The sequence below is a fragment of the Scomber japonicus genome, chromosome 15 (genome assembly GCF_027409825.1).
Source record: "Scomber japonicus isolate fScoJap1 chromosome 15, fScoJap1.pri, whole genome shotgun sequence".
Lineage (NCBI taxonomy): Eukaryota > Metazoa > Chordata > Actinopteri > Scombriformes > Scombridae > Scomber > Scomber japonicus.
The window spans coordinates 19,877,203-19,948,836 of record NC_070592.1 but is presented as its reverse complement, the minus strand read 5'-3'; the positions used below and the strand labels follow the sequence as shown (position 1 = coordinate 19,948,836).

The 71,634-nt window shown below is 40.5% G+C and overlaps 6 protein-coding genes across 6 annotated transcripts; 4 read left to right on the top strand and 2 right to left on the bottom strand.

The window, feature by feature from the left end:
• The first annotated feature begins 32,179 nt into the window (after positions 1 to 32,179).
• Positions 32,180 to 35,361, top strand: npvf (neuropeptide VF precursor). Its single transcript, XM_053334551.1, has 3 exons — positions 32,180 to 32,341; positions 34,650 to 35,026; positions 35,298 to 35,361. The coding sequence occupies exons 1-3, from the start codon at positions 32,180 to 32,182 to the stop codon at positions 35,359 to 35,361; spliced, it is 603 nt and encodes a 200-aa protein (XP_053190526.1).
• A 2,810-nt stretch (positions 35,362 to 38,171) lies between these two features.
• On the top strand, positions 38,172 to 39,285 carry LOC128374066 (cytochrome c-a). Its single transcript, XM_053334301.1, has 2 exons — positions 38,172 to 38,340; positions 38,935 to 39,285. Exons 1-2 carry the CDS (start codon positions 38,172 to 38,174, stop codon positions 39,078 to 39,080), a joined length of 315 nt encoding a protein of 104 aa, XP_053190276.1. The 3' UTR covers positions 39,081 to 39,285.
• Positions 39,286 to 41,407: 2,122 nt separating this feature from the next.
• On the top strand, positions 41,408 to 48,811 carry wu:fc38h03 (acetylcholinesterase collagenic tail peptide). The gene is given in 17 exon segments (XM_053334300.1): positions 41,408 to 41,510; positions 41,620 to 41,740; positions 41,742 to 41,949; positions 42,134 to 42,178; positions 42,325 to 42,351; positions 43,633 to 43,704; positions 43,837 to 43,899; positions 43,998 to 44,024; positions 44,212 to 44,256; positions 44,564 to 44,599; positions 44,683 to 44,763; positions 45,139 to 45,235; positions 46,410 to 46,549; positions 46,663 to 46,782; positions 47,059 to 47,188; positions 47,798 to 47,900; positions 48,742 to 48,811. Coding segments are annotated over 17 exon segments (1,488 nt in total).
• A 950-nt stretch (positions 48,812 to 49,761) lies between these two features.
• On the top strand, positions 49,762 to 53,887 carry LOC128374169 (peptidyl-prolyl cis-trans isomerase FKBP14-like). Its single transcript, XM_053334437.1, has 4 exons — positions 49,762 to 50,078; positions 50,982 to 51,133; positions 51,652 to 51,779; positions 52,739 to 53,887. The coding sequence occupies exons 1-4, from the start codon at positions 49,885 to 49,887 to the stop codon at positions 52,895 to 52,897; spliced, it is 633 nt and encodes a 210-aa protein (XP_053190412.1). The 5' UTR covers positions 49,762 to 49,884; the 3' UTR covers positions 52,898 to 53,887.
• Positions 53,888 to 55,099: 1,212 nt separating this feature from the next.
• Positions 55,100 to 62,467, bottom strand: wipf3 (WAS/WASL interacting protein family member 3). The gene is made up of 8 exons (XM_053334623.1): positions 62,362 to 62,467; positions 60,007 to 60,101; positions 58,567 to 58,699; positions 57,290 to 57,451; positions 56,414 to 57,121; positions 55,611 to 55,748; positions 55,231 to 55,332; positions 55,100 to 55,150 (listed from the first exon to the last, which is right to left on the bottom strand). Exons 2-8 carry the CDS (start codon positions 60,082 to 60,084, stop codon positions 55,110 to 55,112), a joined length of 1,362 nt encoding a protein of 453 aa, XP_053190598.1. The 5' UTR covers positions 60,085 to 60,101; positions 62,362 to 62,467; the 3' UTR covers positions 55,100 to 55,109.
• Positions 62,468 to 64,555: 2,088 nt separating this feature from the next.
• LOC128374406 (proline-rich protein 15) lies at positions 64,556 to 64,948 on the bottom strand. Its single transcript, XM_053334667.1, has one exon. The coding sequence runs from the start codon at positions 64,946 to 64,948 to the stop codon at positions 64,556 to 64,558; it is 393 nt and encodes a 130-aa protein (XP_053190642.1).
• Between the last annotated feature and the right edge of the window lie 6,686 nt (positions 64,949 to 71,634).

Here is a 71,634-nt window from a genome sequence, read left to right as displayed (position 1 = left end):
GCTCTCCTCTCCTCTTTGCTCTCCTTTCCTCTCCTCTCCTTATATCTTCTTTTCTAGCAAGCTGCACTTTTGTGTTGACACACTCCGAAGACTCTTAAACACTTTTAACTCAACATAAAGTTGTTCCACCCAAATTTGTAAAGCTGCTGGCAAAGCTTTCCTCTGAGATTTTATTGGAGCATCAAATTTTGGAAACATTACACGGCTGGGTTACTTTGATGCTTAGTTGGCTTTAGAGAATCCTCCAGTGTGTACCTCCACCCTTACCCTCTGGACTTCCACCCACCACTCCATGCCCCTGTCTCCCATCATTAAGCCCACCCAAGTGCCTTTCAGCCTGGCACTCTGCCTCAAGCCCACACACCCCATGTGACCCTGTAGCCACAGGCCCATTGCCCTGGCCCCCTTTGCACCCGCTGACCCCTCACCTCTTGACCCACTGTCCCACGCTCTCGCTGGCTTTTTTGCCACCTCGGCCAACCACCACCCACACTGGCTCTCCACCCTAAAAATTACAGAAAATGCTTTGCAAACCTGGAAAAGATTGTTCTGTACATGTGCACTGTATATATCTTTGTGTTGTTTTAGGGATGTGTATGTGTCTGTGTCTGTCTGTGTGTGTGTATGTGTGTGTGTATGTTGATGGGGAAGGGTTTCCAGAAGTGTTTAATGAGGCTTGGTAGGATGTCTGGAAGAAAATCTGGTTCCCCTCTCCGTCTCTCTCCATCTCTTTGCCAACTCTTCTCCAACTCTGCCTCCCAACCTCTTTATCTCAATATGTTTCTGTCTCATTTGTCCATCACATCCTTTCAATCCATCTTCATCTGAGTGGCGTCTCACTCTCTCAGTGAGTCAATCTCTATGCCTCGCTAGCGTTGATGTGTCTCCCGGTAAGTCTCTTGCCGTCTGTTTCTGTCTTCTTCTTTGTTGTTTTTCTCTGTGTGCCATTCCTTTTTTGCCTTGTGAGAAACTCTTAAGGGTCTTTGTTATGAGCTCGAGTCACTTCCATGGTGACCAGCATTGACTGACAGCTCTTAAAGAGGTCTCTTCATTGCAGGGGCCAGGGAAGGCATGAAGGAATGTATGTGTGTATGTAAAATAGAGAGAGTCTATGTATTTGCGGGTGCATTTTACATCTGTGCATGTGCACATGTGGATGTGTGAGTGGTTTCTGCTCACCAGTGAGAGCGTTCATCCTCTCATGAGTTGTCGAAGGGTTACTGTGATGTCTATCTCGATGACATAGACAAATAAACCAGGGCAGAGTCAATCTAAGCTGGGCAATCAGTGCTGAGCCCTCTACGGTTCTGCAAGTCTGTTTGTTTATCCTCCATGTTTCCTTTGAAACCCCCACCCCAAACACACACACACACACACATATATGGACTTATATAACCCAAGGGAAAGAAGGAAACACAGAAGAGAGTTAAGTGCATGTGTGACAGAGGAGTGTGAAAGAGGAATATGCCCAGAAAGACTAATTGATGTTAAAAAGAACACCCAAAAAATCATTTAACCACCAATGATGGGGTTCATCCAAAGTTAGGTCACTGTGTAGCTTTTTGTTTGCTTGTGGTTGAGGTTATTTCAGTCCTTCTCAGCTCCCATCCAAAGAGCAAACCCTGCAGGCACTATCTTGGAAATCTGACTAAGTGAAGCAGAAGGAAGCTTTTATGTGAGTATTTTGTAGTAATTATTTCAATCTTCAGAATGCTCAAAACAGCAAAAGACTACGCTCCGCACTTTATGCACTTTATCTTGGCTGGACTTTTTCTGGAACAGGCCTCATTATTCTCTGTCAGCCATTAGAGCCGAATATCTGAGCAGTGATTTTAATCAAAACGATAACATCAATTGCTCTGTGGAATGGAAAACAGAATTGTTGAAAATAAAAGGCTACGCTATAACTACCTTAAGTGGAGTGAATGATAACAAGAATGCGGGACAGGACCTGGTCAGAGGTTGACCTTTTGACTGACAGGATCCCGCCGTTTGATAGACAAACATGATGGACCTGTGGAGCTCAAGAATGTCGGCTTGAATTTAATCTGAAGACCTGCTTCATTTTCCACATTTCTCCATGTCTGCGCAATGTCTAAAAGATGGGAATATGTATCCGAATCCCTTGTATCAACCCAAGTCAAACATCAACTCCCTGGCAGTCCGAAACTCAAGGCCATACAATAATACAGCCCATAGACATTCCACAGCACCCAGTGAGAGGGCTTGAACTATTGCGAAAACATTCATTCACCATATAGGAAAAGCCCAGGTAACACATGAGTTCGGCATTTGATATTTTAAAAAACATCACTGTTGAAATGATCTGGAATTGGGGGGAGGGTGGAAGCAGGCCTTTGCAAACCACATTACCAAAATACCCAACTGTCGAAAGAGTGGATTGTTTTGTGGTAAATGGCTGACAATCAAAGAAGTCATACGTTTTAGAAAAGAAGCAAAGAAAACCATCTTGAACTGGCAGCGGATAAGCACACAGCAGATTGGTGGTCATTCATTTCAGTGTTCCAGTCTTTCGGTTTTCAGTGGGAACTTCCATAATTTGGATGTAATGGAGGAGAGAACACAGATGGGCAAGCAAGCAAAAGAAAAACGTAGTACAATGTTATTTATACTTTTAACTTGCCCTGTTATCGTGAATTGTATCAAATGTCCTTTTGAAGTCAGCAGGCTTCCTTTGAAAGATCCAGCGCTGTCTTGGACAGAGATGGAGTGACTGTCTCTAAAAAAAAAAAAAAAAAAAAAAACAAGCTAAAAAAAAGCGATGAGTGTCACGGTTTCTTGAAAGTGACAGCCTGCTGCCCCATCTCTCTGAGCTATCAATCTCCGGGGCATTCTAATTATCCATAATTGGTCATAATTGGATTTAATTGGCTTTGATTGCCTGTAATTGGGCCGATGGGCTAATCTGATTGGAGATCAGAGGACTGGGGGTCCTGTGTGGTTTGTGAGTGAGTATTCCCTCGCCCCTCTGCTGACCCGCGATGTACACATCAAACGTATTCGTTTGTAACACAGCTGATTGCTACCGGTCATTGACGTGTGATTTGGGAGTAGAACTACAAAACAAGATTTTATGTGTTTATGTTGTTAGCTAAAACTTCCCTGACAATGTGATGTCTTTGTAGGAATTCAAATTCAAAATTACTTCCTTATATAAATAAATTCCTGTTGGGTATGGGTGCATATCATTCGTGAGAGTGCTTTCATGCATCCAAACACAAATGCATACACACATAGGACAGCCTCAAGAGAAACTGAGAGGGTGTGAGATGGCAGGAGAGATTATAAGAAAACAGTAATATAATACAGCACTAATTTGAATCACGTTTTCTTGCCCAGTCCCGCTGAATTCCTAATTGTTCATGAAGCTGTCCAAAAGTCATGCTGAATTATAATATCCCAAACAGAAAGAGAAAAGTGACTCTGCAGCATTTTGATCTTTTGATTTGATCTGACGAGGGAGTTTGAGGGGAGGAGAGGGGAGGGAGGAGATGTGTTTGTATTGGAGAGAAAAATCCCTCCTGCCCTCTTTTTCTCTCTTGCTCATACTGTCTTTTGTTCCTGATCTCAGTCTACCCGGTGGCTTGACAGGCAGATGGAAGCGATTATACCGTAATAATAAACCACGGGAGGAAACCATGGGAGAGACGGAGAGATGACAGAGAAGGAGGAGGAGAAGGAGGAGGAGAAGGAGAGATCTGCGGAGCGCTCACGGGCTAGCACACGTGTCGATCGGGCCCACGGATCAGCGCCTATGCTCATTTCCATCACCTTGATGGCTCAGACCTACATCACACCCCTGGGAAAGGAATTGGGAACATGGCCTCTTCACCCAAGATATGCAATTGCTTTCCCAGCGATGTTTGATCAGAGCTTGATTAGATTTGATTCAGCATGCAGATGTTTCACACTTTTGAAGCCTGATCTTGAAAGATGAATTCCTTCTCTTTAAAACAACAATATCATTTTCTCTCCCTCCATTCTTTCTTCTCCTATGGCAGGTGCTGCTCAGTTTAATTCTGCGGTCGGGCTCTGACAGTAGCTCTGTCTCTTACTCTGTCTCTCCTCAGTCACAGTGTGTTTAACATCTGCCCTGCAGGCCTACACCTCTCACAGTCTTTCAGCACCCATGGCAGCTTTCTAGACGTTGCCCTGACATGGTGCCCTGCAGTTGCACTGAAAACATCTCTTATCTGCTGCAACTCAAATGCCATTCGGCGTGGCATCTCCTTCAAACAAAAAACAGTGTTTATTGCAACCTGTCAGCCACCATAGAGAGAGAGAGAGAGCAGCAGACTGGTTAAATGTCAATTCATGTATGCAGGACAGATCTGGCAAAGACATAAAGCACCTGCATGAAAAAAGGGTGAATAATGCTGGCATGAAACAGTGAAAAGTCTTTGTTCAAAACAAGGAGAAGTGATTGGAGCTTGGGGGGACAGAGGTTGAGTCGGTTAATGTGTAGAGTGTGCTTACGCATGAATGTCAGCATATGTGTGTATCCGTCAGGGGCAGCTGGTGTATGGATGAGGGAGAGAGCCGTCATCCAGAGGCAAGTCCCCCCCTCCTCAGCAGCACCACACCCTCCCCCTTGCCTCTAACCTCTCACCCTTCACCCCAACAGCAGCATTATACGTTTGCTGAGGGATCGAGATAGGCAAGGTTGCTTTCTGCTCGCATCAGCATCCTCTCTGTCCTCCAAATTGCCTTTGAAAGCACCAACCACATATGGGGGTGTGTAGTTGGTATATCTGGTTTTATTCTGTTTTGTGGTTGTTTTATTAGCATGACTGACACATCCACCATGATTGCATGACTTATGGAATTTGTTGTGTAATCGTACACATACGTATCTTCAAGGTGTGTTCAGGGTGAAATTTTAGAGGCAGTGTGAGACGGTTAATGATGTGAACTCATTATATGAATGCATAGAGGCGTGAAGGATCAGAAAGAAATGACATATTTGGGAAGGTTTAGAGTTAGTTAGAGTTGTCACACAAGCCCAAACTCAATCTGCAAACAGTCAACACAGATGTTGTACAAATCATGCCTAGCAAAAACAGTCAACTGGCCAAATTCATGCAAATAAAGTGAGGCAAAAATCTTCATTGTGTTCAATTTGGACACACTTTGGCCAACACAACAATTCAACAATAACGATCACTAAAATCTGCTGTAAACTTGAAAAGAACTACTTTATATGATGTGACGTCCAACCATCTCTGAAGGCAAAAGTGTTTACGACTATGTATGACCACAATCAAAGGCAGTCAGAGAGGGGCGAGACACATTCATTGTTTAAATGGACAAAATAGCAGACACTCTCAGTTTTTCCGATCATTCTTGGTTTTGCGGTTTTGTCAAAAAGTTCAAACTCTACTTTTCACACCTTTGGCTTTGCTGTGTAAAGTAGGCAAGCTTGTTAGATTGTCAGTCAAACTTTGTCAGATACAGCTCACCAGTTCCAACACTGGAAAGGTGCTGGAGGAAGGGGTTTCAGACACTATTTGAAGCATACTGTGACCTCAATGGTAAACAAGAAGCATTTGGTGGTATCAGAGTTGGAAGGGGTCTTTGTGTTGTCAAAATTAAACAGAACTTAAAGTATAACCACTGACAATTATGCAAGCCGACATTCATGCTCTTGCCCCATCCTGATCTGCTTTGTCTCCCAGGTCCAGGGAGTCACTACAGTCATCATGGTAAAACAACCATGATTTCACCCAATATTCCTGTCATGTTTCAACAGCCTGTTTATTAAAAATCTCTCAGCCAACTAGCAACCGCACTGCACACTCTCAGTCACGGCGCCCAGAAACACTCTCTCACATCACAAGCGTCACCTCCAATCTCTGTCTTTTCCCCTCCTTCATACTCCAGCTTATTTTCCCTCCTGCTGTCCCAGGGTGGTTTCCTAAGTATGACATCATCACTCAGTGCCTGTGTGAGGGCTCGGTGACCCGCAGTACACTTCAGATACAACCTGAGTTTGACTTGTTTTTTTGTTGTCCTTTTTTTGTTCTTTTTTTAAAGAACATTCTTAGAAAATTTTATGCAGGGGTGTTGAGTCATGGACTGTAACTGATGTGTATTTCTGTCAGATCCATCAACAAGATGTCAATCACTGAGCTCAAAACAAACACACTGAAGACCACACCTCCTATTCAGGACAGGATTCTACAGTCACTGGATTTAGGAATGATCAAGGATGGGAATGGCGGTTTTCCTTTTCCTCAGATGAATAGATTACCAATTGGCACCGAGACCACAGTGACGCCAGCTGCACAGTATCAGACAGGCACTTCCTGGAACAGGGTTTCCTTCCGGCCATGACAGGGGCCTCAGCTCTGATTAGAGAGCAGGAGGATGAGGGACACCTGAAAGAAACAGCAGCTAATCAGACAGTAGACATGCACACACAACACACACAATTGAGCTCATATAGCGGGAAAGTTAACAGGTCCGTACACGCTGACAACACTGAGAAAGAAACATGTCATCAGCAGAAACATACATCACAGAAGCATACACCCTTTAATCAAGATGGGTACTTCTCTTGCCAAATGTTTGCCAAATAATGGTGTGTGTGTGGGTGGCTGTTCAGCTGAACTTGATTTCCCAATGCCTGCTGCTCCGGATACCACAAAAACACCCCGCTGCCTCCATTGTCTGCCTCCCAAGGAATTCTCAACCTCTTCCATCACTTGATTAGCAGCTCGCCTGATCGCGTGATCCTTGCTTGACTGTTACACTGAGTTTCCCCATGTCGACAAAAACACATGTTGTGTAAAGACACAAGATCTGAATTACAGAACCTCGGAACAACATGTCCTCCCATTTTCCCCCTCATAGATGAAGAAATGTTCTTGAGAATTCTGGAGTTTGAAGAACATGTTGTGGTAGAGATGGACACAGGATGTTTTTGCATTTGCACAATCACAGTGATGCATGAGCATGCATGTGCCAACTTACGCTTATACACATACCCACATGTGGGCATAGACACTACCTCAGTTTATGGAGTTGCTTTGTATTGATTACCTAGCAACTATGTGTCTATTTTAATGTGAGTCGCTGTAAATCGCTGCAGGATACTGCTGGTTTAAGGTGATGGAAACATTCAGCTTTGGATAATGTCTGTGCTGTGCTCTGTTATTTCTCCACATTTTCCCAGTCCGAAGTATTTTCTTTGTCTTCTCTAATTGCGATTTACACCTCTTCCTTTCAACTCTCAATCGCTCCATCCCGGTAACCATCTGGTGCCCCTTCCCCACTGAGCTGACTTCGCTACTAACAACCCACAGCTGGGCTCACACACACACTTACACACACATCCATTTGTACTAAAGTTAGTAGAAATCGCCAGCATTAGATGATCCCCAAGTCTACCTCTAAAATGCTTAGCTTAGGAGACAGCATGGCCTGAGGGTTGGGGTGGCACTGGGTAATGTTGTCCCACCATTACTTAGGGCTTGTCGGGGGTTGATCGCTGGCAGATGCTGTTTGTGTAATGGCAGAAAGGTCACAGCAGGGTAAACCGGGGCGACAGGAGCACCGCAGATCTGCAGAAAATAGAACAGGCGTTGTTGTAACCAAGTCCAAGACGAAAGGAGAACATAGAGCAGGTCTCTTCGGTCGTGAGCTAAGATTCGAACCCTGGTTCCTTCTCCTGTCAGGACCCGGGGCCTGGACATTGTCAGGCACACACACATACTGTACACACAGAGTGTATTTTAGCTGACTGAGTCCTTGTTGAAGACCTTTCACACCTCTCAGCTCCATTTCCCCAGATCCAAATGTAACATGTCATGAGGCCAGAGGATTAATTGTTAATCTTAACAGCCGTCATTATCTGGGATAATTCTAAATTCCTTCATTCTCGCCTTGCCAGCACATGTGGCCCGTCCGTTTGACTGCTGAGGAGATCCAGAACACTTTCTTCCTCCTTAAACTTCACCCTTTTTCTTTCACTCTCATTTTTTCCCTTTCTTTTTGTCCTTCTTTAGGACTCTGTCTCCCTCCTCTCGCTTCCTGGAGCTAATTTTCAGAATGATTTCATGGCCGCAGAATGTCCTAATTGCGGAGAGCTGGTCTCCTTCGCTGCGGGGCTACTTTTTAGGCCTGGTATTTCAGTATGTGTGTGTGTGTATGCTTGCATGTGTGTCTGCAAAAAGGAGGGAAACTAGGTTTTGGGGTGGGTCGGGGAGTTTTAAGGCCGGGGTACCTGTCATTTTGATGGACGTCTGAGGGACCTGACTGCCCTTGTGCCCCTGACCTCCCTCTCGAGTCCTCCACCGCACCAACATCTCACTCTGTCAGACAGTTAAACCCAGGTGGGGGGACAAGATGTGTGTTTCTATGTGTGTGTATGTGCCAAAGGGCGACAAAGAACAGGGGCTCCTTCACAGAGAGACCCCAAAAGGACAAAATAACACACTTAAACTCTGCTCAAAATGTCTCAATGAGTGCCATAAAACAGCAAAGGCTTCTCTCTGCATGTTTTGCACAATATTCTGAATTCCCAGTTGCTAAAATCAAACACAAATTCCCACTATCATTTTCAGTTTGTAATTATGTCATTTGGAAGCAAGTGTATGCATTCAGTTCACTTTTTCCCATTGCTCAGTTTGAAGGTAATGAGTTTTGTCTCATGGCTTATGCAATAGTGTATGTGTGTGTTCATAGACGTCTGTTCATGTGTGTGTTCTCCGTGTTACACGCCATTATTTACACACGCTCTTTCTAATTTCACACTTCACACGCTTTCTGTCATCGGCTGGAAATAGAAAAATGAAAAAACAGGCGGCAGCGGTTGATGAAACTGAAATTGAAAAATGAAAAGAAGTCGGGTGGAGGGGAAGGAGGGAGCGCTGTCGATGGTTTAGCCCTCGAACGCGTGATGGAAACCAATCACCGTGGAAACAGCACGAATCAGCAGACCACATCGTAACCCTCGCAAACTTACACATACAGTACACGCCAACACACACACATACACACATATAGGTACGGTAACCTCAGTATTGCCTGAGATCTGTACTGTTAAATGAACACGATAGGTTTCCCCAGCTGCTCAGAGGTTCCATTAAACACACAGTCAATCTGACACACAAACAAGAAACCAACACACCGCAACAACCACTCCACAGTATATGGGGGCCTTCCATGTATCTCCCTGTGCGCTTTTCTTTCACTGGCTCTTTTCTTTTTCTCAACCTCAAATCTGCTTGAATTATTCTCCCGTTTTTGCCTTCCCTCTTCTCTCTGTCTTGCACCCCCTCCTCCTTCTTCCAACAGTTCCCTGTCAGACGGTTGTGGCAGGGACTAGCGGCCTAGCGGTGGGGGTCTTTTGGTGAGGGGAGAGAGAGGGAGGGGGGTGTTGGCTGTCCATGTCTGTGCCTGACAGGAGCGGAGCTGCCTTTACACTGTCCAAACGGGCCGAGCCGTCACTCCTGATTAGCCCTCGTGCTGCACAGAGCCAGGGAGTCGGGGGTCTCTGGAAGCCATTACTCAGCCAGTGAGTGAGTACCCTGTCCCCTCCTCTCACCCTTCCACCCGCTCCCACCACCCGCCCCTCCGGCTCAACTTAATCACTCACAGCTGAGGAGAACTGGAGGAGGAGGAGGAGGGAGAAGAGGCTGAGGTAGGAGAGCAAGGGGGTTGGAGTTGCAGCTCAATCAGCAACAAGTGCGATTGATTCCTTTTTGTGTGCATGACTTTTCATTCCCATAGAGAACACACACACACACACACACACACACACACACACACACACACACACACACTGACACACACTCACTGCAGGCCCATTTGCCCCCCAACGGCGAGCTGCCATGTTCTGTGAGAGGAAAGTCTGCCTCACAGGAACAGGAAATGAAGGAGTAGACACATATACAGGCTGCCTTGTGTCACTGTGGGTACCAGCCTACACACACACACACTCACACTCACAGTGGCCTATATCTACCCTCAGCTGGAGCTTGTTAAAAATAAGACTGCTGGGCCAGCTTGTCTTTGTCAGAACTCTGATGTCACATGCAAACTGATGGCTGGGACATTTTCATATGTGTGTGTTTGTGTGCGTGTGTGTAGAGTGGCAGAAGGGCCAAAGGACGCTGAGCGATGGTGACAAGTCGACCCCAGGCCCCTGTGTTCTCCCACAATCCCTCTCTTCCGTTAGCAGCTACCCATGATGCCTGCCGGGTGGGCATGAGTCAGCCAGAGAAACCTAAGCCCTCATCAAACATACACTAATCAGCTAAACTAATTCACAGTTAATATGGATCAACACAAAGAGCAAACACCCAGTAGTTGTCAAAAATTGCGTGTATTTAGCTGCCGTTCGGGCTTCAAACTTCTCTTCTGTGATTAACAGTGAAAGTGCTTCCAGAACTGCTGTGGCCTCCGGTCTGCTTTGATTCAGGGACACCCCACAGGAATGGGGGGGGGGGGGGTATGGTGCAGGAGCCGAAAAGGAAAACTCATCTGATGATGGATCACATTTCCCTCTCTCCTCTACCTCTCATCTTCAGTCTTCTCCTGTCCCTTTCCTTTCATCTTTAAAGTGCTGAGCCCAGGTGCAGAGAAAAACTACATATGTGTGTGTGTGTGAGAGAGAAAGAGAGACACCCACAGAGAGGCAAAGAGGTGAATGAAAACATTCCTCACCTGTCGGCAGAGGAGCACGGTTCACCTGACAGCTTATAAAGTGTGACCACAGATCAGTTTGTTGCTCTTTGGGGTAATGCTTCAGCAGTCAAAGAACTGCAAGCCATAAACCTCCGAAAGGGAGGCACCCGGGGAGCGAGGAAGATTGAAGGAGAAGGAGGGGAGCAGATGAGGGAGGGGTAGTTACAGAGATAGAGAAGCAGACAAAGTTAGATTGTTTATCTTCCAATTCCAATTACTGAAAAACCACGGTTGCATCACCCAGTTTTATGTGTTACACTTCATTATCTTTAGTACCTGGCCACGTCCAAATCCATTTACTTTCGAAATCCATCTACAATATCCTTGAGAAATCTCTATGAAAACACACATTATCCATTATTGTCAACATGACAGCCAGGCAAATGTTCAGCCCCTGAGTCACTAAGTGTTTTTTTTAACTGTAATAATGATGTTGTTGACTGGGAGAAGCATGTTTCATGAGAATAGATTAATTAAATCAATGTGTGCTTTTACAGTTGAGCCACAATAATGGGAGGATCTTGTATTTGCCACTTTCATGGCTACATTTCACACGTTGTACACTTTTGAAGAAGCCCAGAAAATCAACTTAAAGGTTATATATTGCTACAAATTGCAAATAATAAAATAGCTCTCGCTTGTCTCTCTCTGGGGGTTTCTGAGCAGACAGGGTCCCTGGCTGCCATGTGACTCGCTGGCCAATTAGTGCAGAATTTGAGGGTTGTAACGAGCCTGGGGGGAATAGAGGGAGCTTGATTACAACACCTAAACCTTCCTGTCGCCCCCAGCCAGCAACCCAAATGTCTCACTGACAGCCAAGTCACAGCTGGGGACACCAGCGTAAAATACTACAGCCCACACAGCCCTCTCTGTTCAGTACAATTTGTGAATGAACAGTTGGGGATGTTAAAACAGGGTCAAGGTTCTAAAATTGTTCAAGCATTGTTTGCATTTATTACAGTACAACCATGAGGAAGTTAAATTCATCTTTCAGAACAAGGGACTTATTGATGGAGCTACAGACAGAAAGTGGGAGAGAAAGAAATATACAAAGCATAAGTGCCTGGTTTTTCCTACATGCCTGTTCGTGCTCAGGGCTTCATTTGGAATGCATGGCGTAAAAACCATAATAAACGGTGGGATTGAATCGTTCAACAGTACTGATTTGCTTGGCCAAACACAGGCTTGGAGTTTATTTGTCTCTGTTGTAGTGAATCAGAGGCTATGAGAGGACTGGATTCAGTCATCCCTGCTAGAAACAGAATTCTAATGAACATAGGACTCCTACTTTTCAAGAAACTTTGTAAACAACATTGTAAAAATTAAGTGGATTGGCACTTCATCTATGTGGGCTCCGTGATTTTCAACCAACATGATACTGTTTATGAAGTCTGGATTTGATTCAGCAAACTCACTGATCAGACCACAGAAATAAGATGGAAAAGAGTAAACTAACGCTTTTTGTCAAATGTAGTTTTGGACATATAGTCTGGAAGTAGGGCGTCCCAGCTTCTCAAAGTTTATCCACTAAGAGCTCACACAGACATGCACCACGTGGATTTGTCCCCTGGACGTGACCCAAACTTATGCAAAATCCAGGAAAAGATCTGCTGGATCATCAGGGAACGCCGTGCCCTCGAAACGACTCGACCTGGCCACCTCAGATGTCATCATGTTCCACTGTAATCCCGATGTGATGTCGGCACCAAAGGATTCTGTTGATGCCAATATTATCCTGAATGTCAGTTCAGATCTCCCTTCAGCCTTCTCTTAATGCACAGTGACAGAAGCCCTGCTGTGAGGACCTCACTCTGTCCTCTCATCGGGCAGCCAGATGGACAGCTCAGCAGCAGGGGGGGACCTGATATCAGTGTCAGCAATCAGATCTCACCCGCTGAGAGCTTGTTTATGTGTGTGTGTGTCCACGTGTGTGTGTGGGTGTGGGAGAGAGAGAGAGACTGCACAGCGCCAAGTGATTGTTGGGAGCATATGTGCTGACGGCGGCCAGAGTGTGTGTTGAAATGAAGATTAATGAATAAGAGACTTGAGTGCGTGTGTGTGTAGGAGACTGAAGGGTCAGCGGACATGTGTCAAAGAGTGCACAAACTTGAGCTTGCATATACCTACCTTATGTGTTGGTGCTGGTTTGTAAGTATGTGTGTGTGTGTGTGTGTGTGTGTGTGTGTGTGTGTGTGTGTGTGTGTGTTTGTGAGTGTGTGCACCAGGTTCTACTGTATCTTCTGAGTTTTCATCACCTCTTGTCCCACAGCTGTGAGGTGCAGAGTGACATGAGAGAAACTCACAAAGCTTCACTATAACCGCATGATTCGACAAGTCACAGGGTGTGGTGTGTGTGCGCCTGTTTTGTGTGTGTGTGCGTACAGTCATGCTCGTTTGTGAGTGAAAAGAGAAAAAAAAGAGATAGGATGATTATTCGCAAGTGTATATTTATAACAATTTCAACATCAAATCCACTGACTGACAAGTGAAAAGTTTTGGCTGCTTCACATCTCTCAACAACTAGAAAGACAAAATATGTTTCTCCCTCTCTTCAGACTCAAAATGATTGCTGTAGCTATAACAGTGATGCAAAACATCAAATGAAAATTAAAATGGATTTGCACAATATGTCTAAACAAACAGTAAATCAGAGGTATCGAGATCTGCTGCCAAAGAGCATAAACTGTAACTGGGCAGTAAAATTTTACCTCTCCCACAAATGTTTTGTCAGTACAAAAATCCAGTTCATATCATTTAATAGAGTATAAAAGAATGACATTTTAGATATAATTATACAAGACTAAAATAATTTAAATAATTTAATTGACCTATTACCTTTAAAGTATGTGTTGCTGCTGTTTTCCTTTCTTAAGGGGATTTTCTTGACTACTGGCACTATTTTTGCAGCAAACCCTCTTTATTACAGCTTCATTATGACAGTTTTTACAAGCAAGTAAAATATAACTTTTCAGGCCTCTTCACTGCTTTTCAAGTGGAAGTGTCGTATGTGAAGTAAATTACAAAACATTTTGAACTCTTAAGTGGCTTTTCAGGAATTTCAAAAATTACATCAAATATTTTTTGGTGGAAAACAGTTACTGAAATGTCTAACTCAGTTAGTAAAGGGTAAATAGCTGCATTTATACACTGTAGTTATTTTATCCAAATCACTTTACAATTAGCCTCTCATTCACCCATTCACGCACCACTAGCAGAAAGCCAAGAAGCTGGCCTGGCCATCAGAAGCAATTTGGGGTTTGTTGTCTTGCACAAGAACACTTCAACATGTGGACAGGAGAAGCTGGGGATTGAACCGCCCACCCTGTGATTAGTGGATGACCTTCTTTGCCTCCTCCTCCAGACTGAAATCACATTTAATCGTCCTTCATCCTTTGCAGTCAAAAATAATGTCAACATGTTTTCTAAATGGGTTGGAAGAAAAAAGGTCTGGGGAACTATCATAAATGCTCCCTTTTGTCTCAGTCTACAGGGGATGTGTGTAAACCAACCAATGTAGCTCATTTACAGACAGTGTGTCACTAACAGGGATTTTAAGAGCAATGACCAAACTAGCATCTAACTGGACCAAAGTGACATTTTCAGGTACATTTACGTGCTGTTTAGTGTGCAGGACAAGACATGTGTTCATGTTTGAGTTAGATAAAACAGAGATTTTAGCAGGGAAGCTGAAAAGCTGCAGTGCTTTGCTGTTCAGTCTGTGGTTGTGTAGCAGGATGCTGGTAGGCACAGTGTGACTGTCTGCTCAGCCTATGATTAAACACCACTTTATTGCTTTACGTAAGATTTGATTTGCTGTACTAAAATAAGGATTCCAGCTATGTAAGTGGATGACACAACAGTATTTCCCTTTATGAAATCAAAGAATTAAAAATATTCTCCAATATTTTTTGGTTTATGATTTATTTTCTAAAAGGAGAACACAGAACAAGTGGTTTACAGAGGGGATATGTAGCTATACCGTAGACAAAAAGGCAGTTTAATCCCAGTTGGACTTTAACACTGAGCTATAAATCCAGCATGATTGTGTGTGAAATTAAATGGGTCATGAAATCAGATTTCACCCTGATAAACAATTTGGGTGAAGGACTTGCACTGGAAGAATATCTGTAATAGTGTGAAAAAAACAACAAAAAAACAAAGCTAAACATTCTGTCATACTGGAGCTGTCCCATAATTTTTATGGGCAGATTTTTTTCTGTGAATATGAAATCTAAATGATCATAAATACTGACAGTTACAAGTCCAAAAGAAATACTTCTTGTTGCCTTTGTTTGGTGTGATTCACACTAAATATGCACTACATCTGATTGATATTAAAGCCTCTACAAGACAGTTTGTCTCAAATGACAGAAGACAGTAAACCAAGACAACAGCAAAAACAAATGAGCAACTCCAGGGACATAAATAGCAAGACGTCAGCACTCACAGCAAGGGACTTCGGGTTGGAGCCACACAACATAATTATGAAGTACAGATGTATTAGTCAAACTTCCCCACCCCTCTTATCCCTTGTGTACTTGTGTGTGCTCTGCGTTTGCTCACTTGTCCCGCCTTTCAGCAGCACTGAGAGATGTGACGGGGCGGGCGAGGCTTGGAGAGAGGGAATCTACCCTTTTCAGCAATAGATGGCTCTATTGAGAGTAAGCAGGGGAATGCCAATGGCATCCACCCCCCCCAACCCCATTCCATCCCTTCTTTCTGCCCGTCCAGTCAAGCGGAAGAAATCGGAAGTCCACTCTGACAGAGAGCCAGGGTTTGACTAGCTTAGATGCCGGTTCTCATTACTTTAGAGACTGTCAACACTTCAAGCTTCAGGTTGAGCCATAAATACTCTCAGTCGTGTAAAAATAAATCACTTTCATTGGAATTAGTCAGATTTTGTGGTCATTGTTTTCGTTACTCATTGGCTGAACACCATGTCTTCTTTCAACTGTTGCCTGAGAGACAAACTATCTGTTGCTTTCATTTTCCTTTCACGTATCCTCCCTCTTTTTGTCACTTTGTGTCTCTATTCATCTGTCTATCTGTCAATCCATCCATTTATCCGCCAGCATCTGTCATTTCTCTTGTCACTTAAATCATCCATCCATTAGACCATCCATCTTTCAAGCTATGCACTCGTCTACTTTTCAGTGCATCCCTTACTCATTCATCTGTCCATCCTGTCTTTTGTGCATGGTGATGTTGTTGTGGCTGCCGCTCTGATCTCAACTTTCTGCTGACTTATGGTGACAGATCGGAAAATGGCTCAGGCAGGCAACATGTTCATGTGCTTTCACACCGATAAGGCTAAACACACCTGTGCACCGCACAACACACAAACACATACAGGAAAACACACTGATTCCCATGACCTTATGTACTTGCTGTTTTCACCTTACATGCCAGGTGAGCCCCTGCTTTCAAACAACACTGCAGACAGAAGAGAGTTTCAAAGTGACGTAAACAGGTTGTGTGACTTCTGTGAAATGAATCACTAGCTGGACAAGCTAAATGAATAGAGAGGATGAATTTGCTAAGTGTGTGCGAGAGAGAGAGAGAGAAAGAGAGAGAGAGAGAGAGAGAGAGAGAGAGAGAGAGAGAGAGAGAGAGAGAGAGAGAGAGAGAGAGAGAGTGTGTGTGTGTGTATGGGTTTGACAGGGGGTTAGAAGCCAGGGGCCTCTCTCGGTCTCTCTCTCTTTAGCAAGTGAGTGAAATACAGGCCTGGTTGTCAAGGTGACAGGCCCTGACAGCACATTCCAGCTAAACCGTCAACAGCCTTTCACCAAGGAAATACACAAACACACACAAAATGGCCTTCTCTTTCTTACCTACTCCCTCAATGCTCTCTTTGTCTGTTTCTTCACATTTCTTTCTACAAAATTGTTCATAACCTCTACTTCTGTCTGACTCTTAAGTCTGTATGTCTTCCTCTGGCTGCAAGTTCATACTTGGCAGTAACTCTTTGCACACACCGATCACCTCTGCTCATGCTCAGGCAAGTTTGCAGAGCACTTGAGGTGTTTTTTGATTTGTGAAGAGAGGGGCGGGTGGTGCAGTTTTACAATTCATCCAGGTGAGGGCCTAGTGTTGAGAGAGGAGAAAGCTAAGTGAGAAATTACGAGCCAAAGGGAGGTAAACGAATGAGAACAAGGGTGGAACAGAAAGATGAATATGGGGAGTGACTAAAGATCATTCATTATTTTAATGTTTTGTCTCTCAGCAATTTCATCCCAATCTTCTCTGCTATCAGTCAGTCACTCTCCTCGCCTCAGCGCTCTTGATCTCTGGTTTCCTTGGTTTGTCTCTCTGTTTGACAGCTGGGAGGTGTGCCACCATGCCATACCTGTCAAAGCCTGTCACAAACCAGTTTCTGCCCTTCAGCTACACACACACATACACACACACACACACACACACACACACACACACACACACACACACACACAGGAAAAACTGATGGAAAGAGGGGCAGAGAATTTTTTGAATGAATGAATGTAAGTCTGCCATAGATACAGTGCAAGCAAACATATCTTAACAGTCTAACATTCAGGATTCATTTACTCCACTGTTTTGTTTTGTTTTGAATTCAGACTTTACAAAGCCTCTTTCAAATGAAATACAGTGTGCAAATTCAGTCCTTCTCATTGTTTATTGTAGAGTTGTAGGTGATTTTGTACTGGTGCAGTTAAGAAAAATTCTCCCACGCTCAGTTTCACAGACAAAATGAAACCACAGACTCGCTGGCAACAAGAGCACACTATGACTGTTGAATGAATCATTCAAGTGATTTAAAATGCAGAGGTTAATTTTGAGCCAGGACACAACTTATCAGTTTAGTAATGGCTTGAAAGACACAACGTGCCTACAGGATCCAAATGAACACAGGTTGTGATGTTACACTAGGATAAGACTTGATTTCATCGTACGCAATCATATATGAACACATTATATGTAAATGTGATCTAGGAGTTTGCTGTTTTTCTACTGCTGCCCTTATCATTTTTTAGATATGTGCCAGCAAAATGCCTTAGAAAGTGGGGTGAAATGTAATCAGGCACTAAACTCTTCTTACCTCTTGCCTCCACTGAGCTGTGCTCTTCTTCATCACATCAGACCATTCAAGACAGAGATATAACGCTCTCTAGGTGTAATATTCAGTATAGCAACAAATCTACTGCATGCAGAGTAATTTATTGCACCATAAACACAAAGGCATAAAGATAAACATCAGCTGTGACTGGTGGAAGTCCATTTTATTTGTAGATCTGGACAAACATGTTTCATTCTAAATATAACAAAGCTTATAAGACACTATACATGTGTTCATTCTCTTGAACAGATCCTATGCACGCATATAACCTCTAACCACTTAAAGGCCACCTAAGCCCTGCGGGTGAGCTGTGTTGGCCTCTGGGAGCCGGCTGACTGAGAGACTCCTTCATTAATCTGAGGCCTCTGACAACTGTCTGTCAGCAGCTGAGGGGGACTTCCACATTTTCTGTCGCTGGTTGTCTTTGAGAACAAAACCGTTCATTAGCATGAACCATAAATTTTGAGTCGGGATCTCTCATCAGCGGCTGGTTTGACATTGCACACCTTTGAGCTAACTCAGGTGTTGCACTGTCTGCGTTTGAGGTGCACGCTCATAAATTAAAGGCAGATGGATACATGCATGCATTCACACTCACACTTCAGTAGGTATACAATCCTCACTAAATCATTTCTAACTCAGCGCAAAAAAAAATAGCTAACCTGTCTGCGCAAATCAACAAGTGTAAACAGTCAGTGACAGTGAAGAGTGGATACACAAAAGCTTTTAGCTGACAGCGATGACACTGGAATAAAAGAATACGCAAAGAGCAAACGCTGACATGTTGTCTTTGTGTCTGATACGGTTAAACAATAGCTGCTGATGACAGGCAAGTGTTGGTCTGCAAGTTTAACAATGGTAAGATTGTTGTGTCTTTTGACACCAATGGTAAAGCACATAAAAACACAGACTGAAAATGACAAGAATCTATAACAGTTAGCTGTATATTTTGAATCTGCAATCTTTGATCTTTGTCTTAGCAAATAGTATAGGCTACTAGCATTTACACATCCAGCAGACACAGAGCAACGTAAGGGTTCACTGGGTGTCATTTTTGTGGCTACCCGACAAATGTTAGTCCAATACACACTCTCCATTTAGCTCTGAGTTTTTCAATAATAACAGCTGCTACCAGTAGCTAAAAATGGTGCAGATGGGAGGTGTGAGAATGAAACAAAATAGTAAAGTTATGGACTGTAAAAACAAAACAATTATTATTTTAGCTGAAATAAGCTTAAAGAACAGGAGGGGTAATTGCAGAGTCCATTGATCATTTTCTGTATGTTTGTCAGGAGTGACTCTCACTTTCATCACTCATCTCACTGTTCATCATTAATTTCATCGTCAACATAAAAAAGTACCGACTAGATCTGTTTTAAGGGAACCTTTTGGGAGCATTACAGAATTTAAGTATGTGATAAAATAATCACTCTTATTGGATCATCCAATAAGAGGATGAAATTAGATAAGTCTTGCTTCTTAAAAGCTCACAAAAAGCATGTGTGGGTAGCACATGAAGCTACCCACACGCTAACTTGTAACATATTTCAACAGTGACTACTTTGTGATTAGAGTGTCCAGTCTGCTGTGATGTTGAGCTTAAAGGCTTAAACTCAGCATCTGTGTTCATAAGCATAAAAATCTCACAATGTGTTTTCTTTCAAAGAGGCTTATTGAGTAATAAGCAGGAGATGTGATATTTGAATGGGAAATCCCCTGGTTTGATGCTAAAGAATGGACGGTATGTGTGCTCATGGATTGCATTATTGCATGTCTGTAATGTGCATGTGTGGCACGTACAGTAGCTTATTCTGTTTATCTGTTAGCATATGTGTGTTAGTGTGGGTTTGCTTCCATGTGGGTTTAAAGCTTTGGTTGCTCATCCCAAATTTAGATTCTTGAGATGCTCTCTCTCTCTGGCTGCTTTACAGTCATGCTATTGCGTGACAGGACTTCATTGCATGAATATTCACCTTGCCAAAGTATAGACTGGTCTTGAGAGAGCTTGAGAGAGACCCGTATCTCCATAAATCCACAATTCTGAGCTAAAAAAAAAGACAGATGAAAAGTGTCACCAAGCCTCTTCTCATAGTGTCTCCTTATTTTCTCTCACGCCTCTCTTTGTTTCTTCTTCCACTACATGATGAATGGCCACTGTTATGTTGCATGAGTTCATTCTAGTGTTTGTGCATCTGTGCTTGTGTGCTATATGTATAGACGCTTGCATGCATCCACACTCCCTTTTCTGCCGTCCTCTCCCCTGCTGTTGTAACAGTTGCTTGCCTTTCACCATTGTTGCTCAGAAAAACACCACACTTGTTCTTGTTCCCAATGTAGAGGCGCATGCACCCTCACATGCCCGATTCACCACGTCTGCTGTGTTGGCTCGTGCTTTGTTAAGTGGCTCATCTTCATTCATATTTTCATACTCCTAATATTATGCAGATCTCAGACTAACATCTTTCCTGTTGTACTTTGGGACCTCTGGGGGTCCTGGAGGTAAGGGGGTCCCCTCTCCCACTCACTCTCACCAAGAGCAGATGGCCCTGGCTGGGCTGGGCAGTCTGAATGAGGCCCTATTGTCTCTGGATGTAGCGTAGCCGCCTAGCCCAGATGGCTTTTATACCTTTTGTGTCTATGCTGACTTTTTGCATAGTGAGACACAGTGTGCTGTCTGCTTCGGTGGGTGGTAGCCCTCTGCCTGCTTTCACTAGCTTCTCTCTCTCTCTCTCTCTCTCTCTCTCTCTCTCTCTCTCTCTCTCTCTCTCTCTCTCTCTCTCTCTCTCTCTCTCTCTCTCTCTCTCTCTCTCTCTCTCTCTCTCTCTCTCTCCCTCTCTCTGTCTCTTTGTCTCTCTCTCACTTTTGTGTCTCAGTGTGTCAGTCCATTTCAAATGTGCTTAATTGGCATGACAGTCAAGGCACACTATTTCAACTAAGCTAAATAAACATATATAAATGTATGTTATATGTAGAGCCTGATACATTACTCAGACTTGTATTATTTGTTGATTTTAGTCTATCCCAGATTCCCTATGTGGCCAAAAATATGTCACTTGAACAAATTATGTAGACGTGATTGTTGAACATCTCATTCTCAAACTATGTACATTAATCTGCTCCTATAAGTTGCTACTCCTCTGGGAAGGTTCACCACACAGTTTTGAAACAGTGGAAAATTCAGGTATAAAACCATGTGTGATGTTAGGTGATAAGGACTGGATTGTAGTGCAGTAGATGTTCCTATTTACTCCAAAAGTGCTCAGTGGTGTTTCAGGTGCAGTGTGTTGAATTTAACGGCATCTAACAGAACTGACTGAGAAATGGAATATAATATATACATGTTTTAATCATTGTATAATCCCATGAAAATAAGAATCTTTGTGTTGTCGTTATCTTAGAATGAGACCTTTATATCGACGTAGAGGGTGGGTCCTCTTCCATGGAGGGCGCCATGTTGCATCGCCATGTTTCTACAGTAGCCCAGAATGAAGAAAACAAGCATTGAATCTACAGCGGGCCTTTTCTTGTTTTTTGTGTAGGGGAGGGGGGATTTAATTGAATGTTTATTATAGTTAGATATCATAAATTATAGTTTTAATTCTTTTTAAGTATTATACACTACAGATTTACATTCATGTTAACTTTAATATTTGTATTCTGTTTATGTCTTTTTATAGTTGTTGACTCTAGTTTAATTACTAGTGATATTTCCTGTTTAAAATTTAGCTGGTATTTAAATATAAAGTTTAGTTTTCAACTGTGACTCCTCACTCACTACATATCATCATAACTTAGCCTCAATTCTATGAAAAATGTATGATTATGGCAGGTGTTCTATATTTTTTAAAGATCAGCCGCTTTCGGATTCAAAGATTCAGTATCAGCTGAGCTCTCGTTATCAACAACCATATCAGTACTAAAGGTCATTTAAGAACTAGTGCACAGCTGGAACAGCTGGTCCACTTACTAGCTTTTTCTTAAATTGATCAGTTAGGATATTGATCATGCAGGTTCTCTATAGTAGCTGTTCAGATATCACTATAGCACTTTTGGTTCTTCATATTCAGAAAAAGCTAGTGAGTGGATCTTGAGTTGGTTGACTGTTCTTAAATAATCAGGCAGTTTACAGTAATGCAGAGGTGCATCAAAGGATGGTAGACTAAAATATGTTGTAATGATAATGAAGAGATGATGTGACAATGTGACTTAATCATTTGGCTCAACTTAATTGTATAATGCCACTTATCATGTTTTCTGTATATGAAACCTAAAATATGTTTTCAAACCTAATTAATTCAGGTCATGTGATTTGATAGACATTTAGTACTAGTACTAGTAGCATACTTGTTCTGTGTGTGAGTGTTTGTGCATGATACAAACATGTTGTTTTGTTTAAAGGGTTTTGTGGAATTTAGTATTTGTGGTGGTGGTTGCTTGTTTGACTGTTTAAAGCTGCACTTTTTCCCATGCTCAGACCAAATGTCTAAAACCACACATAAACACTCATACACACACATGCACGCACACACGCGTACGCACACACACACACACACACACATATCTGCTAGCTGGTTTGGCTATGTGTTCTCATATAGTGAGAGTAATAGTGGATGGTTTAGGTGGTGAAGGCTCTGGAACATTATAGTGGTGATCTGACTGTGTAGGTATCCGTCAGCTGAGAGAGAGAGAAAGAGGGATGCTCTTCAAATTGTACGACATGCATGACTGTGTGTGTATGTGTGTGTGTGTGTGTGTGTGTGTGTGTGTGTGTGTGATGTGTGTGTGTCTCTGCTCCCCCCTGTGTTGTCATCTTCACCGAACCGCAAAAAGTCACATCATGGCACCACCTCCATGCTCGGCTCATTTCCATGTAACAGCTAATTTACTGTTCAAATCAAGTCAGATGTCTAATGAATCTACACATCTATGTTAACACAGACCCTGGATGACCCCTCTTTCACAGACACACACATACACACACAAACAAACGACTAGCGTGCCGTGGACTCATCTCGTCATGGCGGGGCATCATGTGTTCCTTCATGCCCTTGGGCCCCTACACAGCGCAGTGCCAGGGCTCAGAGTGTGGCTAAATCCCCACCAGAGACAGTCAGCCTGTCTGTCTGGCAGGCTGGCACTTCAGCAGCCCGTATTTACAACAACCTCTGGAAGAAAAGGATCTGATTACCACGAGGAATATATACAACGCATCAATCAGCAGGGAGGCAGGGAGGGAGAGAGACAACGAGAGACAGACAGTGGGAGAGAGTAGAAGGAGTATGGCTCAATGTTGTGGTTTTATTGGTGCTCTTAAACCTTCACACACACACATATACAGCAGTGCATACAAGCACACGCACACACACTCATATACACACTTTTTTACACGTTTTTTCTGGCAGGGAATATGGGTCCAGAGAGCAGTCTGGCGTTTCAGTTTCAATCTTTCCCTCAGCCCAGATCAAATACACCAGCAGGCAACTAAAGATGATGTCACTATCCCACAGCTGTCCCTACCACTCAGTGCTGCACTGCACAGTGTGCATGTGTGCATGTGTGTGTGTGCGTGTGAGTGTGAAAAGCTCTACTGAGGTCAAATTGGACTCTCTCTCTCTCTCTCTCTACTTCCCTCTCTTTAATTCTGTCTTCATTCAAAACTCTAGGGATTGTACAGGCTGTGCTGAAAACTATGGTCCAGATCAGGTTCCCTCGTGTGCGAGAAATACACACACACACACACACACACACACACACACACACAAATACACACACACAGATACACACATACTCATATACTCCAGCTCTAGCTGCCGGGAATGGTATGGGGAGAGAGTGGGAAAGGGAGGGGAAATGAGAGAAAAGTGAGGATGCTTTTACAGCCGAACACTCACAAACCATCAGAGAATAACAGTATTTTATTCACACGTAACCGGCCACACAGGCAACTGTATACTGAGCGTGTGCATACACACTGGAAACTGCAATATCAATATCTTACTTGAGTGCAGTTTTAAAGTATGTGTCATCCACTCATTGTGTTCTGTCAAACTCAGTACATTTTCTCCTCTGTTTGATAGCTATTTACTTGTTTTTCTCTTAAAAAGAGGTGCTAAATGATGATCATGGAGATAAATTACATAATGATTTAAAAACTCTATTAAAATTAAAACACATTGATTTTTTAAAGCGTTTTTAATCCACACTATGGAAAATATCAAAAATAAATTGAAATTAGATTTAGTGTTCAATGTTCCTGTTTAAACTAATTAATAAAGCATGTTCTCTCTTACTGAACTGCTTTCAGACCGATGCATCTCTGATGTAACAATATGGTCCCTAAATAATTATGTCAGTAATTCTTTTCCATCACAGATCCCATGTTTTCTCTTGTGATTTTAATGTTTCCCTTTTCCCTAAACATTAACTTCTAAGGGTGGCCTGCATAGACAGTATTTTATGTGTTTTAATTCAACTATTTTAATTCCTAAAGCTCATATATTATAATTAATCAAACATGATCCAAATGATCTTTCCAATTAATGTGCTGCAAGCAAGTTATATGTAAAACTTTAGAGTTATTAAATCCACATCACTATTGATTTTGTCTAATGACCCACTATTACAACCATAGCAATGAATGGCATTGTAAATCAACTCTGTGCATTCTTGTTCTCTCCAGCATGTTTAGATTTATAACAGGGTCCTTAAAGGCTCCATTAACTCATTTATTAAAAATCTAAGAGTCAACCCTGCCTTCTTTAACACAAGTCTTGCTTTGCTTTATTTGCAAGACAGAAGAAATTATTTTGTGTTGGTTGGACTGTGAGGATGCTCAAAATGGTCTGCCTCCAAATTATGCAAAAAATGCTAGGCTGACAAGAGGCATTGTTTAAATTAGATTAAACTTTATTATCATTGTGCAGAGTATGTGTACAAAGCAAATGAAACGGAGGAACAAAGTATTAATGCAGGAAAGCGTGCTACAGCATAAGTAATCCTATATACAGTGGAGAGTTACAGTATGCCAATATATGTGTGTACATGTACATTTTAAACATGTGTATACAGAAGATAAGGGAACAGTTGTTTAAACTACAGTTATTTCAAAATGCCCCTGTTTAATTGATATTTTATTTAGCTGCTTTTATATTTGGCTAAAATTGGAAAGGAGTCTATCAATTTAAAATGATTTTAAATTTATCACACAATTGTAATTATGTTAAATCTGAATATTTTCAAAGAATGTTTAATGATCATTTCAGAAATATATTTCCATCATCAAAGTAAGCAAAGAGAGGAGGAGATATAACTACACATAACAGCACACTTAATATAGCACAACCATAGTCTTAATTTATGGAGGTTAACGCATCAGAGGTTGAAAGCTTCCTGGAAGTGAAACATGAGTGCTGATACTGTAACTGTATACAGCTAAGTGCTGCAGGCACTTCAATACTTTAAGCCCCTTTTCTGAATGAAGAACTATTAGAGGGTTGTTATAAAAGTATCTGCTTTGATTTAATTAAGTGCTGTGTGTGATATACGCACATGAACATATACACACTCAAGCATGCGCAATACAGTACTGTTTCACATTTGGCATTACTTAACATTGTTGTTGTATTTTGCCTAACTAACAAGAAAACCTGTGCAACGTGCAAACTCAGCATTTGCTGTTTCAGTGTTGGAAGCTCATTTTGTGCAAATTAGGTTAAGTATGGAGTGCATTTTAATGACTCCTTCGCAGTGTATTTGTGTAATAATAGCAATAATAATAGTTTATTTTATAATGATCTCTCGTATTATAATCAAGGTCTGATATTATGCAACTGAAATGTGTTGATTACACTGTATGAGGCTAATGTTTGTTTGCAACCCAGCCCTTTAAAAAAAAGACACAGTGTCAAAGGAGTAAAACACATATTACTAAGAACAAATAACAAGCTCTTTGAAATCAAATTGTGTTTTTTCCCCTCATACTTTTGCAGATCCTCCCACCGCCCTCTAACACCCAACATAAAATGAGCAGTAAATGAATCAAGACAGCACATGCTTCCCATCTCTGACTTAGAGTATCAAAGTCTCATGTATTTAATTAGCGATAATGCCGAACAGTCACATCTCCATCATTACAGCTTCAGAGACAACCATTTTTTGAATTCTTGAAAAGAAAAGATAATTTTTAGTCGACTGACTTTTCCACGTGGAAAATTATAAATGGCTTGGATGACGCTAAAAATATGTTTTAGAGTAAAACAAATGTCATTTTGTGCGTTCAAAAATGAGTTTATGTCTCTTCCCTCTGACTTGTTTTCTTCTCTCCTTACTTTGCTTTAGGTGCTGTGCAGGGTTCAGCTGCATGGTGGGGAGGGGTTGCAGGTCATGGTGCTGCTCCCCGTGTGGGTGTCGAAGCGACCTTTGACTTCCTCTGACCTGCTGAGCAGCAGCCAAACTAGAGAGAAGGCACATAAGCCAGGAGAAACACTGAGGGAAATAACATTTTCTTAGCCTTTTAACTCCATTTTGTGCATCTTTTCACATTTATTATTTATCAGTTCATCCTCCTCCCAAATATTATTTAGAAAATTCAATACTATTTTGCAATAAGAGTGAAGAAAAAGATGCTTGACTTCCCATTGACACTGATGCCTTTGGAATTTATGCACCAGGGCTTTATGAGGTTTCCAGGGCCCAGGGATCATGAAACTCACCCAACAGATAAATGACCAAGTAAACATTCAAATCAACTTGGAGAAAGGAAAACAAGAGTGACAGGGACTTGTATTTCTCCACCAAAACAGCAGTAATATTTACAAAATCTATGTTCGAAATCGTTGTAAATCCATCTTTCAAATATTTCTGTCTTTTCTCTTATTGCTCCACATCAGTCTCTTATCATTAGACAAGCTCTACCATGCCCCCCCCCTCCTCCCCCATGTTTTAAAAAATGTGTGTTTCTCTTATTTCTGTACTTTCATTCTCACTCTCTATTTCTTTCATCGCAGTAAATTTAGTTCTTAATGGATTTTTATTGCTGCAACTCAATCGCTCATCTTCTCTGACATATGTTATTTATCTCTTTACACTTGAATGGACCTGTAACATTTACATTTGGGAAAAGGAATATATCTTATAATAAAAACATAAGACAAAACATGTGCCGTGGCATATTCTCCAACCAGCCCTTCACTTCTTACACACACCCCTCTCCCAGGGCCCCTTCTCCTTCCCATCCTCCACCTCCCCACTCTCTCATCAAGGGTCATTTGCTCAGTTTCCTGCCTGCCTCTCCTGGCTTTTCCTCTCCAGCTCTGATTGGTGAATTTCTAACAGCATCTGATAGGCTCCTGCAATGGGCACCTCCCCTTGTAAACAATCATCAAAACACCTCCCCTTCTTGGGACACTCCTTCTTTCTCCTGCAACTCTCCGCCTCTTCACCTGTGCTCCTCCTCCTCTTGCAAATGCACATTAGTGTGTTAGAGTGCCACCTGGTGGATCACACCTGCCACATTGTGCACCATGCTGTTTAAAACTCATGCTATCCTGCACTAAATATAACATTAATCTCCTAACAAAAGCCTAAAACTGAACTGAAACTTAAGTGATTGACTTACTGAAAAAACCACACATTTTAAAGGACAGAAATGGACAAGAGGCCTCTAAGAGCAAATATGCAAACTTCAGAAATGATCAACCAAACCTAGAGTGCCATCTTCTGGTTTTACAATTGAACTACGAGCTGAGGCAAAGCACCAACGCCAATTAAGTTTTAAAGTAAGAAAAGGGCAATAAATGGTCAAATAAATGCAAAAATGAACAATTCCTGTTATCAGTCATCATAATTGAACAAAAGTGGACAAAACTGAACTCTTTTAAATAATATGTTTTTTTAAATGGTAAAATCATCCAAAGGCATCATAGATTAAAGACCAAACAAATTGTCAAGTTAAAGGCATAACATATATTGTCTCTTCATTGTACTAAGGCACAGGTAAACTAAGCAAACATACAGGCCTTCTGTGTGCCTTCTGGGGGACCCCAAACCAGCAAATTAGAAACTGCTGTTGCCAGGTAAAATAAGTCTTTCTTCAAAAAGCTTTTCATGAACTAAGAAAAATGTCCCTGAGTACCATCCAAGAAGCTTTTAGGGGGATTAATGAGCCTTAAGGGTTAGAGGAGCATGAAATCCTTCAAATTATCTAAATAAATGAAAATGACCCCAATTGGAAAAGTAAGTCTTTATCTACAGTGATGAAATGTGAAGCCTTGTGTTCATTTTGGTCATTAAAAGGATATTAAAAGGCTGGTGATGGTCTACATTTTTCTTATCAACAAATTCCATTAAAAGACCTAATCAGTTGTGAATTCAACCTACTAAGTTTTTTCCTTTGTAGACAAAGACATAGTTATTTATTCCTGGGAACCATAGAACTGTCTGACATGTTTCTGTATTACAGTGAACATGGTCATAGTAGTTTGTTTGTTTGTTGTTCTTTAGTTAACCCCACATACAAAATCATGGTGATGTAAATGCTCATTAGGCCATCTAATCAGTGGCTGAATATAGTCAGCAACAATTACACTGTTTGCTAACTGTTGCCATCTATTTAAAGAAATTATTAAGCCATGGTTTTAAATATATATAATATAACTACCTGTTTTTAAAGATTCAAATCAGGGTCAGAAAGTTGGAAAATATTGAGACACATGATGGGATTTGTTGGCGATGACAAAAAAGCAGAGAATATTGGCAAGATTATCCTTTAAGTAGTATCATGTCTGGTCCTGTTTTTGTGCAATTTTACTACCAGTCATAAGAAGGAAACTAACCACGATAATTTATTGTGTTTCACTTGGAGGATTTCAGTGGGGGGCCTGTCAAATTCTGCTTACGGACCCAAAAATGCTCAGCCCTGCTCTCTGCATGTGTAACAGGTTAAATACTTTAACATAAAACTCTTTCTGTCCTTCTGTGGAAAGAAATAGAAGTAGCACTTCCTGTCTGTCTCCTCGTCCTTCTCCTGAACCTATGATAGGCTGAAAGTTTTCATTTGGCTGCTTTTTTCATTGGATGTGTTGGCGTGTGAGAGATGTGGTTCCATCGTCAACAACACAACGCAGAATTACACCAGCCACACACACTGTAGTATGAGCCTGTGTGTCCGTCTGCCCGGCGTCAGCACGTCTTCCCATATATCATAATGCAGTGATTCCACAGAAATGGATTTGATCATTGACAAAACTATAACCCGTCACAAGGGGCTTGATGAATGTGTCTCCTTGCTGAGTGTACGGGCATGTAAAGTGTTGTGATGATGACCCGGCTGATGTCTAAGTTGGGGAGGGGGGATAAAACTGGACATAAATCAGCTCAACAGGGGGATAACAGCACAGTACCACAAATCATCCTGGGAATCCGAGGTTGTCCCATTCCAGGAGAGGAATTCTGGGAACGTTGCCAGATCCCGGACACAGAGATAGAGAGTGAGAGAGGCAAGGATCAACAGCGTTACTGTGATCTCTGCCTCCTCTTTCTGCTTTCTTCTGATCTACATGTATTTATCGTTCTGTCAGCTTTATTTCCTCCATATTCTTCATTAGTTTTCCTCAGTTTCACAAGAAATTAAATCATAGCACAGGTAGATGAACATTTCAGGAAATTCAATATTTCTCATATATAGAACATACAACTAATACAAAAATGGATGTAAGATAAGTCAAAAAAACATTATATATGAAAGCAGGGTGTATTAAATAAAAGCAGGGCTGTATTTCAGTCAAGGAGGCACTGTTAGTTTTCCAACAAGTAGACAGCAGGGAAAAACAGAGAGGAGGGGAGGGAGGAAGAGAAGGCTGAGAGCAAGAAAATGGAAAGATGAAAAAGGCCGCCGGGGTGGCGAGGGATGCACATTAAAAACATTAAGAAGAGAGAATTACAGTGGCAGAGAACAAGGTCTTTGAGGGAGTGCTCGGAGAGAGCAGTGAAAGAACAAAGGGAGAGCTTGAGGTATAGGGAAGCCCTCTGTGGATAAGACTCTGGATAAGTGTTGGAGACAGGATCGTAAATCCCAAACCCCATAGTCTGCAAGCTGGGGCCAGGGTCAGCGAGGGAGAGCACAAAGAGAAGGGTTGAGGAGAGGTGGGAGGTAAATGATAACATAGAAAGATAGACTGAAACCATAGCCATAAAAAACATCTTAAGGTTGATACTGAATCACTAAAACCAGATGCGATTCGGATACTTTGCTGCTGAGGTACTTCAAACTGCGAGGTTAAATGCTCTCTGCGCTCAAAGGTGGGACTGGACATGGCAACGTGGCAAATGGCAACAATGTCAGGGTCAGGCCGCATGGATCAAATTAAAGTTCCCTGCGGGTTGTCATTATCACCCTGTGTCTCATAACAGGCATTCCTCACATTCTGTCTACTCTGGATGCAAATGCAGCTCCAGTCATTTATGCATCTAAACATATTATTCACACATTCAGGAGCAGGAATGATGAGTGACGTCATTCCCACTGCTAAGTTGTGAATACTTGTGTAAGATGAATCATTTAACCGTTGCTAGATGCAGCATGCTGGATGAAAAGCAGTTATAACAGAGAGGGGACAATGCTTCACATGTTTTCTGTGCTCTATACAAAGATTTTTCCAAAGAGCCTCTGACCACATATCCATTAAAGCTTCACACAGATTAAAGGATCTCTATATATATACGTTTCATAGTGTCATCCTTTATTTCTGGAAATGTAAACTCTTCATACACTGGTGCACTAATATTATTGTTAATATAAAAATATTTAATGCTAGCAATATAATTCTGACATATTAAGAATGGATCCAATGAATATGTGTGAATATGTGTGTGAATAGTGGCTCTTAGTGACAAACCCGCTGGGAAATTAGAGTCTAGTTCTCCTCAGCTGTCCGGAGCATTTTATCTAGTTTCAGTTTATTGTTTTAGTTTTACAAGCCACAAATTTACTGTTTGGTTCAGTCTCAGTGCTCTCATCAATCTCATTTCCAGCTGCAGCAGGAAACTGTTTTCAGTGGAAAAAGCTCTGATAAACCCACTGTCCAACACCACACAGCAGACAGAGACAGCTAGTGACTAGATGGTGAAAATAGTGGAGCATTTAGCATCTAAAGAGCCAGTTATTTCCCTCAGGAGTTTATACAGACCAAATCAGAGCTAAGAAGAGTGACAGAAATATGGCAGAGATAGAAGAACAGACAGAAATATGGAACTGTTTGGTAACACATTCACCATAACAACTTTTTAAATTAATAAAATAATGTTTTGTTTGCTGCCTAAGTGGTCAAATAAAACCAGAAAAGGCTGCTTTAAAAGATACGTTCAAAACGTTTCAATTCTGTCTTAAATTAACCAAATGCCCAAATGAACAGTGAAACAGAGTTTTCTTAATCATTTCTCCTGTTTATGAAGAAACAAATGCATTCTGAAATGTATTAAAATGTTTATGTGACTCTAACATGAGCCTCCAGCTGTTCAAATTTGCCAAATCAAGGGAATATTTAAAATTACAGTCAAAATTATAGTAAATTCTCTTCTTTTTTGTTACAATCCTTTCACTGTAGTTGAACAGGAAAACGTTTTTTATACTAACAAGACTCTAACTTAACTGTATGAGAAGTGTCCTCAAACAGAAACTTAATTGCAAAGAATAAATATGTTAAAATACCAATGTTTTTCAGATGAAATTGTTTAAAATGATATATTGAAATTATGGCTACAAATAGGATGTTTAGATATTTTCACTTTGAATAGTTTGTTCTTTCTTTTAACTGTTTTAAAAGGGAGTTGAAGAAATAAATTAATTCATCAAACAAAGGGCAGCTAAACCACTAAAAAGCTGAATAAAAGACTTCAAAACATGTTTTTCTTCCTTTTTGCCTTCAGGAAACCCACTGTCTTGTTTGTGTCCATCAATACACCCTTTAGCTCTTTCCAGCTCATCAGTGAAGATAGGAATATGTTCCTAATTGACATATCTTTGGTTTAATTAGTAAAGATTGTAGGAAAAAGAAAATACAACCTCTGTAGATTTTACAATACAAATTTAAATCACATACTGAAGATGAGTGTTGCTACCATTCACTCTTTCCAATCCAATGATGTCCTTCTGTCATTCAGCAGCCCAATTAGGACATACATGTCTTTTCAAATGTATTCTCCAGAGCTGGATCATTATTTTTTGAAGGAATGTGGTTAATTTAAATGAGGCTGATGCAGAGGATGTATGTGTGTGTATACGTCAGTGTGAGAGTGTCTTTATCACAGGTGACGTATGTTTTCAGTGGGCTTTAATAACAGGGGACATTATGATCAGCAGGAAATAAGGCTGCTGTTAACATGTTGACGGCAATCTTACTGTCAGTGCTGCTGATGCTGGGGCGTCTTGGCGGGGCAGTGGTGTCTGACCCTCAGGTCTATGGGAAATCGATTCACAGTGATAAAACTTTGCCGAGCAGTAATGACGGACGACACACCGTGAGGAAACAGCCACACCAGCAGGTGAGAACCGTTTAATGAACCAATATCAAATATTTAATCTATGTTGCTCCTTGTATCACCTTGACTTCCCTTGAGTTCTGTACTTAAACTGTCAAGATATTGATCAAAGAAAGCATAATCAACGGAGTTGAGATCAAAGTAATTATTTGTTAAAAACCTGTCAAAATTGTTGACCCTGGTGACCACAGTTATTTGTGTTAATAACTACAATTTATGTCACATTTACACATTTTTGGCCTATTATTGGGATTTTTTTAATGTGTTCCTGCATTGAAGACTCTAGAGTAGCAAAGACTAATTGATTAGTTGATTGTCAGAAACTAATCAGCTGTTATTTTGATGATTGATTATTCGTTTCAGTCATTTAAAAAAAAAGTTGTTTTTGCTTTTCATGTATGTCAGTTAACTGAATATCTTAGCAAACTAAAATTGACTGTTAGTGAGACAAAACAAGCAATATGAAGACATGAATGTGGCCTGTGAGAAATAATGACAATCATTTTTTCATGTTTTTAACATTTCATAGTCTAAACAATTAATCAGCTAAAATAATCAACAGATTAGGTGATAATGAAAGTAATAATTTGTTGCAGCCCTAGAGGTTTCGTTGAGTTATAGAAGAACATTGAACACACTGAGGGTTCAATTTGACCATTGTCAAATGAATGATCAAATAATACTTTTTTACTGTAAGTTATTATGATGGTGTTTGCATTTGAAGCTCATAAAATAACTGCCTTTTAAAACTGCAAATTCTGTTGTTAGCAGCCAATTCACAACAAATGTTACAGTAAATATGCCACTCTTACTCCCTTTCAAAGAAGACGTCTCCAAGCTGCCTTTTTTTTAATCAAAGATTTTAGAAAAAAATGTCTCCACACCACTGATCTCCTTTATGATAAGATTGTTATCTTATATTTGACAAATTTCAGTCTGGTTTCTGCTCCATACTATTTTGGGCCCCATTAATTTACCATTTACCGTGGGCTAAATCATGCATATTGACATAGTATTGATTACCATTGCTCCTTGGATGACACCCAACTGTATGTCCGATTAGAGCCTGGAACTAGGGATGTTTCCTCGCTGACATTTAAAACTGGGTGTCCAACAACTTCCTGCAGTTGAATGACTGTAAAACAGAAACCATTGTAGTTAATCCCTCAAGCCCCTGCAATAGACTAAAATTAAAACCTGAAGAGTATGCTTTAGAACCTGCTCTATGTGTAAAGTGCCTTGAGATGACTTTGTTGTGATTTGGCGCTATACAAATAAAGATTGATTGATTGATTGACTAGCAGCATTGACAGTCTCTCCTCTAGTCTAGTGGGACCTCCAGTGGCCTGCTTTTCCCAGCTGAGGCAGCTTACCAAAATCAGGCCATTAATTTCATCTGCAGACTTAGAAGAGGTCATTCATGCTCTCATCTCCTCCAGATTTATTACTGCAATACACTATATTCTGGTATCAGCAAGCATAACATCCAACAGATGGCACAAAAAATGCGGCTGACATGCTTTTAACATGTACTTAGAGAAGTGACAACATTACGTCAATCCTTGCTACTCCTTCATTGGTCATCTGTGAGTTTGGGAATAGATTTAAAAATTTACTGTTTGGGCCCCTCAGATGTGGAACTCCCTGCCCGGCAGGCAAACTCAGTCATCTTTTAAGTCTGTTCTTAAGCCTCATTTATCATCTGGCTTTTTCTTCACTGATGGTATTTGTTGTACTATTTTATTTATTGTAACTTCTTTACTTACCGTATCTGTTTTACTGTAAAGCACTTTGTAACTTTGCTTTGAAAGGTCTATAAATAAGGCATTATTATTATATGAACTCTTATAAAATGGTGTGACTTAACTCATAGAGGAGTATTAGTAGTACAACATTAGCATTAATGATTGTTATTATTATTATTGATGCATATTATTTTCATGATTTCTTCCCCCATAAACTGCCTGATATTATGAGCAATTATAATTCCCCAGAGACTGCACAAACATATTCAAATTGCTTGTTTTGTTTGATCAACAGTTTGAGAACCAAAAATATTCAGCTCACATACATGATTTTAAAAAGCAAGAGATTCTTCACATTTGAAGAGATCACTCTCACGCTCACAGCATCTTTGCTTAAAAATGACTAAAATGATTAATCATTTAACCAAATCAATCAAATCAAAACACATGCCAATTCATTTTCTGTTAGTTGACTAATCGATGAATCAGCTAATAATTTCAGTTATCATAGAACACATAAAAATCTTTCTAGACTGATCTAAACTTCAATATGTTTCTGTTCCTAGACGAGAAGTGAACTCAGAAGGAGTTTGGATCCCAACAGCTTCAACATACAAGTGAACCCGACCACGAGCAGAATCAGCCTCCCGACCATCATCAAGCTCTACCAGCCCACTCCCAAACCTCTCCACCTTCACGCCAATATGCCCATGCGCTTTGGAAGGGACAGTGATCCTGCTGACGACAGGTCACCAAACTCTACCCCCAACTTGCCCCAGAGGTTTGGGAGGTCATGGGAGGTTATTCACATGTGTGCAGATTGTCCTGATGTCCAAGAAGCATCGAGACCAGTGCTCTCTCAGAGATTTGGGAGAAATAGCCTATACTTGAGCCTTCTTAGGACACTGGCTAATACACAGTCATTAAAGCCTGGTTTGCTCTGGTAGGAAACTCTCACCCATAATGACTGACATTATTATCTGTTTCCTAAAAGATACCATAAGTTTTCAGTTTGCAGTTAAAACAAACATGTATTTACAGTACACTACAGTACAGTGAATCAAAGTCCATTTTGTGTTTTACTTTCCATCAATTCATTTTCTCTGTGCACCAGTCTATTTCAAGGCTGGTGTCCTTATCAAAGTCTGAAATATCAAGTATGCACTTTTTTAGTTATGAATAATACAAACTGTATATTCTTTGTTTTCATACAGGGAAGAAGATTTTGACTTCACAAGTAGCTCAGAAGAAGTGGAGATGCAAGAAAAAAAAGGATGAAGAGACTGCACCGAGGTCAACCACAGCATATACATAGTATTTTTACTGTAATTAATTGTATTAATGTGATGGCAAATATATAATAAAAGTTTCAAGCAAATAGTTTGTGGTCCTTATTGTATGTTGATTCTTACAATTATTTTTGATTATTAAATCACTTTTTTAACCACCTGGACCCCAGCCGCAAATGCATGGACAGTAGGCCTCAACACCATGACTACTATCACAGACTGTCTCTCAATCCACCTGTGGCACATGAAAACAGTAGAAGGCTGCCATATTGATAAAGATGCTGAACTTAAAGGGCTTCCTTCTAGTGTTTTTAGGTCTTTAATTCAGTCAATAAGTTTTAAAATATCAAACAAAGACATTTAAAACTAAGACATCCTTCCTTTTAGTCTGAAAGGAGATATCCACACAATCTTTCTGGCGTTATTATTATTTCTACTTGACTATAACGCATATTAACTGAGCAGAACTATTGCAACCTGATACCAGGCTTACGTTTATGTTTGTGACACATGATTTATGATTGTACCATTGAATTATATTAATTAAAGTGGCTTATAATAACAAGGCCATATACACTCCACCAAAACTGGAAAATAGACAAATTATGAGGGCAATAAGCTACAATGAGAAAACATAATTTGGACAAGCATCATAAAGTACAATTATACCACAAGAGGGAGACAACATCAAGTCAAAGTCTCACTGAGTCCTTGGACTAAGACGGAGTACACATCACTTTTTTAACTATGGTACTTTTCATAATTATTCAAACGATCAAAGGGAAATATAAAGTGTTGTCTATCTATCTATGTACCTTTCTGCCAATGTTTTTGAAAAATCCCTCACAGTCCCATTTCTCTCCAACAGGTCATCAGGGTTTCTAACAAGTGAAAGAAGAGAGTAGGAACTTCAGCAGAAACACAGTGCATAATGGTCTTACATGCTCATTTCATACAACAGTGTTTATTTGTATCTCACAACATGAACTTCATAATATATTCATAATATATTCATAGTATATTTTCAGTATTTATATCACTATCATTCAATTGTTTCACATGGTGGACATTTAATTAAAATATAAACACCAAAGGGGATATATGCTCATCACACTCTTCACATTTTAAATCCCTGCTTGTATTGTTTCAAGCTCAGCTCAGTTTCCTATGTCTTCTCCTGTGTTTGAGGAAAATAGGCCTATTGGATTTTGTTTCTGTGATCTGGCTCTAATATGATATGGCTTATTTTCATTAATTATTTGGTGTGTTCTTTGTAATATTAAATCACTGGAAGATCTCTACAACATTAAAAAAAAAAAAAAATGGGCGCCCCTTGACAGGTGTAATGTAAGGACAGGGGATGATATTTGGGGTCCCAAGGTAGTAGAAGATGTTTACACAGGTCTCCATTGCACAGACACTGCAGTGCTCTCAGAGGAAAGTAGTCAAATGTGCTCCAGTGCCTCACTTCACTCAGACACACAGTAGACTCTATTTTTATTTGAATCTTTATTAAATCAGGCAGTTTGATCTGATCTCTTTTTTTTTACAGATAGACCTGAGAGCAAGAAACATTCACATGACAAGAAGACAATCATCAGACAAAATCAAAACACAATACACTACACAATACAACTACACAATAACAATTAATTCATAAAAAATCAAAAATAGGAAAATATAATAAGGATCATAAACAACAGTTAATAATCTTTAAAGTGTCAGATAGGACTGTAGGACTCAAGTCCATTTAAAAGGAGCTTTGTACCAGCTATGTCAACGTTATTAGTGTCCTGGGGGACATCAAGGGTTAAGTACTGGATCGTTACCCTAGTTACAGATTTAAATGAGGGAAGAGTTTGGGAGCTGCAATATGTGTCCTAATATGTCTTAATAATGGCCTAAAACATTCAATAAATACTTACTTTAACTGATTTTTAAAGCTACAGCAGTCATTTAAGCTACCCCCACACATTGCAGACATACCTCACCTGTCTTTAAAAACGGGTGTGTACGTCGCTTCGTCATGAGTTGTATAACGTGTTTTCATCACAGCTTTATTCAGTCTGATTCTACCGCTCCCTTCACCTCCTTTTTTCCTCTAACTTTCAAATCCGTCCGCCTCCCCGAAACAACCAGAAAAAAAAAACTTCAAGAAAGTCAAACTTGACTTGAAAAAGTGGGAGGAATCTTCTTGAAACATACGGTCAGGTCAGTAAAGCTTTATTTTTGGGGCTATTCGCTCGTTGTTTGTTGTTTTAACTGTCTATCACACACAAAACATGGTGGTGTCACAATGTGAGCTGCTGTGTGTGTGTGTTTATGCAGGTTTATTCCTCTACTGCTCTTTATCCCGCAGCATTATCATGTGTCGACAAGTCAGTTATGGAATTGTTACACTTTGTATATGACAGCTGATGTTTTGTTTTTTTTCATCCAGACAAAAGTCAACAAACTTTGTATTTGGTTTCTACTTCAGGAGCAAACAGTGAGGCGTTGGGCTTCTTTATTTTATTCTAACCTGTCAATCCGGACGCTTTTTCCTTATAATCCTAGTTATTGTCATATTATAGCCGACTCTTTTTTTAAAAATCCGGAAGTAGCCCATGACAACAAACTTTTCCTGTTTAATCTATCAGCACCGCGCCCTAGGCAGCACAGTGCCCAAAATGAGATGTGCTAAACTCTCATATTTCTCTAACTAGTTGGCTTCAGGTCACTCCGTGGATTACTGTACATTCATATAACTAACATTGATTAATACTGACTGATCATTTTCTCTCCTCCCAGCTGCTGATCATGGGTGACATCAAGAAAGGGAAGAAGGTGTTTGTCCAGAAGTGTTCCCAGTGTCACACAGTGGATGAGGGCGGGCGCCACAAGGTGGGACCCAACCTGTGGGGTCTGTTTGGGAGGAAGACAGGACAGGCATCAGGCTACTCCTATACACAGGCCAATATTGACAAAGGTATGGATGACTGACTGTAGACTGTAGGTTTGGGTGTATGAAGGTCTCCTCATCTGTATTTCAACAACTATGAGAAAAAAGTATCTATTGACTGTCTAATTGGTTGATTTACAGTTCACTGCCCAGAGCTATATTATCAAGATGCAACTAAAGAAAGAAGCAAATAAAGGCCAATCAGAAACAAAACAGAGAACATATAAAGCCCAGGCAAAAGTCTTGATTGATATTTGCCCTTAATTGGAAAAAACAAAGGCACTCAGTCTTCAGTTGAAATAATATTGTGAATGTATTCTTCAAGCATATAGGCAACCATGCAGACCAACACATATAATGTCCATCTGAAAGTTCAGGCATGTCCAGTTATTGTCTCCCAGAGGACCTTGTAGTGCTAAGAAGCAGCTTTTTGTGCCTGACTGACAGTGTGAGCAGCAGGTCTGAACAGGCACAGCAGCACTGACGTGTCCTCTGGCAATAAAAATTAAAGACAGTTATCAAATGTGTGAGAATGCAGATGGATGTATACTTAAAGTAATGCTCAGGAAATCATGTTGGAAACCTGATGTGTGTTTATGTGTTGTTGTTTTTTTGTTCTAGGTATTATATGGGATGAGGAAACTCTGATGATTTACCTTCAAAACCCAAAGAAATATATTCCTGGCACCAAGATGATCTTCAGTGGGATCAGAAAGAAAAGGGAAAGACAGGATATTATAGCCTATTTAAAGGACGCCACCTCCTAATAGACACACAGAAGACAAAGTATACAGCTGTGGACAGAAGTATCAAACATCTAAGGAAAAATACAGTGTTTTATTTGTATTAGTTTTGATTTCATAATTTACAATCGCCGTTAATATCTGTGTGTCATGTCACATTACAACATGGCTGCCACACTGTTTTTGTGTATAAGAGGCTGCTTTTAATTACCATATGACTCAGTCTTCCTGCAACTTGGGCACATGCAGTTGTTTCCCTACAAATCTTACTACTGCTTGCACAGAATCTGTTTGCGTTTTTGCCACTTTAACTCTTACTGCATTCTTGATCTCTGTTTTTAAAGTTTATTTTTATATTTGATTGTGTTCACTACTTCGACTATCCTGTTTATATGTAGTTTTCTGCTGCAGCCTCAAAATGGGTAGAAAATATGTTTTTTATTTCCACTCATTTTCTTTTTCCCTCTTATTTTAAGTTAATGTTACTTTGTTACACTGTTACAGACCTTTTGCATATGGCTGTTTCTGACTGTGTTTAATTTGCACATCAAAATGAGTGTGTTTGTCTCAGGTCAAATAGTAATAATAACTTTTAAAACCCTTTAACTTGGTCTGATAACGACCTGTTGAATACATTTTTATTAAGTTACTGTTTTACACTTCATTGTTGTCATTCTTTTTCTAGACAATACCTTGACTTGAGTAAACTGATGTGCCAATAAAGTACCTCTGCTTTAGTGAATTATGCCTGCAGCCCATTCTTTCCACAATGTGTTTTATTGTTTCCTTCCGCTCTGTAATGTATTCAGTTCAATTCAGTTCAATCCAGTTTAATATAACTTCATTTCCCCTGTAAGGGCAATTGCATGCAGCAGCTTGCCACCCATATCAGATCCACACACGATGGGAAGGAAGGGAAAAAAAGATGGAAATCACAAAGTTAGTTAGTTAGTCAGTCAGTCAGTCAGTCATTTAGTTAGGCTTCATAACAGAGCAGTAACACCAACAAAAGACAATCGATGAGGAAGGACATTAAGAATGCCATCAAAAAACAGCAGAACTTTTAAATACATGAATACAATGATTAAAAAACGAATAAACAATTATCCTACAAGGGACAACAATATAACAAATTAGTGCCATAGATGTAGGACAATTTAGTCAACTTAACCACCTTTATATTTTCAAAAACTTCTCTCACCTGCATTGACAGACATAAAAAGAAAAGATAAGTTGAGTCCCAGTAGGTGGAATATTGCATTCTTGCATGGACTAAACTCTCCAGCAGAGGGAGGCATTTCATTGCTGAAGAAACCATCAACATCACTATGGTAGGACATAAAACGTGCCAAACGCATGCAGACTCTAGTGTCTGACATCCCAGTTATCCAGCCAGCTGCGCTGAATCCAGATGAGACAACAGTTAGGTGCCTTTCACGCAGACCAACTGGGACTGAGCTGCCCGCCACTGGTGGACTCTGCTGAGCATATAGCCGCCGGTAGTGAAGGTCTTCCCTCCACAATTTTGTTGTTATTGACCTGCGGAGGGAAAGAAGCGGGTCGATAAGTGGATCAGATTTATTAGCGGTCCAGATTGGCCACAGCCTGTGGCACTGCACACCGCGCAGAGGAGGAGCGCCAGCCAGCGTGTCTACAAGTGCGGCGCAATTTGAAGCATAAGGTAAGGGATATATGTTGTGCATGAAAAAGCCATAGATGTGCATGACATTGCTTATATTGCTTCCACTTATGTATCATGAGGACATCAAGGCAGACTGTGCATTCAATTAGATGAGACAGACGGAGTTGAAGCATATTATTGAACATATGGCTTAATGAGGGAACCATATTCTTGTGCAATACACGTGTTTGAACACGGGATTATCTTTTTTGGGGGGGGTTTCTAACATCTTTCGTCCACTATCATGGGCATGCACACACCATGTGTCATTACTAGAAATGTTTATGTACATGAACCTGTTACAGCCTTACTATTCTTACTTCTGTCAGTAAGTGGCCTCCCTCTTGGTCTAATTCTGGCACAGGGCTGAGGGTGTTGGTGCACGGCTGGAATTACAGCGGTGGCTGCATCTGCTGCAGTGTTGAGCTGCAACAAGTTTATTATGCTATGAGGAGAGAGAGAGAGAGATAGAGAGAGAGAGAGAGAGAGAGAGGGGGGGCTGTTGGAGACTGAGGTTTGTGAGTGATGAAACAGTGACACCCTTAAGAGGGAGTAAGGAGAAGTGACAGCTGCCAGTAACTGCATTAAGCTCAGGCAGCAGAAATACAGTGTGTGTGTGTGTGTGTGTGACCGCTTCTGTTGTGTGTTTTAGGGAAAGATAACCAGCAGGATGGATCTCCTCAAAATTGCAGTGTCCTTCCAAATTCTCCTGTGTCCTGCATGGGCCCTGTCGCGTCACTCTTTCATGGACAGCATCCTCTCACCCCACTCAGGTAACCTATGCAGATGTTTGTAAGACTAGAACAACAGTAGCACGTTTCATCATGCGCTTCATCATGGCAGACTGTTAGTGGTGTGTGCTGCTCTCTGTTTTCCTCTCAGCCCTCGGGTTGCCGGACGAGCCAATGAGGTTTGACCCCTGTTGTCTCATGTCACCGCCTCCCCCACCTCTCTTTCCCCCGCCGCCTCATCTTTGGAAGCCGGGCAACCTTGTAGGTGTCAGACACACATTGATACACGCAGTCATATAATTATGCAGCACAGTACACTGCTGCTTCAAAACCTGTACTCATGGCTCTTGTGTGTTTAAAGGATGGCATCAGCATGTCAGAGCCAAGTGTTTCTGGAAGAGAGCAGCAGCAAAGAGAAAAACCTGTGATGCTGGGGTGCTCACAAGGGCCTCCAGGACCTCCAGGACCCAGCGGCCCAGAGGTAAAGTTCCTGCTTTAAAACAATCCATTAACTGTTGTAGGCATTTTAGGAGAGAAGATGGAAATATTGTTAAACAAGCGTGGAAATAAAGCTAAATTACCTTTTTAGTATTGATCTATCTACAAATGTACCAAGCTCAATAGGGAATATGTGAGCTGTATATAAATGTGGTGTCATTTTTCAGGGTCACAGTGGATTACCTGGCATACGAGGACCAAGGGGGGAGAAGGTGAATGTTTTTTGTGGTCTACTAGCTCACGTATTGAAATATGTCTCTAATGTAGTTTGCGGTAGAAGTATTTGTGTGTGTCCTTGTGTTCCTCTCTGCTCTAACGAGCACTACATCTCCCTTGCCCCTCATTTGTCCTCTTCCAGGGAGAAATTGGACGTCCTGGGTCAAAGGTGAGTCGCTCCTCCCCTCCTGCATGTCACGCTCGTCTGTCTCCGGTCCATCTACTGTAACATGTCCTTGGAATAATGGGATCTGGATTTCTCCATCTCGTTCTCTCCCTCTGTTGTCCCATCTATGCATCCTCAGTCTCCATGATGTGATTTGTCTATTGATGTGCCCAGAATATCCTCTGCAGCTGCTAAATGGGTCATGCCACATTAGTCTCGGAAGCCACTCTGAAAATGTAGCAAAGCTTGATCACATCCTTGGATGTCTCCCTTCATCCTCCCACTCCTCCTCTCTGTCATTCCCCTCTTTCCTTCGTTCCCCTCTGCTTCTTCCTCCACTCTCTCCTTGTTCTCTTGGCCTGGCTCCATTAGCCCTTGTACTGGACTCCAGTCCTGCTGATCCAGGCTCTTCTGCACTTTAATCTCCCTAAGTGCTTTCGCTCTTTATGATAAATCACTCCACACAGCAGCAGGGCCACTGTGTCTCTACAGGCTGCTGTTTTAATGACAGGCAGCAAAAATGAGAGCACACTGCTAGCATGGCAGCCCGTCCAGGTGTCACAGAGATGTGAGGCTGTTGTGTAATAAACTGTATCTGGCTCACTTGCTTACAGGGCACTGACGATAGAGCGAGATCAATTAAAGCTTTATTCTGGTCCATTAATTAGCAAATCTCAGTGGCATTCTTAAAGCTTTTAACACTAGGTTTTGTCCCTGTTTAACCCGGTCAGTCCCTGCTGAATTCAAGGCTTCCATTTCAGGGAAACGGGGGAAGTCAAGAAGCATCACGATCAACATAAAAGCTGCAGATCATCAACAATACAAAAGCTGAAATAAGTCAAAATTGAAGTAAATTAAAGATGCAAACATGATTTTATTTAAGAGAACTCACAAAGATCGGACTGTTAACAGTTACACAAAACCTCAACAAAAAAACTCAAAGGCTTCAGGGAGAAAGCTGCAAAAACTGAATACTTAAGTTACTGTCCAGTAACAAATTTGTGTCCTGATCGTTACTGGGTATCTGCAAATACAACAAATATTAGACTTTTATTAGGTTTGCAGATTTATTGAGATTTCCTACAGTAGGTCCTGACACAGCAAAGTAGTCCACTTGAGTCTTTCACAAAATACTTAATGCAGATCAAACTCAGCAAGTGACTGATTGTGTCCGATTCAAATCATGTTTTATGATAACAGAGGTGAAAATGCACTAATGCATTATGGCACATTTGACTAATATTTTTACTGACTGCTGAATGACTTACATCTGTGTTTCTGTAGGGTCGTACTGGAGCTCCAGGCCTTCCTGGTAAACAAGGACTTCCAGGATGGCCTGGCCCAGAGGGACCCAAGGTAAGTTTCATGGTGACATAGTGCCTCCCTTCTTTCATGCTTTTTATAAACCTATATGGTAATCATGTATTGTCAGAAATACAGTATATGACATATAGAGAGTCATATGAGTGTGATTTTATTTTAAATTAGGGTGAGAAGGGGGATCCAGGTCTGATGGGATTACCAGGACTTAGAGGACCACCGGGGACAAAGGTCAGTCACATCTTTACATCATACACACAATCTTACATGTTGGATTGAATTTAGTTTGGTTTCATCTGTTGTTAAACTCCTCTTCTGTTTTATCTCAGGGTTTGCCTGGATACAAAGGAGATAAGGTTAGTCACATTCTACCCGTTTGTCAGTGTTATACTATTAAAAGTCCAAATTGAATTCAGCTGTTTAGGTTTACTAATACATAATACATATCAGCTCTTTAAATCATGTGTTCTCCTTTGAGAAAAAAAACTGGAACCAAAAGGGAGGATATTTATTGTTTATTTGGCTTTGCGTTTTTGTTGAAAGGGGGTTCGTGGTGATCTTGGCATAAAAGGACCAAAAGGTGATAAGGTAGGTGGAGAAATGTCTTTTTTCCTTCATGTGTGTTGGTCTATGGGCATCGCAACTCATGCTTCTTGATAATGGACCCAATAATTTGATGGGACAGTGAAATACTCAACACCAGCTTGTTCAACTATTGGTTGGAACCCAAAGTGGTTCATGACTTGTGCTACTATCTTAGAGGTCTTAAAATTTCATGCTGTCTTACATGTTTTAATAAGACTTCTAACTCACTGCCAGATAAAATTAATGTTAAAAAATTGTATGATTCCTGCTGAGGAAACTCACATCACATTCTCATTTTGTCTCTATTTAGGGTTCCATTGGGTTGCCTGGGATGCTTGGAGAGAAGGTAAGAATGACTAAGCAATGTGAACTGCGGAATTAAGCAACTTGATTTGATCTAATTATTCCTGAACTTTGCTCCTCGTCCAGGGTGAGCAGGGACCAAAGGGAGAGCCAGGAGTCTCAGGAAAGAGAGGACCTACTGGACGACCTGGGAAGAGAGGCAAACAGGTGAGGAAAAAAGAGACTGATGCCCAAGTGCACAAGATCTTGCCCTCTAAAGTATGTCAGTTTATGTTTGATATGTACGTAACAGACCTGGATATGGCACAGTTCACTTTCACACACCAGCATCATTTAACCCTCATGTGGAGCATTGACACTTTTGTCCTCTCAGTGGCTAATTCAGTCACTCCAACTTAAGTTGCAACTCTAAGTTTAGACTTCTGCAGGGACTGTAGAGTCTTTGGCATCTTCTCAACCTACACATTTGTATGCACACACACACACACACACATGTACACACACAGCTATGCACAAGAGGCAGTGGCATGTAGGTCACTTTCAATGTGAGCGTATTTTCTAATATTGGCCTCGTTTGCACAGGGTATGAAGGGCCAGACAGGAGTTGCAGGAATCATGGGCCCCCCAGGACCTGCGGGGCCAAACGGCCTGCCTGGACCACCTGGTCCACCTGCCTCTGGTAACACACACAATCAGTCTCCAGTGTTTCCCACAGGACAGGCATCTATTTGTGGTGGTGTGGTCCTCAGCTCATTTTTGATTCTCCCCAAATGAGAAAATGATCGCTCCCCCTCACAGTTTGTCACCGGCAACGTAAGGAACATCCTCAAAGCCACATAAACATTAGGGAAGACTAACTGCAGGCCAAACTTCAACATGGTTTTCAGCATATTTGAGGGTGACTCGTCTGTTTCAGCCAACATCAAGGATCGGAACTGCAGACACTTAAAACACGCTGTTCCGCCTACGGGACGGACCGGAAGTTGGGAGGTAGCGACAAGTTCTTCTGAATGTTTTAAACACCAACCCTTAAACATATATATTCATGTCGTACATTGTTACATTGAAAGCTTAGATTCTCCTGATTCATTCAAGACCACTCATGAATTATATGGTTGCTCACAGCTGTAATAGTATTAGTGGTTAGCTCGGCTAGCCACTCCGCTAAAGTAAGCTAACAGCTATAATGCTACATACCTTCAAAGTCTTCTCTTTATCCACAACGATCATCTTATGACTCAGGACTTTCTGTACAGCTCGCCAAGTATCCATTCTGGTGAAATATGAAATCCGTTTCCATAAAACCGAAATATTTTCCTCAATATGTCCATGTATTTAGTCCAACACGTAAGGAAACAGACACGGAACAAACCATATACGGTCCCTTTCCCGACACTGCATCTGTGGGACACGTGACTGTTTTGTTTACGTCCGTGAACTCCTCCTGTTTTATACACACCACACACCAGCAGATAGCCTCTAGCAAAGACATATGTCTATGTCTATCTTCGTCTGTCTATCTTCTTTATCTTCTTTATCTTCTTCTTCTGGCCGACCAGGTGAATTAAGTGCGTCTTCTTTGGTTTTATTGCCGCCACCTACTGCCCCGGAATTGTAACGACAAGCTACATTCACAGACAGAGTCCCATTACTATGCTTTTATGAGGGAGGTCGAGCGAGCCAAAAGCCGAAAAATCTATTCGTGGTGGACGTAATTCTTTCGTGGCGGGCCGCCACGAAAGAATGATTGTGTGGGAAACACTGGTCTCAAATTACTGTTTGTAAGGTTTAGGCATGTGTGTGTTTTTCATCAAACCCCCCTCCGCCCATTATATGGGTTGTGTTTCTTGCAGGTCGCTATGTAGTCGGGGAAAAGGGAGAGAAGGGTCTCCCAGGTCCACCAGGTCACTGTGAGTGTGACACCTCTCTCGGAGCAAATAACGCTCCATTTGGAAGCTACACACAACGGGGCAGTCCTAATAAAGTCCCTGCGGTAAGACCCCATTCACATCAAAGTGCTTTCCTTCAAGATAATTAACATCCAAACTGAATATTTACCTATATTGAATCATCAGCCTTCATTATCATCTGTATGCATGTGTGCAGATATTTGTGGTAAACAGCGAAGAGGAGTTGACACGTCTACATCTCGATAACGCTATAGCATTCAGGAAGGATCAGAGGGCACTGTACTTCAGAGATAAAGATGGATGGAAACCCATACAGGTATGTTTGGAGTGTTAAGTAATTTTTGAGAATGGTGATCTGTAGTTGTTCAAACAGGAGCCAGTGAGCACATGATTGCATCTCAGCTAAAACTATACTACATTTAAGTTTCACTATAAGTAACTGGGTTAAATAAAACTTACATTTCAGCCTAGTCTTAGCCGAGGTAACTTGACATCTTTTCACCTGCAAATCACAAAGCCTGAGTTTGTTTCAAAAGATTTCTCAGAACCTGCAAATGTCAAGTCAGCACTTGTTCTCTTACAACTCTTCTAGCCCTTCCAGCCGTTCCAGTCCACGGAGAAAGTCCAGGATAGAGTTGGTATGTGCGGGGACAGAAAGGTGCAGGCCCAGTATGGAGAGGAGTGTGATGACGGAAACCAGATTGTCACTGATGCTTGTCTCAGTGAGTTACATGCCTCTCAAGTGCACTTGCACATACGGCCAGTAAAGTAAGAGTTAAAGGAAAGGAATGACCTACAGACAGCTACAGTATGCTAATAACCCACGTAACTGTTGTCATTGAAAACAAATTCCAATTATATATGAAGTTACTTTTTGTATTTAAAGCAAAACTTTCTCAGACAAACTTTTTACCACACTCTTTAGATCAAAATCCTATTAATCTACAAATGCAGAACTGTTCTTCAAGTACTAAGTAGGTCAGGCTTTTTGCTGCACAAACACCACCATGCCGCTATAAACCCAGCTGCTTGTGGGATGTCCTGCAGAGCATAGCCTGAGCCCACATGGCAGAGATTTAAAGAAGTACACACTGTGAAACCTTTCCTTGATCTTTCATTAATCTCAACCTCTTTTTCTCCTGCCATCCCCTCACTACTCTTACTGTCTGCTTCTCCGTTCAATTAAATTATCGGGAAAATCGGGAAAATGCTGTATTGGCACACAAGAGTGCCAAAGCAATTAGTTACGTCTTCTTTTTTCCCTTCCCCCCTTGCTATCCCTGCCACTACTTTTTGTTGTTTCTTTAATGTCTTTCTTTTCATGACCTCAGATTGCAAGTGGGCCTACTGTGGAGATGGCTACCGACATGAAGGCATGGAGGAGTGTGATGGAAAAGACTTTGGTTATCAGACGTGCAAATCCTATCTTCCTGGGTATGTTTGCTGCCAGCATTCAGTCCACTTATTTATGTGCATTGAGTTGCTATTATGAGCCAACATTTCACAGAGGTCCTCTGTGCCAGGATTACACAATGCAGTTCCTTCTGCAGGTATGATTAATCTTGGGATTGTGTAGGTCACTTGAATGGACTGCTGTACTTTTTGCTGTGTTTATAAACCCATCCTAATGGTATATTTGTAGAAGGGTGTTTAAAGCTTCTTATATCACACAACTCTGCATGCTTTTATGCATTTATGCTGAATAGTTAGATAGTTAAATACATATTCCCTTTCTTGAGAGTTTGATGAGAGGATCAGTATCACTCTCATATCTGTTAGATACATATTTGGTGGTGCCAGGAGATGCTAAGCTTAGCATACAGGACTGTAAGCAGGGGGGGGAAACTAGCTGTCCAAAAGTAAACATAATTCTACTTACTAGCCCTTCTAAAGCTCTATAATTAACATATTTGTTTTATCCTTATAAATCACTAAGCTTCTTGTGACTCACTGCCCCAGGCAACAAATAGTTCCAGCAAATAAAACCACAACTTGCTTTGCTTTTACTTATTAAACAAACAAGTTTGATGTTTCCAGTTTTTATGCTAAGCTAACCTAATTGCCTCTCAGCTCTAGTCTCTGTACTTACCACACAGACATGAAAGTGGTATCAATCTATGCATCTAACTCTCAACAAGAAAGCAAATAAAAATATTTCCTCAAAATTTTGAACTATTCCTTTAAAAAAAATAAAACTGTGTGAATTTAGGTAGCGAGTTAGGTATACACTTATCAGTGAGTTGCACTCATGAATAATGTTCTGTGTCTTCCGCAGATCCTTTGGGCAGCTCAGATGTACTGAATCTTGCCTCATTGACTCTACTGGCTGCAAGTACTTCACCTGAAATGGAAATGTTTTAAAAATGGCCACATTGCAACTTTGCAGCCTGTCTTTACGATTACAGGGCTTATACTTCAGATTCCCCCTGAGGTCTTGCCCTCTCCACCCCCTCCCTAAAAAACGAACTGATGGACTGAGAGAGTACTAAGGGGAAGCGCTTGTGTCTGCTCTGAGCCAAGAAAAGTTGCAGGAGTCAGCTTTGAATCGACTGTCCCCCCTGGAGGTTTGAATCTTTTATGGGCCTCAGGGAGCTCCTTGCGACTGTCACACCATCGGCTGTAGCACTGTTATGAACATTGGTGATGGTGGGGAACTGTTTAACGATTTAATGATTGTATCATATAAAGTAGTTACAATGTGTATGACTTGCTGACTGTTAATGCAGAAATAAGCTGAACTTCTTCTTCTAATGAGAAAAAGGAAAAAAGAAAAAAGAGCCTTTTCCGAAGAGGCAATAATTCTATATGTACTGTAGTAAGCAAATCAGGGGTGTGTAAATGTTTTTATTCCAGTGCAATGCATTACAAAACATATATTTATGAAGTACAATGCTGTGTTATTGCATGTAAATGTGTTACGGTGCACAGTGGACTGCTTTAACCAGTGCTGTAGATGTACCAGTCAAAGTGTGGCCCTTTTGAAATGAATGTTAAAACACCCGACAGAAAGAAAATGAATGTCATACTGCAACAGGAGCCAAAAAAAGAATACGTGATTATTGTAGCAGCATGAAGAAACTGCTCCGTCACTTCGAATACGATCAAAACTAAATCAGAAAATATATAACCTGCCTGCATGATTGTAAATTTCATAAAACACTGTAGATTAATAAAGATTACACAGTTCTGAGTTCATTCAAAAATTCTTTTTTTTAAAGGGGGATTGTGTGGGTGGGGTTTATGGCAAGAGCAGCCAATCAGAGGAAAACTTCCTGCAACAACGTACATGATGAAACGTCCCTGCCACGTACAAAGGAGATCAGCTGCCTTGTTGCTGTTTCTGCACATTTGTTACTAACTTTTTCTAGCTGTCTGCTCGTCCTGCTGTTTCTCCGGAGGTTTGAGTGTGTCGGTCGGTATGCTGCTGAGTGTGCTGAGCTGCCTCTGCTCCTACCTGCTGCTGTCTGTCAGCGGGGGGAAGGTGCCTGAGGCTGAGGTGCAGATTGAAGTCATGCACAGACCTTTTCTCTGTCACCGAAAATCCAAGTATGGAGACCTCGTGCTGGTGCATCATGAGGGATACTTAGAGAATGGGACCATGTTTCACACCACGTATGTTTGACACAGTATTTTAAATTAATGCGAATTTCAGGTAAGATAGTACAAGTTAATTTCTCACTCAACACGCAACTTTTTTAAAGGGCCAGTTCACCCAAATTAGAAGAGGACGTATTCCCTCTCATTCCTCTAGTGGTCTCTATCTGTGTGGATATCTTTGCTATTATGTGATGAGGGTTTGAGATTCATCTCTTAGAATTTTAATTTTAACATTTTTTAACTACTTTTTGCAAACTTCAGATGTATATTTTTACCGAAAAAAATCTCCTCTGTTTTACTGGGGGCCACAGATGTCTATTATTATTGATATGTATTTGATATGTATGCATGAGACCTGCAATGATTAGATGATTAATTGATCAGTTGCCAACTATTTTGATTAGCAGTCATTTTTAAAAGAAAAGTATGTTGAAATTCTCAGATTCCAGCTTTTCAAATATGAGTATCTTCTGGTTTATGACTGTAGACTATACACACTGACATTTAAAGTAAGATAACTCTTGCAGGAGAAGTAGGAAGTTAAAAGCTCATACAAAGACGTCTAAAATCCCAAGACAAGATAAACAGAATTACATTACGTAAAAATGTCAGAGACAAACGTTGTATATCAAAATGTTTGTATCAAACCTTTGTTTTGTAAGTAAGTTGAACTGAGCCTTTAATTTCTGAGTATTGTGAGAAAATTCTTTTCTTCTCATTTCATCTCAAAATTGTGTTTTTTAGTATAATATCAATGACAAAAAGAAATGCAAAGTTTTTTAAAATGTTTAAATATGTTTGACACCATAATGTTAACATTAATTAATAATGATTACATACTATTTGCATTGCAAAGTGTTGAAACAGCCAGCAGAGGTTTGTAACTGTTCGCTCTTTCTACATCTGTCCATCTACCAGTCGAAGCCATGGTGACAAGGATGCGGTGTGGTTCACACTTGGCATCAAGGAAGTGATAAGAGGCTGGGATAAAGGCCTGAAGGATATGTGCTCTGGAGAGAAGAGGAAACTCATCGTACCTCCAGCCCTGGCCTATGGGAAGGAAGGGAGAGGTGCTTCTTTTTTTTTTTTACACATGCATGTACAATAAAGCTCACTATATCCTGTGCTAAAGATGCATGATTCTGTCTTCTTATAAAAGCAAGTGGTTTTACAAACTGTGTTATTTATATTGTGCATGTTTGTATGTTAAACTGCATTGTTTGAATGGCTCTTTAGGACACCCGCAGTGAATGAACTTGTCATTCAGTAATACTAGTCCACTTTATGTCAACATGGAGCATGTGAACAATGCTAAGCTTCATCCTGGTAAGCAGACACCACTCTGATCAGTAACATCTAACCCTCCTGCACCTTACTAACCTTTGCCATGACAACAAAAACATGATTGACTTGATATGACTAGTAATGTTGTTTTTTCTCTTAATACTCACAAAATGCTTTCTAACGTATTCACTCAGAGGTACCAGAATTCCTGCAGCACTAACCAACCCATCTGTTTGTCCATATTGAAGCACTTATAGAAACTTGTAGAAACCTCAGGTGATATCAGGTCTTCTGTCATGGTCAGGTAAAATCCCTCCTGAGAGCACCCTGACCTTCATCATCGAGCTGCTTGAGATCAGAAATGGGCCAAGGTCACATGAGTCCTTCCAGGAGATGGACCTCAACAATGACTGGAAGCTCTCCTGGACTGAGGTGCAGACAATGACTGCATTATGATTTATTTAGTAAAACATTTTCTTTATTCTTTAGTTGAATCCCCATTAGCTTGCACAAAGTGGTTGTAGTCTTGCTGGGGCCCATACAACAATGACAAGAAAAAACAAGAAAAAGGTAAACAAGCCATTAATAAAGATCAGAATATAAATGAAATAACAAGATAAAAAAGCAGATAATACATATTTACAAAAAGATAGTCAAAGAAAATAGAAATCAAAACGGTTCCAAACCTCAATAATTAAAAGTAACATCTACATAACTATAAGAGATGAATCTGCCTCTGGTTTCCAGTCTTAGTGACACTTATAGCAATCTCGCCACTGGGCTACTTTCCCTAGGTCAAATAAAGATGATGTCAAATAATAAACAGACCAGTTATGCCTCATCCATCATAATTTATAATATTTAATTGTAGTTGAAACAGACCAATCACAGAGCCCATCAGACTGTCGGACATCAAAATCAGTTCATAACAAGTAAATCATAGTGTAGGAAGAAATTAGGAAGATGCAGAAGCACATTAAAGTATTAATATTCTGGTAGTACAGTGGTGATGTAATTGTATGTAAAATGCTGTAATCTTTTTACATGGTTGTTAAAAATGAACAATATGAGCTTTATGGAAATCTGTGTAGCCAAGGATTCAAGTTATTGTATTTTATACTGCAGGTATATTATTTTAATTGAAGATATAATATAGTTATATTAAGGGATTGACACTATAATTTGGCCCAAATTGTAACCTGAGGCCATTTCCATTTAGTGTCTCATTTTAGACTTTCTGTATTATGTAAAGGAGGAAACTAGAAATGTGTATCAGATATGCAATTTTTGTCTGTTTTTCAACATTTATCATGTGTTTGTTGCTTCAGTCAGTGTTTTCTTTCTTCAGCCACTCTGTCTCACTCATTTATTTCCTGCTCTCTCCCTGCCAGGTGAAAGAATACCTGAGGAAGGAGTTTGAGCGTCACGGCTACCCTCCCAATGACACACTGCATGAGAACATGGTGAAAGATATTTTTGCCAGAGAAGACGAGAACAAAGATGGCGTCATATCCTCCAGAGAGTTTACTTACAAACATGATGAACTTTAAATCCACTTCCTGTGCTGCTTCTCACTCACTCATCCACTGTCTTCCAGTTTTCATTGATGTGTGGTGGAAATACTTTGAGTTTTATAGCGAGGATTCTCTCAGGTAACCTATTTCACTTTTACAGAAGAATTGTGTTTGTGTGGTGAGTGACTCTTGAACCCATCCTCTGTGAAGATTTAAGGGTGGGCTTTGAGCCAAATTTTGTTTCTGTAATGTTTCTAGTGATTCTTAATTTTGGCAGACATTTGCATTTATGTGTCTACTTCTGTAGGAGATTATGAATGGCAAGCTGCCAATTTTGCATCTTTTGGGACCACAATCAGCTCAGCATTTCTGACTGAAGAAATTTAAAAACTTTTATAGCACATTTACATTTAGAAGAATTGGACCATGATACTACAACTTCCCAAGAACATAGTGGCAAAGGAGTGAATGCTTGTACTGACAGCACATCATGTTGGCAGGTAACATAAGATGATAATTGTTGCTAAATTTGGCGGTGGAATTCCCCTTAAGTGAAATTCAGTGTTCATTTCCTTTACAAAATGTTTCATTGTATTTGGTGTATTTGGAGAGAAAGAGAGTACCTTATGGCAGACGTGGTGACTTGCCATTGGAAAAGCAGGTGTAATAATAACATAACATCTTAGCTCCATTTAAGTGCTCCCAGTAGGAAACTGAGGCTGTTATTAATGTTGTTAGGGACACCTGTGTTTGACCTTTAAAGTCAAACTAACTGTGAGAAAGATGCATTGCACACACATGCACTGAAATCTGTGCTGAAAGGATGTATTGTTCAGCTCTATCCCACTACATCAAGTGCAGTTTTATTCTATTCTAACAAAGATCCTAACATTGAGTTTATAGTAGTCTTCTTTGTGTTAATAATGAACAATTCTATCTACAAAATATAATCCAGAGAAAAATCATCTAAAAAAACAAAGGAGATTAATGTATCTGTACATTTTTAAACAATGTACTAATGGCTGTTTTGAGGGTGGATTTCTATCATGTTAAGATGTCAAGACTCAACTCAGTTAGCACATGATTGCTCTTTTCAGGACATATTTGTATATTCATTTCAATTGTCAAATCAATGTGATCAATAAAGTGACTACATCAACTTTTTAAAAACAAACTCAATACTGTGTTTTATTTGGTGGTTGCACCTTGCAATATTTTATAAATTGAACCAGCAGGTGGCACTGTCTTCACATGTGTTAGGAGAAAGGAAACTGTATACCTCATTAATTTTCAATTCTGAAGACAGGGATGCTTTCCCATAATCTTCACAATGTCAGTGATCTTTATGTTGCATTTTATGTTACACTTTTATAGATTTTTTTGATAATTTTTTATAAAAACAATAAACACACATAAACACAAGAGGGCACAACAGTATGTGTACAGTTTCATGAAACCCTGAGGGCTGTATACCTTGCTGTTTAAGCGAATACTTAAAAATACACTGGCAAATTTTGTCCGGCTTAAAGGCTTACTTGTTGCAAACCAGCCAAACAACAACATCTCCTGCCAGTGTTGGCTATATAGAAAAGAGAGGAAAACAGATACAACTTCTTGCAAGAATTGTTCCGCGCGAGCACCAAAACATTAATTTAAAAAGGTAGCAATATTGGAAAATGTCAAACATTTACACAAGTGGTTAAACAGTATCTTCTTGTTTGGGGGTGGAAAACTGCTTTACAAGCATTAATCTGTGTGTTTAAAAATGTTTGAGTTACATCCAGACTTTAAAAGTTGTACTATATAGCATACATCATGCTAAAAATGCATTTTCTTCTATACTATATGGAAATACTGAATTGCTCAAACTGTGTCAAGAGTCATTTTAAGTATAGCTACTGGAGGACACTGTCCCTGCAGTGTGAATGTGTGTGTGTGTGTGTGTGTGTGTGTGTGTGTGTATGTGTGTGTAGAGTGTGTATGTAGCTCACGAGTAGGGAGAGCCCTCCTCTCACACACATTCAAAACATTCCACACTGGAAACAGTCAGAGGTCACGTAGTCAGAATACGGCGGGACACAGTTTGACTCACATGCACACACCAACACACACACACACATAGAAGCTGCATCCAAACTAAACAAAGTCCTTGGCTGTCGTCTTATTGTCATTCATATCCAGGAGAGGAGTAGGAGGAAGATTGAAGTCCTTGACTCGTGTGGGATAAGGAACAGGGCAAGGCTTTAACTCATCTGAGGTGTGTCCTTATCCCAGGTGGTTTGGGGTTCACTGTAATAAGATAGAGGAAAAATTAAGAAAAGGACATCACAGCAGAGACTAGGGCAGTATTCAGTGTATTGAACTGCTACCTCTGTTTTCTTTGCTGGGGTAGATCCGAGGGAAAGGCTTGAATTCATCAGGAGGTGGTAAGTCTTCTACAGGGTGGAACTGGAACTTGGATTCAAAGTCATCTGCAAGGTTAGAGCAAAGATGCCATTAGAGGCTGACTTTTTGTCGAATGCTACTTTAGCTCTTCCTCTCCACTCCAGCTAGACAACTTTCATCAAGGGCCCAAAACTGTCTCTTCAGGAGACAGTGGCTTACTTTCCATCATTCTCTTAAAATTAAGACAACAAATATTTTTCTCTCCTCTTTTCCTTCACCCTTACAAGCATATTCTACCATGACAGGGGTATTGGGCATTTAATCTGAATAACTACATTTTTATACAGTAAAATGCTAATCTCACCCAGACTGTGCAGGTGTCCATTCCTGAGACTGGATGGGGGCAGCGGAGGAGGTGGTGGAGGGGGAGGAATGCGATTGGTCAGCTCAGTGGTGGGTGAACGTGCTGGAGGAGCTGGAGGAGGAGCCAGACGACCCACACCTGTCAACAAGGGAGACAAGACGACTGTCAGTCACCCGCAATATGATCTTTAACATGAAAAATACATCTAAATCTGATATGCTGTTCTCTAATCCCAATCCCAATTGAGACTGCCAAGCCACACTCACACTTTTTTCTTTATCTGACAAAAAGTGTTGTTTTGGATGTTGCTAAAAAAGTACAATGTTTCACAACACGCATGCTTTCTTTAATGACAGGCTGCAGCAGATGCCACAGTTTCAAACCACTACTTGGTTCAGTCACATAAAAGACGCTAGCAATTACTACATATCTTTCTACTACTGTTTTTTTCTTTGTTTATATAGTATTTTATGTGTATTATGTGTGGCTTTTTTTCATGAAATTATCTATAATTAGTAATGTAAGAAATATGATTATATCGTGCCATAAACAAACCATATTTGTACATTTTTACATGTATGTGTACAATAGATTCTTTAAAATGATGCTGTTGTTTGAACCTCTCAGATGAAAAATCGTCAACTATTGTTTTGAAGTGAGCTGTCTCACTCTTCTTTTGTACTTTTGTTGTCATTCCTGCCTCCGTTTTACTGCTGCAGGCTGTGCATTGTGTTTGAAGGTATCCCTTTTTATGACTATGAATAATGCAGATTGATGAAATAAGAGAAACTGTGTTCACCTACCTGCGCTTCTGGGCACAGCAGGTGGCCGCCGGGTAGGGGCGTTGCATGGGTATGAGGGTGGTAGAAAATGCATGGTCGGGGAGGGCACTGGGGCTAACTTGGGTGGTGGAGGGGGCAGGGTGCTTGGACAGCTGGGGGTGAAGGAGGCAGGTAGAGGGGGGGGAGGAGGTGGGGGAGGAGGTCCCATTGGGCTGTCCCGCAGGATGGGGAACCTAGACGGTTCAGAATGGGCAGGGGAGGGGAGTGGAGGGTAGAAGCAACCTGAGGAGCGGTCACCTGGGACTGTGGAGGGAGATATGTAGGGTGGAGGAGGAGGAGGAGGAGTAGAGGGGTGGGAGATGGAGGTGTGGTGGGAGTGCTGGATGGGGAGCCAGGTGGGCTTTGTGACTGTGCATGGAGGTGGAGGGGGAGGGCAGGAAGGGAGAGGTGGAGGCTTGTTGGCAGGCCGGTCCTGGAAGGCTTGAGGCGGGGGAGGTGGGGGAGGAGCAGAGGGAGGGACAGGTGGAGGTGGAGGAGAGGCAGGGAGAGGAGGAGGGGGCCTGCTGCTGTGAGAGGGGGAGGGAGGGGCAGAGGACGAGGGAGCAAGTGGATGGTAGGCGACGCTTTCTCGCTCCGTCGTCCTGTGAGGCTCATGGATGCTGCTCAAGTCTGCTAGTGCAGGCGGGTTCCAATGCGGCTTCATGGAAGCTGATGAGCTTGAACGTGACACTTCAATGCACGCACGCACACACACACACACACACACACACACACACACACACACACACACACACACACACACACACACACACACAAGAGAAGAGACAAATTCAGAAAATACCACAAAATATGTCAAAAATACAGAGATCTAGTGAGATCAAGACATTTTCTACCAACCTGGAGTCTTGCCTGCTAAGTCTCTTTGACCTATAGGCCTAAGAGTGGGAAACCCTCCAGCAAAGAGCCCACCTAAAGAGGGCCCCATGGGTGACATCCCTCCTGATGAACCCTGAGAAGCACCAACACAGCTGGACACATCTCCAGTGCTAGCCTTGACATCTGGGGAACAACACACATACACACACATCACAAGTGAGCATTAATTTCATGAATGTCAGTGGCCGTTAGCTTTCATTTTTGTGATAATGTTGTTCTTGAAAGGCTTCAGGCAGGATCATGAATACATTTTTTCACCACCCAAATTAACTGATCTCCCTGAGGGACAACTTTACATTTCATGAAAGAAAGCCGACTATTCCAACCAGTCTGGCTCCACACATGTAACTGACATCGCCACTTATAATATACTGGCCAATGGACAGATCTTTCACATGTTACATAAAACAGTGGAACATAATGAGTTCAATGACACATTTTAAATGTGAAGAATGCAACAGTATTAACATGTGGTAAATACTGTATGGATCAAAATCTGAAAAAAATTATGTATCAGCTACACACAAATGTTTTTAAGAAGTTGAAATATTTCAAATTGGGCATTTTCTGGGTCACGTTAGGAGAAGTCATTAAATCTTTGACTAAAATGAAAAAATATTTATGATGTTTTTACTGCTCTTAAATGTAAAAATGGGTCAAATATGACTCTGGACATTATGAAAGGGTTCATTCATTGACTAATTGAGCATACAACAGAGCCTTTTATCATAACAGACACTATGGTATGATGTGAATGTTTGTGAATGTTTGTGACTGAATACATAAAACAATAAAATATTTGTATAACTTTCCAGTCTTTTCTGTTAGCATAGAGTGTAGTACAGATATAATGTGTGTCTTGTCTATTGTGTTTCCCACCATATACAGTGGTTTCCTATAGTGTCTGCATCCTTATCTACTATAGGGAATTCCTTCCTGAAGTGTGCTCTCAGTGTGTGAGTGTGTGTCTATGCTCAAATATAGCCCAGAGAAAAACAACTTACCCCCAGTGAATTATACAACTAAAGTCTGTCTCTTCCCTCCTGTTTTTCTCCCTCTTCCCTCACTTTCTTTCATCTCTTATCTCTTCTCCTCCTGCATCTCCACATACAAATACACATTGTTGAATCTCCCATTCCATATTCTTCACTCTGAGAATGACTGGATGGTTTGTCTTAACGTAGACTGAGTGTGTCTGTGTCTGTGTGCTTGTAGGGTGGTCAAGTTATTCTTCTTACTATCGACAGCAGGGGCACTGCGGTCGTTGACATGTGTGACTTTCTTGAGCCTGGCTCCTTTCTGGATGTCGGCCAGCAGGGCATTTCTTCCACCTCCTCCTCCACCAGACTGCTTAGGAGGATCCAATGGACACTGCCACATAAAAGAGACAATACAGCAATTTTAAAAACATATATAAAAACATATATAATATATATAATGTGGCCTATATCTAATCTTGACTCTCTACCACAGCACAATCATTACCCCTAATATTCAGTCTTAAAAACATGATATAAAAATGAATCAACAAATGTTTTGATAATAAATATCAAAAATGCATTTATTTAATTGCATTTGCTGACTCCAACTTCTCAAGTATGATGACATGCTGCTTTTCTTCATGTTATATCACTGTAAATTGAATACTTTTGAGTTTGGTTGAGTTGGTCAGACAAATCAAGCTGTTTGACATTGTGCTGCTAAAAACAGTCAATACAGCACCAAAGCAATAATGGAATAACTTTACCCAGTACTCAAAAGTAGAAAACCCATTGCTATTTCTCGCTTTTTCATTTTTCATATTATCTCAAGGGCCCTTTTTCATAGAGAAGGTCTACACTGTACTCTTTAATTTACATAGACCCAACATTCCCCCATTAGCAAGCACTTTATGACAGTGGCAGGGAAAAACTCCTTTAACGGTAAAGAAACCTCAAGCACAAATGGGCTCTAGGTGGGCCAACATCTGCCAGATGCCATATTACTGCTGGGTTATTTGCCCAAACTAAAATCATGGTGTTGTTGTGAACTGCTATAATCTAGTAGAGCTATTTTAAAACTTAAGCATCACTATTGTCACTGGTTCATTGTCTCTGACTCAAACTGGGTCCATTTCCAACACAGTGGACACTGTATTTAGTGTGTGATTATTTCTAAAGATATTTTCTGACATTTTACAGGGTAAACAATTAAGAGATTAATTAAAAAAATCAACATTTATTGTTCATGACAATAATCCTCAGTTGCTGCCTGACAAAGGCCAATGGATAGGAGGCAAAGAAAGAGAGGCAAGGGCAAGAGAAAAAGAAGGTTAGAATATGCCTCTTACTTACATAGACAAATTCACAGCTCATTGTTTAACTCACATACCCAATTTGAAGAAGGGCTATGACTTTAGAAACTAGCTAACTCTGCAGCATGGCAGCGGCAACTCATTTAACATGAGGACACTGTGATATTGCAGTGGAAACATAACACTCTTCTGCCACTGAGAGTCTGCTGGCTGCCCTACACTATGTGTGTGTGTGTGTGTGTGTGTGTGTGTGTGTACTACCTCGATCAATAATGCAAACAGCCGCTAGGTGTTTGGTTGATGGTCAGTGAGAAGGACACAAGCAAGTGTTTACAATTGCGTGAGAGATAGTTGGAGGCAGAGAAAAGCACACAGTCTTTGGTACCTGTGGCAGGGCAGTGCTGGGCGGTGGTGGTGGAGGGGGTGCCAGTGGAGGCGGAGGGGGAGGAGGTGGAACTGGCATTCCTAGGTCTCAGATACCTGTAGAAGACAATGCATATACTATAACATAGTTGCCATCCTTTTCTCAAACTGCAGCCACTGACAAACTTCTAGCTTTCTTTACTCCTCCATGTTAGAAGCTGCTACTGTTTAAAGGCCCACATTCTACGACCTCTTCCCCTCTTTCCCTGAACAGGAAGAGCTTTCACCACCATGCAGCGCAAAACAGGAAACAGTGAGTGCTCCATCCTTTCCAGAGAAATTCGACACACATCCCCCCACCCTCTGTCCTCCTCGTCTTCCCACAATGCCCTGTGGTGGGGACTTGGGAGAAGAACAATAGCGAGTGTTGTGCAAAAAGTAATAGACCCCTACCCTTTAGCCCCCTCAATCACCAAAGGCCTTCACTGAAGTTAACGTCTTAACTGGATGAAAAACACATTAAGGAAACTCCACAGGAAAATTCTACAGAGTGCAAACACATTGTTCTGTTTTCTCATACTTGCTGTCGTCAACAGCAAGTATCAAAGCACACAAAATATTGAAACAAAGTAAAAAACCACCAGTGTCCACTAACAATTTGCTAAGAACAGCTCCTGTCCAGGATTATGTCACCATGCTTCAATTTCCGTCATTGTTGTCAGCAACTTGGCTGATAAATTATCCACAGCAACAGTCACTCAGACCTCCACCCAACTTCTTGACATCATAAATTCTTGAGGAGCTGTCTTCCATGTCTGTGAAGGACTGGAAACAGCCTGAGGTTTGTGCACATTCAGTCCTCTGTGGAATTTGCACATGCTCCTGTTAGCAATTTAATAAAACACAGAACAGAACCTGTTTTTGTTGAATCTCTATGTAACTCATGCTTTATGCTTCCTGTCCCTGCAGCTGGCAGACTGTCCTGCATGGCTATTTCTATCTTTATATCTGTGTCAAGCGTCTCTGTGACACTGCCAGTCTAAGTCTTTAAGGGGGGGGCACTGGTTAGCTGAGCTCTCACAGAACAGGTGGGACACAGAGCGGAAATGCACCTCTTGCACCAGTTGTTTGTTCTCCTTTGACCTGTAGAACATGTTGTTCCTTGTGAAGAAAAGAAGATCTTACATGACAATCACAAGCAGCTGGAACCAGCAGCTGCTGCAGCCAGAACAAGTGATTCACACACTTTTTATATCAAAGAGATATACAAAGACTTCATGAGACCAAAGAACCCTGGTTGAAGCTATATTCTTATTGGAGGGTGTGTGACTTGGGGATACTGAAACTTCATGAATCAGTGGACTGGGTGTAACGTTTAATGCACATTATTCTATTCTGGAGACGCCAGGCCCTCTTCAGCACCTCAAAAGTCATAACATCATTTTATTACCTTAATATTTCATGACGTTTCCTAATTTTATGAGAATTGCTTCTAAACATGACATATATAAACTGTTAACATGTTGCGAACATCTGCTATAGAAAATGACCTCAGTTTGGGAGCTCATAGACTCCAGCTGTACATGGTACATTAATGCAACCGATATGCTCTATATCACTTTCTGGTGTAGTGCTTTTGAAGCATTATTACACCTCCCAAATATGTCTATTCCAATGTCTGTTATTGGAGTTTTACAGTATAACATAATATGTATAACCTCTGAGCCCAAACATAATAAGTAACCTAACTATGTACACCATATATTTCTTTGTCAGTTTTATCAATACAGGAGTTTTCATGAATGACATATGCAACATTAAATAATTCGTTATTTGGTTAATGCTTTATGTCCATTTCCATATTTTGTCATATTCTTCAAATGTGCAAGGTCAGCTTAAAGCGAAGGAAACATTTAAACATTGGTTGATACAGTTTATTACTAATATTTTTACACCAGTGGGGTCTGTGGGACCCCAAACACTGAAGAAGTAAAGTCAATGCCACCAAAATACAAAACAGCATATTTTTCCTTGTTAATATGCACTCCTGGCACGACGGTTTGTTTGATACCACAATGAAAGCCCAGAAATTAGATAATACATGTATTATTTAGTCCTTTAAAGTGTAATGTGGCAAAACTCCACCTATCCACTGTAATAGAAATGCTGTGAAACAAGACCTAGACCCAGGTACATTTGATGCACCATGGTGCTCGACAAACACAACTCGCTGTAATCAGTTCTCGTTGAAGGCTGTCTTATCTTTACACATTTCATGGCACACTTTTGTAAGAATAAGAACACCTGTCACATACATGTGTCCATGAATTGAATGATAAAGAAAAGTAGAGAATTAGCCCGTAGTAGTTTGTCTTACCTTCAGAAAGTAAGTAAAAATCCACCTGTTTGCAGAGAAAGCTTCAGTGAGAAGGAGCGCAGCAAACTGGACTCATAGTGCGCTCCTCTCAGCTCAGCAGGTTATTTTTAGTCAAATGGGGACACCACTTCAATACTTAAACACTGAGCTCCTGTAAACACTTTCAGTGAGTTTCAGAGAGTTTCACTTTACTTCACAATTGTGTCGATACTGAAGAGGCAGCAAACATGCAACTATGATCTCTTACACAATGGTCTCTTTATGGTTCTGGCTGTTTATTCCCCTGCGAGCGCACTGCTGGAGGCGAGCAGCTCAAGGCCACACCTTTACAGCCCCACACTCAACCCGGGACCAATGGAGAGAGAGAGAGTGGGAGGACGCTTGGCTCGTCATCAATTCATCCTCAAGTTGCTAAGAAACTTGCCCTCACCTTGAATTACACCTGTGCAATAAAATAAGAATTACGCATGAATGTGAAATGGTGCTGACGTTTGCACACTCCATGCATTTTTTCCCAACACAATTCAGTTTTACTCAGTTCTAATTTTCGGCATGATGATGGTAGAACATTATCGCTCCCTTGTGTTCAAAATATAACATTGCAAATAATCCTTATCCGAGCCGCCCTGTGTCTCTTCCACTTATTGTCTTATCATCAACAAGCTAGTGAGAGATATTTGTATGATATTAATGTTTTCAATTTGAATATCACAGTGCATCAGTTATCATACTGCTGCAGGCACACACTCAAACACACACAAGCCCCCCCCCCCTTCTCTCTCTCTCACTCACACACACACACACACACACACACACACACACACACAAACTTTAACAGTGACAGGAATGCAGTGACACAAGCGTGCTCCTCCCTTTACCTGACAGAGCAGTATCATTGAGGCTTAAGTTTGACACACGATGCAGATGCTATATAAATAGCACTTATCTGTTGTAATTGCCTTTTCTTTACAATGTGATAATCATACATTAGGGCCCACTTTCCAGTTAAGTGATAACCAGGCACCAACACAGCTGCAAGGAGGAGTAATAGGAGCCTGCTGCACCTCTGTTTCCAGTTAAAACTGTTAATTCAATTCACATGAATTGAATTAACAGTTTTAACTGTGAAATGTCTCATTTATATGTACATTTCCTCCATGGCACATTGCTTTGGAGAGAAGATTTGATTGTGATTAGATAAGGTTATAAAACACACTCACATATAGCAGTTGTCAGATTTATTTCTCAGATTTTTGCCTTCATTTCATTTTCACAGATGATATAAAATACAGTATTCCTACATACTGCACAAAGCAAACTACATTAGAGACCGGATCAGACTTCCATAGCATATCATGGCCATAGCTCATTCAGTTGGATACAACAATATCTTCTTACTTCATTGTCAGTAGCTTAGGACCTATTATGTTGTATAAAATATCCTTCATACAAATTATTTATATATTTAGCTGGCAAGTGTTTACTTCTTCTCATCCTAATTACATTTGTGCATCTGACTAAAAGCTGCTTACAAGCATTCTTTAATTTCTTCCAGTATAGCAGATTGTTTCCCCACACATAATAACATAAACATCCTTCAAATAATCCTTTAGAATCATTATATTTGTAAAAACATTGGTAAAAAGGAGCATCCTTCATTCACACACACACATATATTAATCTTATTACTAGAGTCATGTTAGCATCTTATGAAAAATATTTTCCTGAAGCATATCACACTTTTCTTAAGTATTCCCAAGAATGTGCACTTGTTTTTGGGATTGTATGTTATTCTATGAAAGAGGTAAACTGTAGTAGAGTAACTTCATTTCGGGGCCCTAAAGTGCTTACTGCATCAATGCATTACTATATTTTTTTCTGGGCTTTTTTGTGGGATAATAATAGCTCAATAAACATCATGTGGAATAAATAAATATTCCATTTTAAAGTCACTTATCATTCTGTGGTCTTCAGGCACAGTCCATCAATAGAGGTCCAAATTTTCCAATATTTCTTGTCTTATTTAAACAGCTACACTGTAAGTTTACCACATAACCTCATTCCTGCAGTATTGGGCTAAACATTAAATGTTCTTTGTCTTCTTCATCTTCAACAGCATAAAGTGGACCTCTTGATATGCCTCAAGAGAATAAAGCATCTTCATGTAACAAGCATCTTCATGTACTCCTCACCATCACCGTCTGTCTTCTTTCCCCGCTGCTGCATTCTCTGTGTCTTTCTCCTCTATAGGAAGGCTTGAACGCACCTTCCTCTTCTCTTTAAATCGACCTGAGCGGGACACCTTCATGTTTCTGCGACATGTCTGCTCGTTGAAGACTGACTGCAGGAGTGAGTCGTCATAGGTTTCATCACTGATGAGGCTGGAGTTCTTGTTGGACTCTTGTTGAGACTGAGACTGATCACCAGTGGCCTTAGAGGATGCTGGTGCGGGGTCTTTTGGCCTCTCAGCCTGTTGTGCAAAAGGGTCAAAGTCTGCGCCAAAAGTGTGGGCTGAACCTGTGTCCTTGGAGCCTCCACTCTTCCTCTTTGGCAGGAATGCCTTCCACCATGGGGTCCTTTCAGTCATCTTTGGGCTGGAAGAAGGTAAAAATGTCATCAGTATTTAGCTGTAGTTGTAATATTGTACTCCAATATTATTGTAACAGATCTAATTTCATCTGTGAGGTAATTTTATCAGCTGTCTAAGTGTGTCTAAGCTTCGAACAGGGTTACTTAATGTTCTATATGGTGAAACATCAAAATATACCTTTAAAATATTCGCAATACTGTCTGCCATATTTGCCCTCTCGATATTTGAATGTGCTTTGATTTAATTCACTTTGATAACCATTTTTCTACTGGTGAGAGAGCTTCTTACCAACAAATCCTGTGAATAACCAGTGTAACCAAGTTTAGCCTCTCTGTAAAACTGGTTTAATGAGTCGTGAGAACTTAAGAGCAAACCCAAGCTGTGATTCATGAGGGAACAATGCGCCAAAAAGGTTCTCCTGATCCCTTACCTGAGACAGAACAGATGATGAGGACACTTTTAACGACCCAAACCAAGAGTAGGTGATAAACTCTTGATCACGCAGAGAAATGAAGGCACAGGACGGATCAGTGTCCTCTTCTTCAGCACTGGAGCACTTCCAACAACTGTGACAGCAATCCTTCAAAGGGTCAGAGCAGTATCCATTTTACGCACGGGTAGACTGTCTTGTCTCCAAACATCTCCCACCTCTAAAAAGTTAACTTTTTCCTCTATTCCTCCTGTCAAATATCTCTACTCTTCTTCGGCTATTCTCCAGAAACGTGCGGGTGATACATTTATATGGACAGGCTTTCGGCTACTGAACCAGCAGGTTTCCGCCTCCGAAACTCTCATCGCGAAGCACCTGTGCGCACTTCTGATTGGATGAAGAACTCAGAGTCCGTCACGTGAGAGCCGCTCAGGTGAATCCACTGCAAACGGTAGGTGGGGCTTGTGGTTGCCTGGCAGCATACCCCATGGGAGCTTGCGCCTCCTCAGTGACATTAAAGAGAAAGCCCTTTGTATCGGTGAGACCCAACCCATCCCATTGAGCCAAATTATGTTCCAATTTTTGTATGCCCATTATTTCAGGCGACAATGACGCGCATTGTCACGCAAAGGAGTGGAGTGGATTAGTGAGATGTATATTCAGTGGAGTTAATGGTAATAATAGCAACCCACCCCCTAAAGAAAGGATGTAGTGAGCAGCATGCAGTTATGGTCTGAAATATGTGCTGAATTATTTGAGGAGCGTGTGCGACAGGAAGAAGTCTGAGGTCTCCTAAAATTACATGAACACACTAGACGTGCAATTGTTGCTGTTGTAAATTCACAGTAAGTGAGGGGAAGCAGTGTGGGCTGGCGCCAGTTTCACCTGCTGAGGTACTTGTCACATGTGTTTTCTTCCGGATGCTTCTGCTGTACATTCAAGTCCAATACTGATGTCATGTTTGTTGAAAGTTCCTTTTATTTTTTTCTAGCAATTTCTCTGAGTCTCAGAATGACATACACACATGACTAGAGCAAGCTCACTTATCCATGGCCCAGATCAACTCTGGCTCAGCACATGGTGAGTACAACAGTACAACATCCGCAACCAATTATAAACATATATCCACTATACAGACACGCCATTATTTGAAAGTGGTTAAAAAATAACAACAGTGCTATTAAGTTGTATGTGTATGATCAGAAAATGTATAGCAGGGTTTATATCACCCTTAAGGATACCACTGTTACTAACCATATATAATGTGATAATTATAAGCTATTAAGAACAAGTTAGAAAGTTAGACATTACAGCAATACAGGTCTCATGTTTCTCACTCTACATGGTCACTGTAATAATCCACTATGTCGACAGTTTGTTAGTGTAAGTAATTAGTGGTGGAAAGTTACTAAGTATATTTACATAAGTACTGTACCTAAGTACAATATTACTTGGAGGAACTAATGCTACTTAATTTTTACTCCATGATGAAACTTGTGAAATATGATGAATTGTTTGTATTTTTAATTGTACAACCAACAATTGTTCAATTGTACAACCAACAATATGTGATGCTCTAGAGACCAACACCTGGAAAAGCTACAGATTAAACTGAAATTCATACTGAGGCCATCAGGATCAAATCTAATAATACAATATTTAATACAACACTCATGGGCCATTTTCCTGCACAATCAGCACTTAAACGTTTGACACTTTAAAATTACAGTACATTTGCTGGTTGTACTTACATTCTTTTACTGAAGTACATTTAAAAAATACCTAAAATGGCATATTGTACACTGTTCTATGGTTACTTTTACTTAAGTAAGTGGTACATCTGAGAGATCTTCCTGAAGAACTATTTATTATTAGCTTATAACTGAACTATAGAACAAGAGAATAATATATGTATTATAAACAGTGCCTTATTAGAAAATGTTACCCAGTTAAGAAATTTCACAGTGTATGTTTGAATTTGTAGTTAAGTGAACGTGTGAGTTAATCAATAAATGTATCAGTAAGTGCATTAGTCGTCGATTACATTACAAGTTAATTCATATCACATGACTTAACACAATACAATATGATACTACACTAAACTTTATAGTCCTCAATGAAATTTGTCTACAGCCTCATTATTAAATCATTGTATAAAACAATAAAACTTATATCAATAAGAAAAAACTCAGTTTAAAAAATATGAACAGTCTGTAGTGACAATGCATTCTTAAAACACTTGTTTGCAAGAACTAGACCAAAGGTTCCATCTCCACTCCCCTTCTTTGAATTCATACAGGCCACATTATTCACATCAGTGATTAAAATCCATCACAACCAATCTTTTTTTCAATCTTTTGTGTACATGCCAAGTTTCGAAGTGTCACTGGATCCTTGTAATTCCTAGATGTTATGCTAAGAAACGTGGTTTCTCTCCATGAACCTTTGGAATCCCTAGCCACATGGTTTCTGTGTGGGTCAGTGCCAACAGAAAATACTCAGTCTAGGCTGAGCGACAGAAACAGAGAGAGGAGGAGGGAATCAGGGAATGCCTGCTGTCTCGCCTGTCCAGACTTACAGTGAAAGTTGTTGATGCAACAGGAATGTGTGTCATACCTCTCTCTCTCTCTCTCTCTCTCGTGCACCAGGCTGCATACCTGGGGGACTCCCTCTCCTCTCATCTCCCATCCCAGTCGAAACTCTCCGAAGTCAATTCCTCGCTCCACTACACAGCATGTCTGATTGCACTTCATTCTGGGTATGTACACAGGTAGGCATGAATGGAATGGACACGCACACACTTTCTCATACATGGAAATAAACACATACATTGTAGATTATGCAGATTGTCCTACAGATAATTCCTTCAGGGGTGGAACTAATGATAATCTTCACTAACAATCAATCTGTTGATTATTTACTGATTAATAGAATAAATGTTAACGCTTTGATTAAATAAAATGTGGAAAAATGTTCATCACAGTTGAAGTTTCCTAGAACTCAAGATGATGTATTTAATATGCTTGGTTTCGCCAAGCAACAACACAAAACCCTAAAATGTTAAATTTACATGAATAAAAACTGTTTAATAAATTATTTAAACGTCAACAAAATTGTCAATTAATTAAAGAAATAAATTGGCTTATCATTTTGACACTGCCATATTTCCTAGTCACTCACATCTGAAACTGATACAGCTTCTTGTTGCTCCAAACAGCGTCATGATTAAAGGACTTTCATTTATTACATAACCCATTGGTTTTGCTCCGTCTCTCCAACTCTGACGCGTCATTCTCGCGTGATCTCGTGATGTTGCTAGTCTTTTCTGTCTGCCCCAGATCTCCCAATCAGCAGCTTTCTTCTACACAGACCACAGGCATTCTCACTGAATGTAGATCATTAACTTCAGCCACATCAGATAAAGAAAACATCCATGTAGATATCAAACTGCAGTATAAACATTGCTTTAAGATACAAATTATCTGCTCTGCACTGCTGCAGTTAAGTGTTGATAATTGGTTGGTTTAGGTTGATTATATGTTGTTTGCCTCATGCCCACTTTGACTCTGATGAACAGTCGTGTAGAAATGTTAGTTTTTTTGCAAAATTAAAGGCTGTGAATTAATCAATGTGCTCCAGTGGCTTTTGTTCTATACGGACGTGTACTGTTGTCAATATCAGATATTCTTTGACTGCCAAATGCAAAAATATACATGAATGGATTTCAGTTACTTGGAGATTTATTTTGAACCATAAATACATGATTTAAAACTGTGATTTTATTTAACTGATGTCAATAATTATTTTAATATCTACAAAAGGCCTCATCATGATTAATATCTTTGATTGATTGACTGACTGATTGATTGATTGATTGACTGATACAAAGGAAGACACATGGAGCAACTCATTCAGCTGCGCATAAATATTTGTGTTGACTCAGATGCTCTAGGTACAGAATACACGCGCCTGCCCATGCTTGAGTTTTTGTCTGTAATGACAGTAATTTGTTTGCATTACCCATGCACTGCATACGCATGAGTCTAGTAAGTCATTGTGAAATGATAAACCTGAAAATCTCTTTGTCATTGTGCAGTATTGAACAACAGGTTGAACAGAGCTGTGGTAGCCATGGGAAAGAGGGCAGGGAGGCAGCCAGTTGGACAGGTAGAGTCAGCTAGCAGAAACATTTCAAAGGAAGTGAGCGGCTACTGTATCTAATGATAGTAACGAGACACACACAGACGCACACACACACACACACACACACACACACACACACACACACACACACACACACACACACACACACTCTGGTTTACTGGCCTTCTCAGACAACACAGACCTTATTGACCCTTTAAACACTCACTACCTCTCAGGTAAATAAAGGTGTACGTTCTGGGTCACCACGGATATATTTATAGGTTAATAATGATAGAAGGGATTGTGCAAACAAAATAATACAGTTGTTTCCTCCAAGAATTTGGGTGGAGCAGGACAAGCTCCATTCTTCTAATGAATCAAGTTTCTGTGCATTGCATTGTGTGCTCATGCTTGATTTAAGGATTGCATTGTTTGGCCGGTTTGCTTCAAGTGCTTTTTGTTGAGTTATTCAACTGTGGATAAAGTGAGGCTGTTGAGATGAAACTCAGCTGAGCTTCACCTATGATCAGCACTCCGCAGACTAGAAATGAAACCCTGTGGAATGCAGAAAGGAATTTAACAGTTACATTTTCTTTGTTTATTGTGTGTGTATCGTTGTGTGTTATTCAGAGAGAAGAGCACACAGACATCAACATACTGTACAACCATGATCTCACACACACCTCTACATACATGAGTCATATCCAAACTTCATTCTTAGATCACCTAAATGAGACTGTAGTAAAAGTGATATCCTCAATTTGTTGTCATGATATTTCTATTTTAACTCAAATTTCAAATTCTGCTGACATTCCTCTTGAATTTTGCTCATTTAATTTCAAGGTTAGATAAGATTTTCCCAGCTTTGTTTGGAAAGTGATTGAACTTGAATTGCTACATTTTTTTCCAAAATTGAATTGAAATTATAAAATGTAACTACAGGCTATGGTAAATCAAAACTGTATTATATAAACACTCCTCACATAGTGTGACATGATGCTAAAAGCTTGTTTCCCCAAGATTGGGGGACAGTGGAAAGACAGTCCACCATGTTAGAGCTCTGCATAGACTTTTTCATACTGTATCTTTTCATATTTTATTGCAGCTTTGGATCTTATGCACTGTTGCATTAATTTCAGCTTCCTCACCTAAGCCCACAGACTGCAGTTGTAATGTTTAAACTTTTATTTTTTAGTTTAATTTAACTTTTGGCCTATTGAACTGTAAGAACAAAATGTGTATCTACATTTTTAAAAAGATGAAGCTTCATACTTTTCATCTCTCTGCAATATCAATACAATGATGAAATTCATAACAGAGAATGTATGTTATTATTTCAGTGTAAGTAGCCCTAAATTGGTTTTAAGCAACACAAAATCTGGATAAGGTTAGATACTGAGAACTTGACTGCAAACTCTTCACAGAATGACAAATCTACAGCTCTGCTTCAAGCTGCACCTCACTGCAACTCAAGCATGTTATTTCACCACTAGATGGGGTTAAATCTATTTCCAGATGTCTTTTTTTTTTTTTTTTTTTTTAACATTTGATGGTATTGCATATTGGGTCTACACAGGAATGGGGTTCACAGGTGAAAACACTGAATACATTTGTTGCCAGTATTTCCTGTCATGTCTCTTTATTAATGTGACAGTATGTCAAAGAAACATATATATATTTATGAGACTAATATGCACATCATTGATCTTTGAACCTACATGTTTTACTATTATTATAAATAATGCATACTGCATACTGTTTACTCCTGGCACATATCCCATACATTTATCCCATTCTCTTCTATTTAATATTTGATGATCCTCTCAGCAGCTCTGCTTCTTTTAAAAATATTATTTAAGACCTCTTAATGTTGTGTATATTTTGTCTGTGTAGTTTTTTGACTGCTACACACCTCAGATGTAATATGATTACCTACCAAAAACTCATTCTGGCTGCATTTGTAGCAGATGTTTATATTCTCCCTAGCAGAAAAGGATGGTCTCAGTTACCCACAATATCATCCTGTATAGAACTGGTAGAAATCAGAACACATGTTTTACAGGTGAAGTTATTGAAATAGTAACAAATATCACCATAGCCCCTCAAAAAA

Coding starts and splice junctions, on each gene's coding strand:
- LOC128374169 (XM_053334437.1), top strand. CDS start 49,885: ATGCTGCTGAGTGTGCTGAGCTGCCTCTGCTCCTACCTGCTGCTGTCT. Junction 50,079..50,981: donor GGGACCATGTTTCACACCAC/GTATGTTTGACA, acceptor TCCATCTACCAG/TCGAAGCCATGGTGACAAGG. Junction 51,780..52,738: donor GGAAGCTCTCCTGGACTGAG/GTGCAGACAATG, acceptor TCTCCCTGCCAG/GTGAAAGAATACCTGAGGAA.
- LOC128374066 (XM_053334301.1), top strand. CDS start 38,172: ATGGGTGACATCAAGAAAGGGAAGAAGGTGTTTGTCCAGAAGTGTTCC. Junction 38,341..38,934: donor ACAGGCCAATATTGACAAAG/GTATGGATGACT, acceptor TTTTTGTTCTAG/GTATTATATGGGATGAGGAA.
- LOC128374406 (XM_053334667.1), bottom strand. CDS start 64,948: ATGACTGAAAGGACCCCATGGTGGAAGGCATTCCTGCCAAAGAGGAAG.
- wipf3 (XM_053334623.1), bottom strand. CDS start 60,084: ATGCCAGTTCCACCTCCTCCCCCTCCGCCTCCACTGGCACCCCCTCCA. Junction 55,749..56,413: donor TGCTGTGCCCAGAAGCGCAG/GTAGGTGAACAC, acceptor CCTTGTTGACAG/GTGTGGGTCGTCTGGCTCCT. Junction 55,333..55,610: donor TGGACACCTGCACAGTCTGG/GTGAGATTAGCA, acceptor CTAACCTTGCAG/ATGACTTTGAATCCAAGTTC.
- npvf (XM_053334551.1), top strand. CDS start 32,180: ATGTTGACGGCAATCTTACTGTCAGTGCTGCTGATGCTGGGGCGTCTT. Junction 32,342..34,649: donor GGAAACAGCCACACCAGCAG/GTGAGAACCGTT, acceptor TTCTGTTCCTAG/ACGAGAAGTGAACTCAGAAG. Junction 35,027..35,297: donor TTAAAGCCTGGTTTGCTCTG/GTAGGAAACTCT, acceptor GTTTTCATACAG/GGAAGAAGATTTTGACTTCA.